The sequence below is a fragment of the Myotis daubentonii genome, chromosome 8 (genome assembly GCF_963259705.1).
Source record: "Myotis daubentonii chromosome 8, mMyoDau2.1, whole genome shotgun sequence".
Taxonomy (NCBI): Eukaryota; Metazoa; Chordata; class Mammalia; order Chiroptera; family Vespertilionidae; genus Myotis; species Myotis daubentonii.
Window position 1 is genome coordinate 63,880,855 of NC_081847.1, and position 71,490 is coordinate 63,952,344.

Below are 71,490 nucleotides of genomic sequence, written 5' to 3' on the forward strand. Positions count from 1 at the left end.
TGAAATGTACTTTAAAACAACTAATGACTCCTACCACTTACTGTTTTACTGATCTTTTTCATTAACCATGAATGAATCTCTTAAGGAAAGAATCTTTCGGAGAGAAAACAAAGCAAAACATTGATCTGAATTCCTGAAATCCCTTTATGTTTACATATACTTCTGCTAAATTTAAGAAAAATTAAATTAATTAATTAACAGTGTGGTCTCATGTTTATACGATGATGTTGTAAGTCTGTCTGTTTTTACTTGTATATGTTCACTGAAATACGGAACTTTGCCCTAGCCGGTTTGGCTCAGTGGATAGAGCCTTGATCCTCAGACTAAAGGGTCCCAGGTTTCATTCCTGTCAAGGGTACGTACCTTGTACTTTGGTTGCAGGCTCGATTCCCAGACCTGACCGGGCATGTACCGTGTGCAGGAGGCAACCAATTAATATGAGACACATTGATCTTTCTCTGTAGCTCCCCCTCCCTTCCACTCTCTCTAAAAAATCAATGGAAAAATATCCTCCAGTGAAGATTAGCAAAGGAAAAAAAAAAAAGGAAATTTGTTTATATAATGCTAATGCTACTTAATCCTTTGTGATGAGGGATGGGGTGATCTTTCTCTTTCTTTGTATTTAGCTGCATTGCTTGAATTTTCCTAAGAGTTATGAATCACTTTTACAAAAAGTACAAAGTTATTATTCTTAAAGGAAAATAAATGGGCATCAACGGTGAAAAACTGATGGATGGGAAGGAAGAGGGCTAGTACATTTAACAGGAGTTCCTAGAGGCACAGAACTATCTTTAAAGGCAAGCAGAGAAGACACTTGCCTACGTTGATTTGAAGAACACAAAAAGACATCAGTCCATAGAAAATTATCATCCCTTTCAATTGTCAACTATGGTTATATTGACTTGAACTCACTTATCAAATCCCCTTTCAACCTGCTGGTGGCTGAAAGACAAAGACCCAAAGGGAGGGCAGATGTACACTGGCAGCCTGTTGAGGTAGGAAAAGCAACACCCAAGGTCAGCAGGTGCCTGGGGGCTGGAACCCTGGGATAATGAGGATGGAAGAAAGCAGAGATGGTGGAAAGAAGCTAAATTGGCCATGGAACAGGTATTTGCATTCTAGAGAGCCCTAAAGACTCAGTATAGTACCAAAAAAAGAAGTCAGTTTGAGAGCCAAAGTCAATTAAGAACTAAGGGACAGAAAGAATGAAATAATAAGTTTGAAGCAGACACTAAGAATAATTTCCTTTGAGCAAGAGATCATTTGCCAAACTCTTCTTTAGGAGGCCCCAGGCTCCGATTAAAGGCTCAGCTTGCCAATTTAGGCCCCTGAGACATGTAGTGATAAAGCTAATATGTTAGGCCTGGTCTGAGATGGGCAAGTTTGGATAGGGTCCCATAAATAGCCGGGGAGCAGCAAGAGACATTTGAGTCTCCCCTGGGAATGGAGCACAGTGTGGTCTTGAAAAGAGGGTGCGTGTGGAGAGAGAGGCAATGTGTAATGAAGCCCCAAAGATCCATTTCACCGCCTTCACACCTTCCTCTATTTCTAGCTAGTCTTACACACAGACACCCCTCCCTCCGCCCCCGCCCCGTTACAAGAAGCCAAGGGGAAGATGCCAAAGAGCCAATAGAAAAGGTGTGTTCAGGCAGCAAGCAGCTGGCTTCATTGTGACCAGAAGGAGGGGATCGATCCATGCTGGTCGCTCTGTGCACACAGCCACGTGCAGGACTCTCACCTGTTCCTGAATTTGAGACTTGTTGACCCCAGCCAAAGGCTGAGAGCCTGTTTGGCCCCTGTTTGCACAGCCGTAGTGGAGACATTGCGCCGAGCTCCTGCTAAGCTAGCTGACTCACCCTGAAACCCGGGATTTAGTTCCAATTAGCAGCGATGTTAAGAAAAAGGTGCTCCGCAGGCAGCCTCAGAACACTCCCCCTGTGTCAACACGGTTCAGGGAGACTGTGCGTGGAAGCTCTATTACGCAATGGGCCCAAAACAGAGACGGGATTAGTTTCCAGCAATAGAAATTCATTTAAAAACCAGCATTAGTCACGTTAGTGTACACCCGGAGATTGGCAAAGGCCGTGCATGCATACCGCCTCGCCGCTGCGAAACTTGGAACAAAGACTAGAGAAAACAGGCGTGCACATGGGCAGATTAGGAGTGAACCACGAATGAAGTGTAATAGCGGTGTTTGCCCTCTGAAAAGAGGCAAGATGTCTCCCTTACAGGTGGTCCAGGACCAAAGGGACGTTCTAAGCTCAGCTGCTGAAAACAGCTTCTCATTACCATTCCTGCCCTGTGGCCCCTGTAGAGACCACTATGCAAACACTATTCCTACCTACCCGCTATGAGGACGCAGAAACACTAGGTAAATAGTGTTTGTAGCGGAAAGAGGTAGAGCTGTCTGGTAGAAAACGAGTGCTGTCAGGAAATGTTTCATTACAGTCCTTCACTAGTTTACAGTCTAGCCTTGGCCAATTATTTAAACTTCCGAAGTCCCACTTTGCTCATGTGTGAAACGATGCACTGTTTGTCATTGCCGTCCACTCAGCCCCAAACCACGGACCTGGGAGTCGTCCTACCGTCTTCAATGCCTGGATTCTTCAGTGGGTCAGCGAGTCTAGTAGATTCTCTCTTACAGTATATTTTGCATCGTTCCCTCCTCCCCATCCCGCCGCAAACACTTTGCCTCAGGTCCTACCTTCTCTAGCTGAATTCACCACAGCAGCTTCCTCTCTGCCCGAGCGTCACCCTCTTCTCTCATCCCCATGACTTTTGAAATGATTTTCCTAAAACATAAACCTTAATCTGATTCTCCTCTGCTGAAGCCCTTTTATGGTTGCCTGTGGCTTCCTGGTTAAAGTTAAAGCCCCTTGACTTGACCCAGGGACGATTAGCGTGTGAATTATGCCCACCTGTCTGGCCTCATCCCCCTCCTGTTACCAGGTGGCCAACCATTGGGTTTGCCCAGGACTGCCCTGGTGTTTGTCCTGGTTTTAGTCCTGTGTCCTAGAAATCCTCCCAGTCCCTGACAAACCAGGGTAACTGGTCTCCCTACTGGGCCCTTCTTTACAGCCCTAAAGGCTATTTATAATCCCCAATGGCCCCCATGTTGGGCCTTCACTTGGTATTCCATTAGCCTAGAACGGTCCTTCTTATTTCTTCTCCAGAAAAACCCAGCTGAGCATCTCATCCTCTGGACAGTGGTTCTCAAAGGGTGGGCTCTCAACCAGCAGGTCCAGCATTCCCTGTAAACCAGTCAAAAATGAAAATCCATGGGCCCCCACCCAGGGGAAACAAGCCCTGCAGGGTGTTCTGATGCTCCCTGAAGTGTGAGAACTGCTCCAGAAAACCTTCCTGAGCAATGGCCCCTCGCCAGAGCAGCCTGGCCAGTTCCCTACTGTACAGTACCATGAGGCTCATCACACTAAACTGCAACTATCTGCTGACTTATCTAGCTCCCCAATCTGACTATAAGTTCTTTGAAGCTGTGTTGCACTTTCTGTTGCTTTTCAGGCAACATCAGTCTGTGTTTACAAATCCGCGACAGTTTTATTAACTCTTATATTAAAGGAACAGACTTATTAGATTAGATTTAGTGTCCTAAGTCAAACCATTTTGCAGAGACGTGAGTAGTCCTAAGAGAAAGAGTGTCAGAGAATAAGCAAGGAGCAGGTGTTCACATGCTGCTTTAAGTGTCTGTGTTTGTGAATTTTTGTCCTAATTCTCATTAGAAATCACCCTTCTGGGTTACTCTCATTGAATCATGATGACAAACATTATTTTTTTCTGCTCAAAGGATTATCACTACTTTTCAAAATATTTTATCTCTTGAGCTCTAAGGCTGCACACCGAAGTTTTAGACATAAGAACACTCCGGGGGACTAAAAATTGACATTGAATATTTCACAGCCTCTGAGTTTGCACTGTCTTTGTACTTGGAAGAACCCACACTTTTGGTCTCAATTTAAAACATTGCCACATGTCTGCTATTAATAATGACAGCAATTTACTTCTGTTGAAATTGAAAGCCTTCAATTCTCTTTGAAAAACCTAAATGCATTTCACATGGTTTACAGACATGTTTCAAAGCTTTCTTCTCCTTTATAGTTTTTTTCTCTTTGTTTTTTAAATAGACTTAATTTTCAAAGTTTATGATTGCCATTTGGTGTCTGAAGATTTAGCTCTACACTGATATTGATATTTACTTGTTATGGTCAAACAAATAGTTCTGCCTTCTGGGACAACTTGTTATTGTTCCTGTGAATATAATTTAACTTTTATCCTAGCATTTTTATTTGACATTCTAAGAGTCAATGAAACTATAAAAAAATAAAGAAAAAAACTTTTCAATGAAGAAACATAATTGTTTCAGCATACCACATGTGACATTTTAGATGTATGTTTTATTTGGTATTATCTTGAAAGAATATACACTTGGCGAAATTTCTTAAAGTAAATCATTAGGAGGAAACCTAAAACAACTAATTAACATTCATTAAATACATAAGAAAACGAGATGTGAGTTGGACCACATCAAATGTTCAAGTTTTAATAGTCCAGTTTCATACACTGAAGATTTAAAAAGCAGATTCTGATTTTAAAAGATTATGTCCTCCCCCCAAACAAGTGCATATGTTCTAGAGTTGCTGGTGTGGGTCAGGAAGACATCTGGAAGCAATTGGGACAAGAGTTCTCCGATATCCAATAGGAAGCAAATCCTATGCAGGGCCCTGGATTTCTGTAGTACTCAGAAAACTTAGGGTCAAAATTTGGATTAAGTAGAAAGATTTTAAGGCAATAAGTTGGAAAATGTATTTTTTAAATTATCTGAAAGACATTAATAACAAAGTTCGGGATTGACCACGTTCCGTTTAACCATGTTCATTGATCATATTTATTGGAGTAGCTTAGTCATTCCAATTTGCTGAATAGACACAAAATAAACCCATATGTAATCATGTAATTACCTACAATATAATTTAGTAAAAAAAAATGTTCTCTATTTATGATGGACCAATTGAGTAATTTCACTTATTCATTTATTTGTTTGGTACTGAAACAGTGTTTGGTACATTGTAAATGCTCAATAGATTGGATATTTTAAATTGTTCAGTAACTATTGTAAATTCCTAACAGATACGATGTCCTTTTCCACTTACTGGTAACTTTATGTATAGGAGTTGAACAGACCAAATAGTTTAGGATTATCCAGTTTAGCTATATTCTGGGACATGATGTGAAAAGAGCATGTATGTAGACTGGGTGGTGATTAATGAGAAACTAGTTGGTAGTGACAATAGATCGATGGATCCAAAGTAAGCAGGTAAAATACAGAAAATCCAAATGCCGCTGTATTACTAACTCCACGGGATTCTGTGATTAAAAGCAAGTAAAATATTAATCATAAAGAGCTATATGAAAATAGCTAGATTTCACTGACCATGTAGACTATATAAATCTTTGTGATAAAGTTGATGTGACATAAACATTCTCTAAACTTCCACTTTAGAGCATATTATTTACAAGAGCTCTGATGTTATTTAATAACCCATTTTTTAAATGTATCAAAATTAGAAACTAAAACCAGTTCTTTTAAGAAAATAGAAATTAGCCTGGCCAGTGTGGCCCAGTGGCTGAGCATTGACCTATGAACCAGAAGGTCACGGTTCGATTCCCAGTCAGGGCACATGCCTGGGTTTCGGGCTCACTCCCCAGTGGGAGGTGTGCAGGAGGCGGCAGCCAATCAATGATTCTCTCCCACTGTTGCTGTTTCTGTCTCTCCCTCTCTGAAATCAATTTTAAAATATATATAAATTAAATTAAATTAAATGAACTAGAGTTCCTTTTACTATATTCAATTGGCCAACAACTTCTGTATTATAATCTATTGGTACCATTTCTTTTTGATCCTTACTTATTTAGGTAATGTTTAAAAATGTTTAACAGTAAATATATTTACAAATAATTCAACATATAAAATTATACACACTTGAGAAAGTGAATAAACTTCGTGGTTAACTTTTTATTTGAGACACAAAATTAGCTAAGTTCACAAATTGCCTTGAAGTTCTTAATTTTGCTTAAAAGAGGGTATGAAAGAAGCCTCTAAGATCATCTTCCATTTGCCTAATATGTAGGAAGGGATCCAATTTCTTCCAGTTTTATAAAACATCTGGAGCTGAGGTCTCTAAAATACCTTTTTATCATATACCCATCATTTAAAAAAATCACTCTGCTATGTCCTTAATAAGACATAAAGATAATGATTTTAAAAGGATGAAGTAAAGATAAACTAAACAAGATCTATTATTAATTGTACAAAAACCTTTTTTTCATTGACTATGCTTTTTTAAGAATCTTTGAAATCTTGCTTTAGTACTTTGTTATAAAGAGATTTAACTGCTTATCTTGATTCGTGCCTGGGCTAATTATGTTGGCTGAATACTCAAAATGATTAACTCCAAATGAAAGAAACTTTATATCATGTTCTAAATCATGATATTCATTTTTTTAAATCCTAGCCATCATTTTTATTAAGGCTTTTACTGAAATTGGCTAAACAATGTCCATTTTCTTATATCAATCAAGATTTTGTACTGTCCTGCTTCTTTGTAAACTAATCAGAAAGTTATGTACTTTACTGTTCGGGCATTAAATTGGACAGGTTAAAAAATTTTCTTTCCAAGTGTTTTATGAGTAGCGACATGAGGCCTTTTATATTAATTTTGCAACCAACCACATAGTGATTGAAACAATACCAAACATCTATTTTCAATATTTTGGCAGCAAGAGTCTCTTTTCAAAAACAGTCTCTTCCTCATTTATTTTGTTAAAGTCACCTTTGCTTTGAAAGTAATCTAATAAATATTACTTAGTTTTGAGCCTTGCTTATCTAAGAGAGTGCTTTCCTCTTCCCCACCAAACAACAACAACACCCTGCTAAGTAACTTCCCACTGACATGGCGTTGTTATCACAGAAAAAGATAAAATTTCTGAAACATGTTGCCTTTCATTAATAAGAAAAAACATACTACTTATTTTTCTATTAGACAACTCTCCTAAGAACTTTACCATAACAGTAAATCTCAAGGTAGTACAAAACATGTTCATGCTAACCCACAACCTCATTACAAAGTTTTGTAAATATTTCCCATCTGAAGTTCTTAGTCTGTGGAAATGCAAGGGGAGCGGGAGAGAGGCTGCTGCCCACCGCCCGTGAAGGTCCCACTGGGGCTGAGCCTTTGACAGGTGACCTGAGACCTGAGACCTCCTGAGACACAGACCAAATGAGTGTATACAAAATTAGAACAACTTAATTTTCTCTTACTTTTACCATAAGAATAGTAGTAAGTAGAGGTGCTGCTATTTTCTTCTGTCTGTTTCCTCGTTTCCCCACGAGGCAAGAAGTGCACAAGGACTGCTTTGGAAGCCCCAATACCATGTTCGGGTGGGTCTGTCCTCCTGTCTCCAGTCTAAGGCCTGGGAATAGGCAAAAAGTATAATCAGGTTGTATGATGTCAAGTCTCAATAAACCAGTGATACCCAGAAAAGTTGATGTTGGTTGACTCTTTTCCCTCCATATAAAGGACCTGGGGTCAGGGAGGTGTTGGTGGTCTTTCCTGACTTTCCTAACTCGGCTTAGCTAGGAGTAAACATTCCATGAGCACCCAGTAGGGGCACGAGGAGCTTCTTCAACCCTCCTCAGTACACAGGGTTGGGAATCAGAGAGTCCATGCCAGAGCCAGCTGACAAGGAATCCAATGTTCTGAGCTGCCCTCCCAGCAACCCAGGTGCTCACCCTGCTCAGGAATGCACACCTGTGTGCTGGGGGTGTTGAGTCAGTTCTCTCGGCTGACCATTCTTCTCAACACAGTGATCTCTTCTCCCATATTCACATCCCCGCACATAGCTTTTTTTTCTTTATTGATTAAGATATTACATATGTGTACTTATCCCCTCATTGGCCCCCCAACCCCCCACTCATGCCCTCACCCCCCTGGTGTCTGTGTCCATTGGTTAGGCTTATATGCATGCATACAAGTCCTTTGGTTGATCTCTCCCCCTTACCCCCACCCTCCCCTACCTTCCCTCTGAGGTTTGACAGTCTGATCGATGCTCTTCTGTCTCTGAATCTGTTTTTGTTCATCAGTTTATGTTGTTCATTATATTCCATATATGAGTGAGATTATATGATATTTATCTTTCTCTGACTGGCTTATTTCGCTTAGCATAATGCTCTCCAGTTCCATCCAGGCTGTTGCAAATGGTAAGAATTCCTTCTTTTTTACCACAGTGTAGTATTCCATTGTGTAGATGTACCACAGTTTTTTAATCCACTCATCTGCTGGTGGGAATGCAGATTGGTGCAGCCACTGTGGAGAACAGTATGGAGTTTCCTCAAAAAACTAGAAATGGAACTCCCGTTTGACCCAGTGATCCCACTTCTAGGAATATATCCCAAGAAACTAGAAATACCAATCAGAAAGGATATCTGTACCCCTATGTTCATAGCAGCACAATTTACCATAGCTAACATTTGGAAACGCACATAGCTTTTTATTCCCAGTTTCTTTTCCCTCATTCAGTCCCTGAGATGCCCTCTCCAAGGAGGTCCACCAGTGCCTGCCTTTTGAACTTCCGGGAAGACTGCGGCTGTTACAGGTAGGTGGGGTATCCAGAGCATGGCCACCGTCCTCAAATATCCCTTAAGCCAGAAGCTCCCTAGTGCTGGAATGGACTCTGACCCAGGTGGCAAAATCAGGCAGCCCCTAGAGGGCAACAACGCAAACAGCCTGAGTAACAAGAGCCAGTCCTTCCCCCAAAGAGAAAATTCAAGAGGTCCCAAGGATGCAAAACCAACTCACCTCCCCACCTAGATTTGTAGCTGAAGCTTGCAGTGACAGGAATCCATTCTGGTTTGAGTGGGTAGACGGGGTGACCAGTCAGCACTTCACAAGAGAAAGGGGCAGCAGCTGAAGTGGCCGTTTTCAGGGTCCAGTGTCAATGGTGTCCACAAGGCAATCTGCACTGTCTTGACCAGACCAGCTCTATGCTTTCTGTTAAAATTATGTAAAGTTGGTCTCTGTTCCTTTACAGCCCACAACCCTAGCTCGCACAATTAGATTTCAACTAGGTGATTTCAAGACAAAGGTGAAGAGTTGCCATTAGCTCTCAGAGCTGGGTGCTCGCATGGGCTAGCACCATTAGGGACATGTCTGGTCAGTTTATTGAAAAGGCTGCTCAACTTATTACCACCAAACACTCATTTGTTGGCACTCATGGTGCACCAGGCACCATGTGCAGAGCTGTGTCATCTCTTCTAATCCTCACAACAATCCTGTGAGATTCTCTATGAGATTCGAACTGCTGTGGTTAGCATTTCACAAATGAGAAAACAGGGTTTTAAAAAGATTAGATAATTTGCCAAGGTTTTTGAAAGATTGGGTAATTTGCCAAAGTTGCATAACTAAAGATTTGAATCCAGGCCCATCGTACCACAAAGTCCATGCTATTACCAGCTGTAATACTCCAGCCCATGCATTTATTACCATGCATATCAGCAACATGTTTCTGAGCCTGACTGGACCTCACAATTGGATCCAGTATGAACTAATTTTCAAATGGGGAGCAATTTTGACCTAGACATTTGGACCTCTGCTGCCAAAATGCTGGTTTGAGAAACAGCTGTCAAAACAGCCAGTGCAGATCACTGTAGATGTGGTTGTGACCATCAGTGTAACTGAAAAAAAAAAAAAAAAGCCTAAAAAGCCATTATTGACTCCATACCCGTAAGTAACAGAAGAGAAACCTGTTTTTCACCATTCAGCGGTCTGTGGGTATGCTCTCCTGGGAGCCCTTGAGCACACTGCCTCGGAGGCCAAATACCCCAGCAATGAATAAGGTAGCCTAGTGGTCTTATCTTACCCAACAGTCACCAGGAGACACTATCTGAATTTTTCCTAAGCCTCTGATCAGCTGCCGTCCTGTCTTGTCCCAGCTAGTCCTAACCACATTGGTGCTACATAATCAAGCATCTCTTCTGTCATCTGTCTTGAGGCTGGGCGTAGCCATAACTAGGAGTTGGGACAATAGAAAATCAGTGCTCTGAATGCTCATTGAATGCAGACACAAGCCCCAGTCACACCTCCCTGTGCGCTGGCTTCCAGCAGACGGTTTAGTTTAGTTTCACAAAGCCATGTTGTCTAATCTAGTGACACCATCTACACTGCATGTACTTCTTAAAAGGAGTTGGTTCTGGACTATATGGTTTTAATATCTTCTCTCTTTGCATGAATGCTAGTGTTAAAATGCTCAAAGGAGGTTGTGAAATGGCTGACAATATTAACTTTGTCTTGTTTTTCTAGTTTGTTCATATTACCATGTGTATTCTGTGAATATATGTAGCAGACAACACACACACACACACACACACACACACACACACACACACAGCTTGATTGGTTAGCAGTTGCCTGAATATGGCTTCACTGCATAGTATGATACAATGTCAATTAATACTATCATTATTTTTCTTTGTGTGTGTAATTGGCTGGTTTTTAGGCATTTTGTATATTTTATAGACTGTAAGTAAAAAGCAAATGAGTTAAAGCTGAACTCTTCCATTCTCCTTTGTAACAATTTCTGCCTCCACTTGAGATTAAATTAACTTAATAAATTGAAGATGCACATCTTCATATTACTAGAAATTGTTCTACTTTGAATGAAGAAAATAAACAAAGGGGATATTTTAAACAAACAGGAAAGCCCACCTCTCAGTACGACTAGAAGGAACTCTGCATTTCCTCTCTGGAAGAGCCACAGACTTACTGCAGTCAGGCGAATGATTCTAGTTTTACTGTTTGTTTTCTATCTTTTCATTTCTATTTATTTTAACTTGAAAGGGTTTTGTATCCAAAAGGAGTAAAAATTGTGAAAAATTACTTTGGAACTCTGGCTAAGAAAATATTTCTGCTTTCACCTGCAATAACAAACCTCTTTCCACAGTAAGAGAAGCAATCGGAAGGCATCTGAAGGGCTCTGTCCAGTTGGTTTACTTAAGCCAGGTACACGAATTCTCGTGATGAGCTATAAATCAGTTTGTTATAGCTGACATCTACATACCAAAGTCCTGGATGTGAAAACAGATTTATCTTTTCCTAAGATAACACTGATACATCAGAGTAATTGTCTTGCGTCTTGGTGCAGCCATACCCTAGCCCAGGCCACCATCACCTCGTTCTGGACCTTGGACCCATCTGGAGCTCTGTCCAGAGCCTGCAAAGTCCATCATGACCCAGAGTGCTACTTCCAGATGCCTACAGCATTTTCCCATTTCATAAAGTATTCTTGGCCAACACGAAGGACTGGCAGAATATTCAATCATAGGATTGTGGTCGGCAGTTAGACAGACATGAGCAGAGCAAGGACATTGGGCCAGGTACAGAAGGTCACCAGGGAAGAAAGTCCTGGTTGCTTAGCAAAGGACAATTGTAGGGTGGAACCTTGTCCCCAGGGTGACCTTTCCTCCCCTAGCATATCTCTGGTCATTCAATGTGGACCCCCTGACCTTTCCTCCCTAGAGATAACATCTGGGCCTCAGTTGTATTTCAACTCCAAGACCAGAAAAGCAGCAAAACTAGACAAGCAGCACCATGCCAGGGCTGACCTCAGGACCAGCTGCATTTAATCATGACCCCCTGCCCTGGCAGTGACCAATCAATTAGTAGAGACCCCCAACCCTGAAAGGACACACCTGGAAAGCTGATGAATATTCTGCTGAAATCTTCCCCTGGGACCTCCCCTAAAATCTCACCTTTAAAACTCTTAGTACAGAGGACCCAGTGTGCTCTCCCTCCTGGGAGCACACCCCTGCCTTTCCCTTCCCTCTCCCCCTCCCCGGTCCCCAGGCAGGTCATCTTTACCTTTCTTACTTCTAAGTACCAAAGGCCCTTCCTTTACCTCTATAACTTGTTTCCTAAGACCATTTCTTCTACAAACTACTTCTTCCAGCTCTGTGATTTTCCAAATAAATATTCTCTTACAGTTTGAGTCTTGGCTCTGAATTCTTTCCCAGCCAGACTCAGTATGGAGGTTGCTGAATCCAGGTCCAGTCTGACTCCACTGGTCTAACACCTGGTGCTGTTCTCCCTGCCCCCAACAGGATCCTGGTCTAGCTCTTGAAATGCATCAACATCCCATCAGTGAGGCCACTGGCCCGTAGAGAACAGGGATCAGGAATCTTGAATCTCCAACTTGCCAATGATATGGAAATCACCACCAGGAAATGGAAGATAGAGTTATCAGGGCAAAGCATGGAATGAAAGTATATAGAAATTTTGATTACTGACCTAAATGTCATCTTCTCCCAAGTAAAACCTTATAGAATATATTAAGACTGAATAAGTGAGAGAAAAGGAGAGAGGAGAGAAGAAGTAGAGGAAGAAGGGGAGGGAGAAGAAAAGGGAAAGGGAGAGGGAAGGAGAGAAAGAGGGAGAGGGAGATGAGGAGAGAAGAAAAGAACAAAACATGAGAAGTAAACAATCTTATCTAAATAAATATGTATGATGATTATCTGTAGCCAAGTCCCACTCTTTCTCTTTGCTTTCACACGAGAAAGGGAAGGGTTTTGTAACCTGATTAATGTTTCAGATAATATAGATCCTGAATTTATATTACATAGGTGGAAAACAGAACAGAACTAGATAATAGTAACAAGTTAGAACAAAACCAAAAGGCAACACTCCAGTGGCATTACCAAATTCTCCACCACCAGCTAAAAATAATAAATAAAACAATCAGAGCCATAATGTAAATGGAAGAGAAATCTGTCTTCCCTGAGTTCAAAATAAACACAGCAAAGCCAAGTCTCCTTCACTCCCTCACTCATACCCCACTGGGGAGTGAACAGCCTCTACAAGCACAGAGGCTCAAGGCAATGCAAGCCTTAGCAAAGGTGAGATGCCCTGGGTTTGGGTGGTTATTCCAGATGGTACCTTTGTATCAGTGCTGCCCTCTCCTTCCAGCTGATCCCTGAAATTCCACCTTTCCAGTTTCATTGTAGCTCAGAGTTGCTTCGACAGTTTAAAAGCTAACACTTTGGACTTAGTGATTGTTTATATTTTAGCATGAATGAATTGATGAGATTCATTCTTGTTTTGTTAAAGAAGAAGGGCAGAGTACATTGGGGCACTCTGGTATCTATGGGCCAAGGAAGGAAGCCCCATCAGATGAGTACTGGGCGTGGCAGAGTGGAGCATGGCACAGGGCTGCCCCAGGGAAGAGATGGGAAATGCATCTTTTTGAAAGTCTCTCCTCTAGTCCTAATGCTCTTCTGTGCTTTTCTTGGGAAAATAGTGGTACACTTATGTAGACAGTGTCTGAACCACAGTTGATGCTAAATAAATGCTTATTGAATGAATAAATGACTTAAAGTAGACACTAACCTACAGTAACCAGCTCTCTCTTAACCTCTTGCTTTGGTTTCAATCAATAGTCATAATTGGAGATCCATAACTTGGGAGAACATGAGAGATAATCCAAGCTACAGCCCAGAGGGCCTAACCCTCCAGTTTCAGGTGCCTTAACATCCACAAGGCTACTGAGGACAAGCACTGTGCTGAGTGATTTACAAAACCCACATCCTTATTCCACCCACCAGCTTGAAGAGGTAACTATTTCACTATCATGACCATTTCACAGATGAGAAGCCTAAGGCTTGGCTTGCACAAGGGCTCACAGACAGTAAGTGGTAGAGACATAATTTTAATCTGGTTCTGACAGAACCCAAGGCCTGGCCTGCTAACCACAGGGCTGCCCTGCCTCTGTTGTTGTTGCAGAAGTGAAAATATGCTACCTGTGTATTATTATTATGCTTCCTTCGGCTATTAACACAATTTGGAAAGGCCCTAGACATAATTTTGTAGATCCTCATGGGAAATTATTGGAAACCAATGATTTTCAAATCAGGAGTGTATTTGCCAGCAGTAATTTCCACACACATTTGAATATACTTGTATCTGCAGATTTTAATTTTCAAAAATATTCTCAAAGCTACATATATTCTCAAAGGTGCATGTACTGGTATGTGTGTATGGTGCACATGTGTATTGCTGTATGCATGTGAAAGAGGGAGGCAAGAACAGAGAGAGCAAACATTGTGCCTTTGGGGACTGTGCGCGTCTCATCTTTGACATCACCTTCTTTACAATGAACTTTCACAGGCACTTAGAGAATCATGGGGCACTACGATGAGCTGATGGACAATGTGCGTGGATGTTATCCTGGTTGATCTTTGGCCCCTCTCTGTCCTGACCTACAGGAGCCACCTGTTGCTCCGGACCACCTCTCCCATGTCCACCTGCCCTGCAGACGGGCACACATTTGCTCCATCTCCCAGGGAAGCAGACATGCCTCTTCAAATGCTGCTCGTCCTCCAAGGCCCAGCTCTTTGCCAAGTTGAGTCAAGTACAGCGTGGTAGTTAGGAACCCAGGATCTGGGATCAGAAACCTGAATAGAAATCTTGGTTCAGCCTCTTTTTAGCCTTGAAACTTTGGGCAATTAGCACCTATAGTAATGAATTTCTCTGTGGGTAAGATGGGGATGATAATGGCTCATCACTCATCAGTTATGAGAATTGGATGTTAATTCCGGGGCAGCCAGAGTTCAGCATCCGGAGGAATGTGAAGGACAAGGGACAAATAGGGTTGCCACACCTTAACCTGACACATATTTAAATCTCACTTCCACTCCTCTCTTCCAGGGACACTGGGAAACACAATATTTTAGCAGGTCAAATTCCCACCCCAAATAAAAGGATGCTGATACTAAATCAAAAGGCTAGATAGGTATTAGGTAGACTCCCAGCCACTGTCACCTTGGGTCATATGTTTTTCATATCACATATACCCTAGCCATGTATATCCTTGATTATACATTTAAGGGGGCTGAATAAAAATGTCATTCTCTCAAAAGTAACATCCTTTAAAAAACACATTTCTTAAGATCAGGAGTTATGCCTTCGATGGCTTTGGAACACTACATAGCAGAATGATGGGAAATCAAGATGGTTTTAGAATTGCTAGTGGCTGCATTCTCTCCACCCAGCAAAGCCAAGTCCAAATAAAAATTTCTCTGCTGCTCCTTTGGGGCAAGACTTAGAGTAGGGATGGGCCTAAGGAAGCCCTAATCTCACAAATGGGGAAGCTGAGACCATAAAACCCCCTATCTATCTCCTCACTGTCTCCCAGCTTTCCCTGTGGTCTCACGTCACCCCATCTTAGGTTATCAACTGAATGTGTTTAGAAGTTATGATTCTCAACACACTCCTCACACTGGCTGTGAGCTCCCAGGAACAGGGATTTGATTTCAACCACATTTTTATTTCTAGCATCTAGCCAGATGCCTAGAACATAGTATCCACTCTTTCAATCAGTCAGCAAACATTTATTTAATGCATGATTGTGCCATGCCCAGTCCTGAATGCTGGCTTGAGGCCCTGCCTTCCTATACTCATCCAATCATGTGGACAGCCTTCTTTATTCAACAAATATCTATTGAGAAGCAAGTCTTATTTCTCCTCTTACATGCCCCTCATGTCCTAGTTTAGGTATCACTTCCTCCTGGAAGTCTTCCTGGATCTCAAGCCACACATGCCTTCATTTCTCCATGGCAGCCATATTCGTTGAATAAAGAAGGAAGGTTTTAAATATTTTTCTTTCTTTGCTGTTTGGCTCTCACTTTATGTCAGCTTAATTCTCAGATTGCTCTGTAAGGTGATTTTTCCTTATTCTTTTTTGTTCCTGTTCTTTGGCTTATTGGAAACAGTCATATTTGTTTTCAAATTGCTTTGCTACCATCTAATTTTAGTGATTGTTTCTGCAGAAGTCTCTGGTCATAGACATGTTCTACCACCAACTTACTCTTTGAGTTAACCTGGCCAGCAAGGGAGCACCTACATCAGCATCACTTATCATCCAAGGTGAAGACTTAGAAAGTGATGGAGCTGGACAAATGACCCTGGCGGTCATTGTAATAATACTCCCATCTGCACGGTGCGTTAGGGCCCTTCAGCTCCAGCACCCACCTTCCACACCAGGCTCAGCCTTGCACAAACACTTGGGCTCCATGGCAAGGACATTTCTCTATAACAGGGCAGCGGATGACTGTATGGGAGGGGAGGGGAGAGGAGAGGGTTGTCCATGCAAAGTTTTGTGCAAGGTCTATTTTAATCCTGTTACTGAAATCAATACAATGTGTGGTGTTAGCCATCTCCAAATGGCCTTCTTCTAGCAAGTAGTCCCTCCTCTAAAAGTGACATGTCTCATGAGGTCTGTCTGGGGCAGTAGCTTCTATGGAATTCATGACAAGGTAGCACCATGTTAACTTCAGCAGGACTGGCAATGCCTTAGTCTCACTTCCGTGAGGCACAGAACTGACCGCTGCCCTCTCCATATAGGCCATGTCCTGCTAAGCCTTGCATCCTCAGCATTGCCAGCTGTGCAGCGGCCGGGAAAATGTCTCCCAGGCTTCATTCTCCACTCACCTACGGAAAAGATGGGTCCGATTTTCTGAGAATTATGGCAGAATGTGTATCAGAATATAGCCTCTAATATCTGTCCTTTGTCCATCTCTGCAACAAGAATGAACATTTCAGGAGTCTTTTCCCCACAGCTCGCCCTCACAAAGTCACAGTGGCTATCCTGTAAGGAGGGGCACAGGGAAACAGGTACTAGGACAGAGGCCAAAAATATCATGAGAACTACAAATAGGGTTCAATCAACGAGTTTCACAATGTTAGAAACTTACATCATGATTATAAGCAAGAGTGTGCTGTGAAGCAGAAAACATTTGGGTAGAAGAACCTAACAGATCTCTGGAAGCAGCAAAGCCAGAATTGATGCAATAAAGGAAAGGATCGGTGAAGCAGATAGACATTTAAGAGGAAATTTGAAGTACAATTAATTGAACAAACATAATGCTTCATACGGTTCTGCCTTCCAAGTTTTTAATCATTACAGAAGAGAAAACATAGATCTGGGAAAGTGGAAGATGTTCTAAAATGAGATGGGGAACCTGGTGTCTGGTCCCAGCTCCAGACTCAACCTGCAATTTGTGTGACTTTGGGAAAATCTGACTTTAAGGCAGCAGTTCTCAACCTGTGGGTCGCGACCCCTTTGGCGGTCGAACGACTCTTTCAGAGGGGTCGCCTAAGATCATCCTGCATATCAGATATTTACATGACGATTCATAACAGTAGCAACATTACAGTTATGAAGTAGCAACGAAAATAATTTTATGGTTGGGTCACAACATGAGGAACTGTATTTAAAGGGCCAGAAGGTTGAGAACCACTGCTTTAAGGGGCTTCAGTCTCCTCATAGCTCTGAGCCCTCTGGCTGTGACCCAAGATCTTCGACACCCATCACAGATAATCTCCACCTCCCCGAGTTTAAGAGTATCTGCTTGGCATTTCCCCCATCTACTTTATGGTCAACTGTTTCACTTCTGACTGTTCTGGAGTTGCTCAACCCTTCTCAAATTCCAAGATGAAAGAAGCGAGGTCTGGCGTAAATGCCGACAGCCTGACAGTACAGCTTGACCACCTGCTCCATCTCTGGAGCATCTGCAGACACCGTGTGTGATGGTGACTATGAGCCAACCTCGCTCGCAGTCATGCCATTTTGCTCACAGCTGTATGGCCATCCCCACTGACATGGGGTCAGTCAGCTAGGCAGCGTTAGGCTCTGACACGGAGAATCCTTCCTAAACAAGCTGGCTCTCTTGTTCGGGATGAGTTTACCATCTTGTTGACCCTTGCTCCATGAGCGTGGTTGGTGTATTTGATCCAGTTTCTTACCTCCTTGTTTATTTTTCCAGTATAATTTTGCCAGCATATTTGTTGCTTTTCATTTGACTCAGTGGGTCCATTGCAGGAAACTTTCCTAATTGTTTGAGAGTTTAGGAATAGCTACTGATTTTGGTACTAGGCTAAAGCATACAAAAAGTTCCAGAGACAAAATGTGAAGAACTAGTCTTTATATGCATGTAATGTTTTCCTAGATGGATATGTTTAATTTATTTTCAGTTGAACTCTGGCTTTTTGAGTGCCTGTGTCTATTTATAAAAGTTTCCCCCCTGCTGTCTGCCTAAGGTTAGAGGCAGCAAAAACACAAAGTTTCTGTATAAGAAAAAAAACAACACACCAAACAGATTCTAAGTGAGGGTCTGATATGTTCCCACACACCTGAAGTATTGCCAGTGTCTAGAAATTCAGATTGTGTAGTGTTGTATGTCTTGAGGAGATCTGTGGAGACATTGCAAACCTCTCCCAACTTCAAGTTTGCATCTCTAAACCAGAACAGCCCTGGCTGTCATCTGGTCTTCACAAAATTGCATGAAGATCAAAAGAGATTAGGTACTTGGAAGTCTTTTGAGAATCACAGAGTTAAAAATATGGAGATGAACCATTGCTATGGAGTTTGTGACCTCGAATTTGGTGGCTTAGAACAGCGGTCACCAACCGGTGGTCCGTGAGGTCCGAAAGGTTGGCGACCGCTGGCCTAGAAGATTGTTTTGTTTTCTCTCAGCTCTGAGTTAGAGCCCAGCGCGCAGGTAGATGGAATGTGTTTGCAATGGCCATATCACACAGCTTATAAGCTATGGCTCTGAACATGCACAACCCAAAACTCAGTAACACAGACATGGACATTAGGAAAGGACTGGTCAAGTCCTATACTGAAAAATTCAGAGGCTCACAACAGCCAGTAGGATGCATTTTAGTAGCTATCTGGTCTACCCACACATTTTATGGATTTGTAATATCTGTTCTAAAAACCAAACTGTTTGAATATTTTACACATAAGACAGTGAAATGCCACACCAAGCATTCAGAATCTAACTACAATAAATGTGCAAATAGCCTATACAGCATTTTCCTTTTAGCTTGAATGTCTGAAAAGACATCAAAATCAATTTTCTACTCCTGAGAGGTAAAAAGCATTTTTTAAATACAACCTTAGAGCTGAAAATAGCGCCTTACTGGGATTTATAAAACCTATTGATTTTACCTTGTAAGTTGTATGATTTTCAGACAAATCACTCAATCTCTTTGTCCTTAGTTTTTTTCCCATTTGTAAAGAGAGGCTAATAATAGTCAAAGCATCTACATCAAAGATAAACAATATTGAATGTGATGTTATGTTAGATGCTGTTCCAGGTGGTCAGTTGAATTAAAACATATTTTGTTTTGTGTAATGAAAACATATCCAGTGAATTAAAGAACTAGTTATCATAAATGTTAATAATAAATGTTAATAAATTATAATATAATTGTTTATCATAGGACTAATCTTATAGTGTAGTGTTTCTCAAACTCTTTTTCCTTGCGCCCCAAGGAGCCTTTTGCCTCCCCTTAAATTGAAGGTGATGTAGATATACATTACACCTGTTTAAGCACTGTGTTCCTTTGGAGGGCCACAAACCATTGTAATAGCTATTTTTTTTTCACGTGCCACCCCTTCCCCCTGAAATCAATTTTTGCCCCCTTGGATGAACTTTTACCATTGTTGAGAATGTATGGCCTAGACGGAAGCAATTACTATTGGTGAATTATTTTTAGGGTACGCTTACATAGTGCTTGACGACATGCAGGCATATCCCCCCCCCCCATTTTATAGTCATATTAGGTAACTTAACTACGGTCCTCCAGTTGAGAGATTGAGGCTGGTGCCTCTGGCTCCTTAACAAACGTGGCGTGCTGCCTCTCACTTGCCAGCATGTCTGAGGGTTGCTGCGTGTGCCATAAGAACCCAGGGCGTGCTCAGATTGAATACCAGTGTTTTTGTGTCTTCCTGTGCCTATAGTTGTGTGCTGCAGTGGCTTCAGGTGGTGCTGGCCTCATAAAGACTCTTTCTTGATGGTCTGATCTTATCCTGCCTCAGCTACTAGCCCAACAAATGTCCTTTATGGAAGGATTTGTAAAGGGGCTAGGAAGAAAATGCAAAACATAATACCCGATTTTCTTCCTGCCTTCAAAAAGCCAAATTATCTTGTTAAGCAGAGAAAGCAGTTAGATATCCAAGGCAACTAGCACTACGAGAAAGAATAGGATGAGAGTCACATGAAAGTACAGACAAAAATGTTACTGAGGTCCTTTATTGCCTCTTGCTATTATTTCCCTCCAGGGGTAAGGGTCCTCGGTCTTCTCATCAGACCCCCAAACAAACTTGAGACAGAGGGTGAACAGATGGCTAATCTAAATCACTCTCATCCACATCTAGCCTTACTTTTGGATGGTTGAATATATCTGATATTCAGTACACGTTGCATGGATGAATGAATGAATGAACTAACAAATGAATGCTAAGCTCACAAACATTTTACTTATTTTCTGTAACTGCCACAAGTGCAATGTAATCCTTAAGTTCATAAATTCAGAAGACTATGCCACTCAAAGGTACATCTAAAGTTATATTTTTAAAAACATTTAATTTAGAACCATCTCTATTTTGAAAATAAAATGTACTTTAGATGTACCTTTGAGTGGCATAGTCTTCTGAGTTTATGAACTTAAGGATTACATTGCACTTGTGGAAGTTAGAGAAAATAAGTAAAATGTTTGTGAGCTTAGCATTCCTTCCTTCCTTCCTTCCTTCCTTCCTTCCTTCCTTCCTTCCTTCCTTCCTTCCTTCCTTCCTTCCTTCCTTCCTCCATGCAAAGTATACTGAATATAACTCAGAAGTATGCCCCTTCCTAAGCACTCCCAGGATAATTTTATTAGCTCTGCCTCTGAGGAAGTGCTATAAGATTTTTTTCAATGTCAAGTCTTTACCATTTATTACAATCCTGCTGTAGACAAAATGCTGAACACGCTGGCTTAGGTGTTTTCAGTATTTTGAAAATAGGTACTGAAAGAAGCATAGAAAAGACTAAGCAGCATTCCTGTCCTCTAGATGTTTATAGTCCAGAGGAATTACCCCGGGTCACAAGCTTAGCACTGACATCTAGCAACTTTCAAGAAAAGTCTGTTTATTCCTGCTGACACTCCCCAACCTCTGTGGATGCAGAGGTGGTAAAGGCTTTCAAACATACACATAGTTGAGCAAGATTTGAAATTAATGCCTTAATTCCTCTGACCCTTCTTAAAGCTATCATTTCTTCAAGACCTGGAAGGCCTGGACTCTGAAATTCCAAATCACCTGCATGATAGCACACATTCCGTTCAGTTTTCACAAGGAGACGCAACTGTAGCATAGATTTCAAAGGGCATTTGCCCTTGCGACGCCCAGGGTAACAATGCGTTTGTGCTCTCCACTACTCTGTGTTCACTAAAAATCGAGACACCCTCCTAAGAAAATCAAGCCGAGGTCGTCACTCAAGCTCTGTGCCCAGCGCAGATATCCCAGGAAAATGTGCTTGTGATTCAGAATGACTGTGGAAGAGCAAAGAGCCGGCTCTGACTCAAAGACTGAGCCCATTATAGAGGCTCGTAGTTTAGGATCAGCAGTGCTTATGGGAAAAGACCACTGGGTGAACACGTGAGAGGCCTTGTGAGCTGGTCACTGAACAACCGTGGGAGCTCCAAGTGAGCCTGTGATGTGCTGCGTGGCGGAGAACTCAGCCCCTTTGAGTTTTTTCTTTCCCATCCACGCGACAGAAGTTATTTATGAGCAGTGCCAGTATTCGTACTTATTGATGCTGCTCGGGAATCCTGTCCAGCTGCCCTGGCCGGGGACTCTCAGGCTACAATCAGGGCCTGGCTACACAAACTCCTGCTTCAAGGCTTGGCCCTTACACGGGGCTGGGAAAATTCTCTGTGTTGGTTTCAGGTGGACGGATTCCGAGTTGGAGCTCATAACACCTTCCTGGAAATGCCTTCCTCCCAATTCTATTACTCTAAGCATATAGCCACATATATTCACTCTAAGACAAATGTAGACTGTATTTTTTCCATCATTCTCCTCCAGAAGTGAGTATACTAACAGTGAAAGTGAAAATAATGTAGAAAGGGAACCCTAGAGCTATAGTCTGCTCCTTGTAGACAAGCAGAAGACGATGAGGGCATATCTGGGAGCAGCAACTCCAGCAAGATGCTATGTTGAAGGTCGAGAACTTAAATATGTGACGCCACTACATGTGGAAAATAAACTGGCAAAACAAATTGCAAACTGGTGATTTCAGCCTGGCTATGTTTATATCACACCAATGAAACCAGTTGGAAAAACAAAAATTGAATCATCTTGACTGTCAAGATGATACAAATTATGGCTGGCCTGCTGGTTTCCCTCTTCTTCTTTTTTTAAGTAACAGAATCAAATAATTATTTAAGTAAATGTATTATCTAATTGTTGCTAACACGTGATAAACGACCTTAACATTTTTAATCACTATCAACCCCATTGCTTATACATAAACACATCATCCCTAACATTTTCTTCTGTTGTTTGCTTCTTTCAAATATTCCCTGATAGACTAAAAGGCATCAAGTGACTAAAAGACCTAGAAAAGTCAGACACTGCCTAGCTGTGTGCTTGGTGACAAGGCTCATGTTCTGCTTAAGCCGCCGAAGATGCTGTTTACATCATTTTCAATTGCCCAACACTCTTGAGGAAATCAAGTTCCTGCGTTAAATTTGACTGACCCTTGGGCAACATTCAAACCCACAAGTCATCACCTGCTACCCAAACCCAGTAACAGATACAAGCAAGAGAGACCATGAAGCAATGAAGGACAAAGCTGACCCAGAGAGATGCCTGCAGAGCAAGGCCAAGTCAAAGGAGTGCTCCTGCTCACAGGCATTATGATGACAATCTTCCCTTTATTCACAGGCAGGGAGTCTTTCATCTTCAAGATTTGCCAACACTGTGGCACTTCAATCCTCACAGCATCCTTGTGAGCTAGGCAGGTGGTATGAGTTATGATCCTTCATATTAAAGATGGAAAGGTGATAATGATGGTGGTAAAAATTAAAGCACAAACAGTATCAGCTCCATCACATCAAAAGATCCATGGCTTTCTCAGGAAAAAAAAAAAGAAAGAAAGAAAAGTAAAGTAAAAGTGGAAACTTTCACATCTATTTTACTAAGTTTCACACTGATGTTAAGGTCTGACTAGTTTTGAAACTCTGAAGCGTAAGGGGTTTAATTATTACATTGTTCTAAGGGGCAGAGCAGTCTCTTAGAAAGTCAGGCATTCTTTTTTAAGTGCTTTATTTATGAAAACACCAGCACAGTTGAGTCAAAAAGTATTCTCTTGGTTCCATGTGGTCCCATGGCCTCACCTAAGTGTGAGGAGGAGGTGACATTTGCCCAGGAGTAAACCTGCTCCTGGAGTCCTAGAATGGCTGGGGACCTTCAAGGGAGAGACCTCCGGATAAATCAGAGTCCCAGACAATTCAGCCCAACAGGGGAGCCCTGTTTGCAGAAAGCAGCTTTCCCGTGCCCTGGGGAAGGAAGAGAGTGGAAGTCGTTTCTGCCTTTGGGACTTAAGAGCCAATGCAAAATTGAACACACCCTTAGACCCCACAGAACGTAAATAAAAAGCCAGAGTTGGCCCGGAAGAGAGGACTACTCACAGAAGGGGCCTGGGTGCCCTTTCCGGGGACTGACAGGGAGTCTCTCTCTGAGATTTCTCCCGTGTTTCAACAAGTCCTCTGCCTCTGGAAGGGGGAGGAAAACAGAATGGGCTCCTGCTGCCTACACCATTCCCTTCACAGGCTGGGACCTGTGACAGGGCTCCCTGCTCACCCCGAGCCCAGGCACTAACCTGTGACGGGGATTTTCAGTTAAAACAAGCGCTGCCTTACTGAGGGAGCCCGGCATCCCCACCCTGAGCAACTGTCCAGGACTCAACTCTTCTCTTTAATCTCTTCTTCTTCTTCTTCTTCCTCCTCCTCCTCCTCCTCCTCCTCCTCCTCCTCCTCCTCCTCCTCCTCCTCCTCCTCCTCCTCCTCCTCCTCCTCCTCCTCTTCCTCCTCTTCCTTTTCCTCCTCCTCTTACTTCTCTTCTTCTTCTTCTTCTTCTTCTTCTTCTTCTTCTTCTTCTTCTTCTTCTTCTTCTTCTTCTTCTTCTTCCTCTTCTTCCTCTTCTCTCTCTCTCTCTCTCTCTCTCTCTCTCTCTCTCTCTCTCTCTCTCTCAACCTTTCTTTGCAACCCAACTTTTCTCAGACCCCACTTGAGACTCCCAGCCCCGCCCCCCCCCCTTTGGAGCACCTTTCACAGGTGGTGCGCCCACCCTTGTTGAGGGAACAGAAAGGGTCCCAAGCTTCCCGCAGTAGAGGCGGGGGGGGGGGGGGGGGATGAAGGGCACATTTTCCCCCTTTCAGGCGGGGCCAAGGGCTGTCAGCCCTTCGCAGAAGGAAGCCCCCAGGAGTGGGCAGCTGGGGAAGAGGAGGGAAAGGGTTGCGCAGAGCCAGGGGGCAGGAGAGGGGCACTTTCGGGAGAAGAGGGGTTGGGAATGAGGAGGGTGAGGGAAAGGGGGGGGGGCGGAGGGAAGTAGGAGGCCTTGGATTGGGAGGAGGAGCGCGGGAGGAGAAGAGGCAAAAGAGAAGAAGGAGGGGAGAGGAGAAGATGAGAGAGGGGGAGCGGGGTGGAGGGAGGAGGTTGGAGAGGGAGGCGGGAGGAGGGAGAGGCGGTGCCCGACGCGCCTTTTCAAGTCTCCGCGCCCCCATCCCCCCGCGGCGGCCCAGGGGGCGGTGGCGCGGCGTCGCCTCCCCCGTCGCCTCCCGACCCCTCCCCCGGCCCCTCCTCCGCCCCGCGGCCCGGCCGCCCCGCCGGCGGCGCTCGGGAAATATGAAGAGGCGCTGCAGCTGCGGCGGCAGTGGCGGCCCGGGCAGCTCCGAGAGGCGCGCGCTGCAGCGGCGGCCGGGGCGGGACGCGGCGGGGCCGGGCGCGGAGAGACCCGGAGCGCGGAGACGGTCGGGCCGGGCGCGCGGGGCCCGCCGGCGCCGAGGGAGCGCGCGCCCCGCAGCCCCCGCGCCGCGCCCCCCAGGTATGGGGCCCCGCGCCGCGGCCGCCTGATCGCGGGCCTGGCCCGGCCGCTCGCAGGCTGGGGCCGAGGAGCGGAGCCGCCCCGGTGCCCCCGCGCCGGAGCACTCGCCCCGCTCACGGTCTTCCCGGGCTGGAGGCGCGAGGGCTGAGCGCGCGCGGCGCCGCGGCGGGTCCCGGGGAGCAGGGGCCCCGGACGCCTAGCGGCTCGAGCGGTTCGGCGCGCGCCGGAGGTCCCGGAGGAGGACTGGAGATGTCCTGTCCGTGCCGCCTCCTGCTCACCTACCTGTTCCCGGCCCTGCTGCTCCACGGTGAGTGTCGGGGAGGAGGCGGGTGGCGACTGATGGCCCGGTGGAGCCCGAGGGTGGGAGCCCCGCGAGCCGCAGAAATCGTCCCGCGGAGCCTGTCTCCATCGCGGCAGCTCCCCGTCCCCGCGCCAGCCAAGCGCAGCCCTGCTCCCTCCTCACCCCGTTTTCTAGGCTGCGCGCCCCTCTCCGCTCGCAGCGCCCAGAGCCCCCGGGCGGCTGGAGCGTTCTTTCTGGAAGGGCGCAGTGCCTCCCACGCGGGACTTTCATCTCCTGAAGCGGTTGCCCCAAGTCCTGGGGGAAACTTTTATCCACTGTTGGATTTTCAAGCTGTAGATGTCACCAAATCGCAGGCTCCGCGATCTCGTTCCCGAAGTGTCAGTGCCGGAGGGGCTCTTGATGGGGCCCACGCTTTTATGGGACTGTAAAGAGAAACTGGGATTATTTAAGCAGGAAAACAGCTCGCGCGCGGTGTTTCTGGGCCCCTTGCTAGGACTCGTGTGTTTTTGAAAGGGTGGCCATGGGGTTCTCTCCCAAGCAGACTGGACGCAGCTTCAAGGCGCAGAGGACTTCTGATAGCCAAGCTGTGATCCTGGAAACCAGTCTAGTAAGTTCCCCGGAACCTGACTCCCTTTTTCCCTGGTGCCCTGGCTTGATCGTTTTGTTTCTGTGCTTCATGTGCCACCTTTTTCTCAGGAGCTTTAGTAAACTCTTACCCAGAGATCATCAGCGCCTTAAAAGCGTTCCAGGAATTGCTCTGAGAAAAAGAACACGATTGCCTGGGAGTCGCCAAGGCAGATTTTGTGCTAGAATGGTGTTGACCATTAGGACAGGCAGTGGCGGCCAACTTTCCTCAAAGGGGACACCTGACTGTTCAGTCCAGCGTCTCCAGCAGGAGCGCGGCTCTCCGTCCCCAGTACCTACCACGACCACCCCAAACCTCCGCAGATCACATCCCATCCGCACCCGCCAGGACACAACATTTCTGAGCGGGACCCACAGTGGATGGAGCTGCAGAATGCATTGTAGGGAGCGCTGCCCAGCAGGCTGTGCCCACCCTAGAAGACCTAGATGGTTAACCTGCAGGCTGTACCTGGCTGTGTTTTGTTTTGTTTCATTTTTCTATAGCCCTGCTTTGGGCAGGGTGCGTGGGCAGTGCAGCTCCACAGGCCTTGCAAACAGGTTGGGCTGGGCCAGACCTGCTTGATTGCCAAGGTGTCTTCTGAACTCTAGTGATTCCCAGACTTTAAAAGTCAGGATGGTAGGCTTGCAATTCGAGGGCCAAAGAGAGAAGGTATAATTATAGGGTTGCACTCCTAGGCCCATCTGCTTAGAATTACAGAGTAGTTTTCATCTTTGGCTGAAACATGAAACAAATCAGAGCCAATGAACAGATCAAACAGCAGCTGCCACACACACCAGGAAAAAAGAGGGTGAGGGAGATGAAACAGAGAAAACTGTTCTCTTTTTAAAAATCTGTTGTAATATCTGTGAAGAAAAGAGATAGTATGGTGAAATGACTTTAAAATGAAAAATTACTTAACATTTGTCAAAAACAGATTTTTTTTTATTTTTTGCATGAAACATTGACTTTTGGAGTACAAAAGCCATCCTCAGAGATGCAACCTGGGCCAGTTCATTCTGATCTTGTTCTCCCTCCTCTGAGAGGTGGGGGTTGTAATTATACTTCCGACCCCACTCCACCCAGCTGGGATTTTAATAGCTGGCAGGTAACAAGAGCCCAAGTATGTCCATAGGGAGGTCTGGGGATAGCCCCAAATCTCCAGATTCGAATCTGAGTTGGCTTGAATCCTTGGGATCAGGGATTACCCAGACCCAGCTGTGCCCCATGCTGGAAGAACAGGCTGAACTCCAGACTCTGGAGGACTGTGGGGCCAGACCCTGTGTGTGTATGCACACGTGTGCTCATGCTATGTGCATACATGTGTTCACACTATGTGCATGTGTGTGTATGACAAAGAGGATAAAAGATTAAAAAACAAAGGTTTGCAAAGTGTAATTGGATGACATGGATAACCCTACAAAAAGTTATCCCATTTAAAAGTGAATCTGCAGTGACAAAGTTATTAACATTGAAGTCCCCCAAAGGATCTACTTAGATCCTGCAGAGAATGTCCAACTCTAGGGAAGAAGATAAACGGGGTAGTTGTTCAGTGTATAAATCCTCAGGACTTAAGAAAGGCGTGTCATAATTCATTAGGATAAAGGAAAACACCAGGAAAGAATTGGGTATTCTCCCCCCCCCTTTTTTTTTTTTGCCTGATTTGAAGTAGTTTTGACCAAAAGTGGGTATTAATCAGCCTAACCTAAGAGAATGGCTCTGTCGTACTGTAGTTAGGGGTTTTGCAAGCACTTAAAATTCTGTAGTAACAGATGGTGCTTGATCACATATTTTAGTAGACATTCTAAGTCTGAAGAAATTAGAACTCTCCTTAGAATGGCTTAATGATTTCTTCCTGATAAATAAGCATTTTATTTTGCTAACCATGAGACACCATTTGTCTATTAATGGTAGTGATTAGTAGGTAAAAACATATTTCTGTGATTATAAATGTACTGTGACAAACATTAATAAATTTAGTTTTAGACATCATTAGACATTGTTACACGATAAGTCACATTAGTATGATTAAAAAGTACACAGGCCTTCATGAAGATTCTGTGTGAGGATACTATTAGATTTGGCATCCAATTTTCATTTTTTTGGTTACTTTTATTTCAACTAATTGCAAGTTATAAGTCACCTTTAGGTCCTATTAGTGAGAAAGTTAAGCTCTGGTAAGACTAGAGTCCATGGTTTATTTTTGCTGGTTTTTTTTTTTTTTAAACTGGAAATGTAGTGCAAACTCAAGTTCCAAATTTGATGGCATAAAAGTATACATGTCAGTGTTACTTTCCTCTCCCTCAACTTCTAAAAACAATTGCATTTCTTAATCCAAATAAAACCTATTGGCTGTCGTGAAGGTATGCAGCTGGAAGATGTCCATTATCACTGTTTTCGTTGCTTAGATGAAAAGCCACAAAAATCATTCCCTTCCAAAAACACCGATTAGCATGAGGTATTCCAGAATAAATGGTGCTTTAATGTAGAGCAAAGTGATAATTCTCTTTGATTTTAAGTTTTGGCGCTGATGTTGACAGAGATGTTCTTATTCCCCACTGCTGTTTACTTTTTGTAAAATTCATTGACTTTTCTGAAAGGTGAAGGCATTTTCTAGCTATTCCCTTTTATTCAAGCATATATTCTTTCAAAAATTTTTAAAAACTATATATTAACAAATGATAGCTTAATAAACAAAATGTGAGGAAATATTTTAAATAGGGTAAAAAAAGAATCTTAGAAATGCCATTTTACTGTAGATAGTTCTTGTAAACAAGAAAACATTGTCTTTTCTGCTCCTTTCCCCCCTTAGTCATAAAACGAAAATGTTAAAAAGGAATATGACTCATCTGTTCATAGCAGGGCAATATTCTTAGACAGATGTTAAATATTATCTTGTGAAATAAATTGACTTGCTTCAAACATATGGTGAAGCAGATCTATAATCGCCATGTTCATTCTTTTAAAAATATATATATTTTATTGATTTTTTTACAGAGAGGAAGGGAGAGGAATAGAGAGTTAGAAACATTGATGAGAGAGGAACATCAATCAGCTGCCTCCTGCACACTCCCTAGTCAGGATGTGCCCGCAACCAAGGTATATGCCCTTGACCGGAATCGAACTTGGGACCTTTTGGTCCGCAGGCCGACGCTCTATCCACTGAGCCAAACCGATCAGGGCCACCATGTTCATTCTTTAAAAAAAAATGTTTTTATTGATTTTATAGAGAGAGGAAGGGAGAGGGAGAGAGAGAAATATTGATGAGAGAGAAACGGTGAATGGCTGCCTCCTGCACACCCCCCACTGGGGATTGAGCCCGAAACCTGGGTATGTGCCCTGACCGGAATTGAACCAGCGACCCCCTGGCACATAGGACAGCATTCAATCAACTGAGCCACACTGGCCTGCTACCATATTCATTCTTTTTCTACCTAAATGATAAAAGAACTAAACATGTGTAATTGCATACTGTTTAGGGACAGTATAAAGAAAAGCCTAAAGTGTTTAGGAATAGAAACATAAAATGATAGATTAGTGATTATATACCTCTACTGAAAGCTACGTAGCAGGACCTGTCAATAGACTTTGCCTATAGAGTCGAAGTGATTACAGAGGAAACTTTAATAAAAAACCTGCTATCATCGTCCAATTGTGACTTCTCACTCTGTCAAGATTTTATATGTATAGGTCGTTCAGTTCTCTTCAATCGCGGAATAAAATTATCCTGGAAAGTCACATGATAGGTATCTAGGTAGAAAAGGGATATGATGTCACTCCAGAATAATTAATGGTATTCTGTTCTCTAAGGTTTTCCAGATGGTTCAGATACCCTACTATGTGCCAGGTGTCACTGCTTGCTAGGGACAGGAGTTGTGAGGAGGAGCAGTCCCCCTTTCCTGAAGAGTCCTGCAGAATATCTAGGGGTGAGGAAGAAAAGCTTATTGCAGAGCCCCAGAGCTGGGAGGATGGCGCTACCATTGACTGCAACCTCCCCTCCCCCCCGCTGGGAGTCCCAGCACACCACACACACACACACACACACACACACACACACACACACACACATACACACTCACGCGCATACACGCACACCATATGCACACAACTGTGCTGAAGAGCATGGGTGTGGCAGCAGTAGTGAGCTACAGACCCCAAAACATAAATTTAGCAATTGATGGCTCAACCCTGATATCTAGCCTGGGGACCATGGCATCAGAAGAAAAAGACGTAGAAAATTATCTCATGTTCAACTAAAGTCAAACGGAGCCAGGAATTTGAAATCTTGACTTCATTATACTTCTCTTTTAGATATGAAGTTTTAAAGATTGCAAAACCAGCTCTCTTTGCTTCAATCTAAAAAAAATAATGGAAGTAAAAACAAGAGCTTGTTAAGCACAGGTACCCATATGGTAGTATAATCTATTAAGTCTGTGATACATACATGCTTTTATTCCCAAACATGAAAAGCTGTGCTGGAGTTTATCTAGCAGTATTCACTTCAAAGCACACATTTACTGTAATGACTGCTTATTTAATTGGGCAGGGCAATTTCATGGCTAAGTAATTACCTGCATTTAATCTAATCAGTCTCATTTTATCTGCTTCAAGTTTTGAGGTATCACACCGGTTCTAACTTGAGAATATTTTCTCACTCTGATTATCAAAGGACTGCATGTCACATTATATAAAATACAGAAACATGCAAAGTGAGCTAGAAAATAATCATTTAAAACCCTCTACCAAGAGACAACCATTGTTATTATTTTGATATTATACTTATTTAGCCTTTTTAGTTGTTTTTGTAAGCATTGAAGTACATATATAGACACTAATCTGATCAAAGGTTAGTTTCCAACGTGAGCTTGGAAATTGTTTCCTTCCCAACTAATTTTACATTTCATTGTGTGTAACCTGGTTTGGAACTTTTGGTTCTAATCTAGATAGACAGGTGAAAAACTAAAGAACATATCTAGAAAAATTGGGAATGTGGATCTGGAATATACTGTCTGTACTTTTCCTCTCCCATGTAAGAAACAATGGTCCATGCCTAAAAGATAACCTCACACATAGAAGTCTCTCAACTCTTTATTGAATGTATGAATATTGACTTTCAAAAGGCAAGCAGTCACTGCACCCCTTCACCCTTCTGTGTGGTCCCATCAGTGGCCTGGGTTGCTCTTGAGGGCACCATGGGTTTAGGAATAAGCTTCGCTGCGGATGACTATAGTAGAAGCCCTATCTTTGCCCCTGTGAAAACTGCTGAGCAGTCCTTAGAATGCTCAGAATGCATAATCTGACCAATTCAGTTAGCCGGTCACACAGGCTTTGTATTTAGGTGTAAATCTCTGCAGAAATGGTCAACCCTAAGCTTCCTTTCTTTCAGGAAATCTGTTTGTTTGTTTTATTGGATAGCATTGGGATTTTTCACTCTCAGAAGAGTAGGCTATTGCAATTAAGATCATTCTACAGTCATTTAGGATTATTGTTGTGGAGTAATTTATTCCTTGGGAGTAAATCACTCATGATATATACATACATGCACGAACACACACACACAGGTGCACACATGTGTGCACATGAATAAACACTCCAGAACCCCAGGATCTCATTCAGTTCTCTGGAAGTGGTACTCTATAAAATTGTACCCTGAAGTCTTCAAGAATTAATTTGTTTTCAACAGGTGAACAATTTCCTTCCAGAGTCTACTTTTTTCTCCTACACTTGTCATATTATTTGTGGTACATTATAACTTCTTCTGGGCCCAGGTCATGGACCCTGAAGCTGGAGACCATTCTGTAGTGAAGCATTCTGATAATCTCCTGATTCCCAATTCCACTGGACTGGGAACAGTGCTAAGGAGAGCTTCCTGTGTAGTTGGTATCATGGGCTAGCTCTTTATGAAACACTTAACAGTAAAATGTGGTCCTCTACTTACTCTTTTCTTTACCTGTATAGTAACTATCATTTGACAATTGAGACAAAATATGCATAATGTGGATTTAAAGTGTTTACAAACTTTAGTTATCACCATTATTATAATTATTGCTTTATACAGAAAAAAGGGCACATATCAGATGATTTAATCCAAAGCTACCTTGAAGACTGAAAACTCACAGCTACTTTCTTACTTTATGGTTGTTGTTTAATTCTTAGAGAAACTTTTTTCCTTGGATTAATTTACAGCAAAATCTTAACGGGAACCCAATTAATTAGTCTTTTCAATTAACCAAAACATCTAGAATCCTCAAATAATAGGCTTTATCACTCTTGTCTTATAAGAAAAACAAGCCTGGGGCGGGGAACCCCTTCATGACTTAAACAGAGCTGTTACCCTGTTCACTCCAGTACCTCTGTATCTCAAGTTCTGTCCTATGGGCAGTGATGTTCCTAGTGACCTTGAGCCACTTTAAGAACCTGAGTCATCTGAGAAAGATCATCTTGTCAACTGCATTCAACATACAATGACAGAATTTTCAACAACCAAATATTGTGATTAGCCAGAGCCTCCTTCATCATCTCTACCCTTGTTCTCTGACATCTAGGCCAGTGAGACCTTAAGAGCTTCAAGGTCAGAAAAACTTACCTTTATTCTCCTTTATGCTTCCGGCCTCTAAAATATGTTGAGTAACAGTGAACAGGTATTTGTTAAACTGAGTGGAACTTGTCAACAACCACAGAAACCAGCACTTTGGGTTCTACCCTCTTCTGCATCAGTTAACTGTGCCTGAGAGCGCTGTGTCTTTACTCTGAGCACTCTGTCCTTCCTAGAGCTCAGAGTGAGCCTGCCTCTGGATGACTTCTACCGTCATTTTACCTGTACTGTTAGCTAGGAAGGACTTTTTGAGAGCGGTCTAAGAGCCTAATTATTATTTAAAATTACAACAGCTAACATTTAATGAGAACTTTGTGCCAGGCCCTGTGTTAAAGAAAAGAAACCAACTCTAAGAGATGAGTAGTGTCATCCCCTCTTTGCAGGTGAGCAGATTGAAGCTGAGAGGTTAATTTCAGGTCACAGCGCTAACAGTATGTTTCATCAGTAGTAATATATATATTTGAAGATCTTTGCAATGGGTGTATATCTTAAGGTCAGTGAGGCTTCAGTCTTTGTTAGCCTGCAGACGGCAGTTATGAGAGGATGACACTGTCTTTGCCTGGACACAGCTGCTCATCAGATGCACAGATGTCATTACATCGCTCACTTCCTTTATGTGCATCCCTGGTACCCTGTATCTTGAGTTTAGTGGCAAATAGGCTGGTTTTGAAAATAGAGTAAACATTTGAGCCAAGCATGCTGTCTCTTTTTCCTCCATAATTCTTATAAATTACACTCTCGGCACAGAAGAAAAATTACTCACTGTGAAAATCAGACAGGCCTCTTTTTTTAAATCCTTACCTGAGGATATGTTGCCTCCTGTACACTCCTGGACTGGGGATCAAACCCACAGCGTGGCTATGTGTCCTGACTGGGAATTGAAACTGTGACCCTTCAGTTCATGGGACATTGCTCCAACCAACTGAGCCACAGCAGCCAGGGAAGACGGGCCTCTTGACCGAGCAGTGGAGTGCTGTTTGACATTAGTGAAGCAAATATTGATCACTGGAGAAAGAACTTCAATTCAGTATCTCCTCACAGGGAAACAATCACTTGCTTAGAAAGAGAGACATCAACAGAAAGATGAGGATGTGTTTGTGTTGTGTTATTGAGATAGGTGCACAGCAAAGGAATTACCTGTTACATATGACGCAATGCAATAAAGGCAGGAGATTGCCACATCTTTTTGAATAGGTAAAAGAAACGTCAAAGCAACCAGAGGCTGCTGTGCATGATTCATGGATAGCTAAAGACTGTCAAGGCAGCATGTCATCATTTAAACACAAGTGCTTTTGCCTTGTAATAAAATAATGGTGTATCTTAACAATCATTGAAGTCTTGGGTTGGATGAAATCCGTTAAGTGGCACATCCAGTTTTTAACTCAAGCAGCCTAGCTCTGGAGATTTCACGCATATCCACTATCCTCCAGGCTTTTTATCTTCATAGGAAGACATTTTCAGGGTTTAAAGGGTTTTACAAATCAAGTTTTTAGCACATAGCTTGGTTGATAGTGAGTTGATGGCATCTTTACTGAATGTTTAGTGTCATATTTAAAGGAGAACCTTCCTCAACTCCCAGTGCCTCATGACTTGAATTCAAATCTACTTTGTTAGCTGTATCATAATTGATTACCAGACAGCATGTTGTACTATGTTTTATTTCTTGACTTCCTAACAAGGAATTCAGGAAATGGTTCCTATCATCAAGATAATTATTTGGGGTTGGTGGAGGTCCAGTAAGTTGTGTCTTTCTCTCTAGTTCAGAGCTAATTGAGAGATCCACACAGGTGTCAGGCAAATAGGGATCACATTAGAAATCATGATAAATACTTGTTCAGAAGACACAGTATGGACAGCAGCCCATGGTAGGATGGCGAATAGTTCATCCCTGGATTTCCACCTGGTACAGTGCCACAGCTCAACAACTGAAGGGGCAGGGTCCTTACCATCATGTGGTTTTCCAATCTCCTTTTACAATCTTCATTTAGTTGAATCATACCCATAGTGTCTTTGCCTCGTTGCCTTTCACTTCATTTAAGCTCTGTGAGAACAGTCGAGGCTGCTGTTGCATCCCAGGGGAGCATTTTACTCAGAGGAAGAACCCAAGATTGCCCCTGTGTAGACTTGTCTTCTCAGACCTTTCGATGTGAGACTTTTCAAAAGACCTTCGATAGAAGTTAACACTCTGATCAACCTTCTGAATCTTGGCAAATTTCTGCATATTTTATAAATGTTTGCATGTTATCAACCTGTAGGTCTGAGTTTCTCTAGTAGATTTTCATCATGTTGGTATAAATCGCTGTATTCTGGGTCTAACTTTTCATTTTCAAAATATCTGTGATAAACCATGGTTACTTTTTGAAATTATTCAGTTGTATATAATTGCCTACTCATAGGTAGCATGCTAATGGATGCATTTCATCTATTTTGCATATATTTAAATTTTATTTTATTTTTACTTTTTTTAAATATATTTTATTGATTTTTTACAGAGAGGAAGGGAGAGAGATAGAGAGTTAGAAACATCGATGAGAGAGAAACATCGATCAGCTGCCTCCAGCATATCTCCTACTGGGGATGTGCCCGCAACCCAGGTACATGCCCTTGACCGGAATCGAACCTGGGACCTTTTAGCCCGCAGGCCGATGCTCTATCCACTGAGCCAAACCGGTTTTGGCATAAATTTTATTTTTGTATGTATGTCTAGCTAACATAGTGCTGAAAATGTAGTAGATACATAATAAAGACCTATCGACTTGTTAATTACGTCAGTAGTGAATCTCAAAGGAAACAGTAGGCTTTCAGATTATAATTCCATTTGTTTTCATTGCTTTATTCTCAACACTAGACTGGTGAGAATTTACTACTGTTTGTAGGATAAACTAGTTATACTGCAGATGAACTTAGGCCTAGTATTCCTTTACCCCTGGGAAATAAAAAATGTGCAGCCTTCTTGTAATCACTCTCAATTTTAAACTCTATATTGTGTATCTAGTCACCGACTTTGTGGGGGTGAGGAGGGGCTGGACTTGGAGGATATTGGGGGAAATGTCATGCCTCCATTGTGGGGCAGGTATATGACTTGCTCCACTGATAAGGCATCCATTTGGAGACTGAGAAACCAGAAGACACAGGCCCTGATGCGAGCAGATGGGAGCCACATGAGGGAGCAGATCACAATTAGAAGTTTTGGGAGTTGTTCCATGGGCCTTTTTCCATTCCATCAAAATTCCCTTTTCACTGAGGCTGGTCTCCTCACTCTTTCCCTTCCTCACCTAAACGTGCCACTGACATGTCACCCTTCCTGTCCCATCTCCCTTCAGTCTCATCTCCTCCTCTCTAGGACATGTCCGTTTCTCCCCTCTACATGCCCCAGTAGCATTCGTTTGTCAGCACTGCAAAACTGCTCATTTAGATGCATGACCTTTTGCTATTTCATAGATGCATGGATCGGAGCTCAGGCTTTGTTAGGAACTAGCCAAGTGACCTCATGCAAGTCCATGTTCATTATCACCCTAGACCTGTTTTCTCACCTGGGAAATGATCTCCAGGACACTTCCCACTTTGGACTGTGTATTTCTGAAAGCAGAGGCAGTGATAAAGCCTGGTGGGGTCAGGGTAGGTGTGTGTTTCCCACCCGCATTGATTTTCCTGCCACAGAGGTGGGTCTTCAGCCTGATGCGTGTCTGCTGTTACCCACCTTCCCGCTAACTCCCACTATTCTTTTTCAGGGCTGGGAGAGGGTTCTGCCCTCCTTCATCCAGATAGCAGATCACATCCTAGATCCTTAGAGAAAAGTGCCTGGAGGGCATTTAAGGAATCACAGTGTCATCACATGCTCAAACATCTCCACAATGGAGCAAGGATCACTGTGCAGATGCCACCGGCGATCGAAGGCCACTGGGTGTCCACTGGGTAAGAGGGCCAGGGCAGGAGGGACCGGGGAGCACACTTCTGTGGGAGGCCCTTCTTAGGGCTTCTCGGACTCAGATGCACATAGGCTTTATATAATGTATGATGATTCAGGTGTTGTCTAACTTCTAAGAGCCAAACAACGCTTTGAAATTCTGGTTGGTAAAGAAACAGAGCTGAGTACTGTAGAAATCGCAGCTAAAGCAGAGATGATATTGCACCACAGGGTGTGAGTGAATAGGTCCTTGTTTACTGAATCTGTGGGACCACTCCTGTATAAAAAGAAACCATTAGCAAGTGAAATTAGGAGTCTGTGTTTCCCCAACCCTGAAACATGACTTGCAAGTTTCTGATGGTCTAAATATTCCAGCCATATTCTGGTAATTTAATATGTGGCTTTAGGGTTCTAAGAGTAAGTTAAAAGGTTCTCAAGCTACCTCTACTAGGCAGGCTGTAGTTCTTGGATTCTTTTCGAGGCTGCGGAGCTGAGATTTATCCCAGTTTGAGCTCTGGCTTATCTTCCATTAGAGCTTTTAAAAATAGCCTAGTGGCAGACCTGCAGTTTTTCTCCTACCCATTAAATTGTTGAGAATTAACAAGGCTAACTCTGGGATCTGATCACTTCTCCCCTGCAGCCTCTGGGTACCTTGGGGAGGGATCAAATAAATATGCAGAAGGAAAAGGAATTTTATAAGATGATGAAGACCCAGAGGCTTTTTTCCATAAAAAAATGGAGTTTCTCAAAATAAGTACATGATAAATATTTGCACAAACAATGTTACTGTGATGTCCTTTTTAAATAATTTATTGTTTTATTTAACAAATATTTGCTGAGTATACAAATAATAACTGTGTGCCAAGTATTATTCTAGATTTTGTGTTTATAACAGTGAACACAATAAACATGGTCCCTGTCTTCAGGAATTTTACAAATAAACACACAAAGAAGTACTATGATGAGGGGGGAAAAAAACAACAGGTGCTACAGGAGACTACCAGGGGCCCTATTTTGGGACAGGGTGGGGTCAGAAAAGGTTAGCAAAGAAGAGGACACTTGAGCTAAGATGTGGTTGGCTATGCAAAGACTAGGGGAGGGGCTTTCCATCTGGAAGAACTAGCAAAGCCTGGGTGGAGAAACCCCTGGTGCAGAGCCCTGGGCTGGGGTGTATACACCAAGGAGAACAGCTCCAAAAGAGGCTGCCCGGGAGGGCGGGTTCAGCTCCCAGGGCACCTCGAAGCCAGGGTTCCTCTGTGAGTTTAGCTTTTAATCTAAGAGAATGAAAAGTCATGGATATGTTTTCAACAAGGGCCATGCTTCAGACATGATTCAGCTCTGGCACTCTGGCTGCCGTGTGGCACTTGGATGGTAGAAAGCATGACTTGGGGATGACCAATGAAAAGACTTGCAACAGTTCCCGCTAGAGATGAAGGAGGCGTAGGTTAAGGATGGCGGTGGGGCGGACAGAGAGGTGGATAGACTTGACATGTGCTGAACTCCAGAGGCCAAATCAGCAGATGATCAGTGCTTGAATAAAATATTAAAAGTAAGTGATCTTCTTAGCTCAGCCTCAATGGATGTTAATCGCAGCTCACATTTAACTTCTCTTTCTATGGGGGAGAAACATACCTAGGTTAAAACCTTCTGAGCTGTTTGTGCTCCTGTTGACCCAGTCCAAGTATTTCTGGCCTAGGAATCTAGCATTTATCTCCTGCTACAGCAAAATACACTTTGTTGTCAACCGCGCAAAACAGAAGGAACTTTTATTGCTTTTGTTATGTTAGCTTTATTTTACTAATTGCCTCTTTATTTTTCTAGGTGGGGGGGATTGATTTTGACTGGCTGGGAGGGTGGATTTCTGATTGCCTTTAAGTGACGCCTCCCCAAGAGGAGATTTAATTTCAGGACAATGGACATCGAGCCCCTGCCTGCTGTAGACAAGCTCCATGAAGCAGAAGTTGTCGGGAAATCAGGCATTTCTGAACTCGCAAAGGGAACTCCTTTTATCAGCCAGAAATATACTACTTTTCTTTCTTCCTACCAGTGAGGGAGACATTTCGCTGTCAGTTAGGCCCATGGGTGGAACTGCTGATGGCAGGTTTCTGCTCTCCTGGCTTGTTCATAAAGTGAAACAGAGGCTTTCTGCTGTAGAGCGATTAGACGCATAGCACTGGGGCTGGACTGCTCTGGGCCACCCTGTGGCTCTGATGCTGGCTGGTTATGGGACCCTGGCCCTGCTTCTTAATCACTTGTGCCTCTGTTTCCCCATCTGTAAAATATGGGCAATAATAATACCTACCTAACTCATAGGTTATTGTGAGGATTCTGTGAACTGGTACGTATACAGGACTTAGAATAGTGTAAGCATTTTGTTATTATCACTGTAACACTATAATGAATCTTAACACTATAATCAATCTCCACCTCGTGCCTTTGGGCTTAAATAAAGTCTTTCTTTCTCTTTTCTTCTTCAGCTGTGAGGTGAGGTCGGGCCCAGAGTTCATCACAAGGTCTTACAGATTCTACCACAATAACACCTTCAAGGCCTACCAGTTCTACTATGGCGGCAACCGCTGCACCAGCCCCACCTACACGCTCATCATCCGAGGCAAGATCCGCCTGCGCCAGGCCTCCTGGATCATCCGCGGGGGCACGGAGGCCGACTACCAGCTGCACAGCGTGCAGGTCATCTCCCACACGGAGGCGGTGGCCGAGAGGCTCAGCCAGCTGGTGAACCGCACGTGCCCCGGCTTCGTCCCCTCCGGAGGGGCCTGGGTGCAGGACGTGCCCTACGACCTGCTGCAGGAGGAGGACGGCTGCGAGTGCACCAGGGCCGTGAACTTCGCCATGCACGAGCTGCAGCTCCTCCGCGTGGAGAAGCAGTACCTGCAGCACCACCTGGACCGCCTGGTGGAGGAGCTCTTCCTTGGCGACATCCACACCGATGCCGCCCAGAGGACGTTCTACCGGCCGTCCAGCTACCAGCCCCCCCTGCAGAACGCGAAGGTACCCCGATGCTGACTACCTCAGGGCCCTGCAGTGAAGTAAAATGAGGGACCTAAAGGCATGTTGTGTCCCTGGGGTCGGAGGGACCCCATGACAGAGAGAGAGAGAGCTGAGTCATGAGGGAGGTAGTGGCGGGAGGTGAGAGGAGTCTCGGAGGACTTCTGGGACAGGGACCCATAGCCAGTGTCAGGAGACCTGGGTCAGCCACCAATGTGCTCTGTGATCTGGGGCCTCGGTTTTTGTATTTGATGTGGGTGGTAGTTCTAGGGTTGGGGGTGTGGTAGGGTCTTGGGTGGTTGTCCTAGAAAATTCCCGAGGCTCCTCTCAACTTGAATACTCTAGGAAATGTCCTCTTGGGATAGGTGGTTGATAAAGGAAAGCATGATGGGAACATGGGGAAGACAGAGGAGCACAGCAGTGAGCCCAGCCCTGGGGGAGGCAGGAGGCTCCTGGGAGCAGCTTCAGTGCTGTTTGCATTGGGCTGTAGACCCCATGAAGATCTCCCGCCCACATGACTGCTTTCAGACTTCACAGTGACCCTCTGAGGCAGACCTTAGCACCCTCATAGGCAGAAGAGGCAGCTAAGGTTCAAGGGTTTAGCCTCCTGCCCCAGGTCACCCAGTTAGTTTCAGGGGAACTTGAACCCAAACCTCTTTCTCCAGACCCCACCCTTGACTAAATTATAGGTAAAGTTACTGGGATCAAAAGGGAGGATGGGGGTCGGGGTAGGGGCAGGAAACGATGAAAACCTTACAGTGTTCTTTTCTTGAATGATAGTCCAATAATTCTATATGGAATTCACAGAGCACTTTCTTCCCAGGGGCTCAGAATTCATAGAACTCGAGTGTTTCCACTGCAGAAGTTGGGGATGCTCCAGGCAGGGAAGGGCGTGCGGGGCTCTGATCACGGAGGGCCAGGGCGGCAGGCAGTTTTCTCTAGATCAGGAATTCTAATTGCAGGGTCTTCTTCGACTTATGTTTGGCAGCTTATTCATTTTTTAAAAAACTCTTTTTTTCTTCGTAGTCCTTTGAGCTCATTCATGACTAGTGGAGAGATCACAGAATCCTTCCCCTGCCAAAACCACTCAGTGTTGTCTTTTTAGCTGTGCTGTTGTGAGCTCCTGTGCTGGAAGTCACCCTGATCATAATGGTGGGAGATCTGAGGAAGCCCAGCTGGCAGAGGCTGCTTCCTCTGGCCGCTGGTCAGGGCTGGTTTTGTGTGTGAGGTGAGGCCAGCTGAGGCCTGGGGGCTTCAGACCCAGTGCTCCCTGGGCTCTGCACCCCCCGGGAGCGCACCAGCATGGCCCAGAATGCCTCGGGGTAGTTCCAGTGGAGAGCAGGAGCCAGGTCCACGAAGTGCCAGAGGCACTGAGGCAGAAAAGGTGAGTTAGGGCAGCGAGCAAGAAGGCACCGTCATGCCCACTTCCAGACATCCTCTTGGGATGGGCGAGGTGGGGGAGGGTTCCACCCACTGGTGCAAAGGCATAGGAGCAGAATCTCCCACAGAGTGGCACCTGGGTGAGGGCCTGGTTCGGGGGAAAACGGAGGAGGAATGAGCTTCCAGTCCCGTCATGGGACCTTTCTAGTTGGTAGCATTATCCAGAGTCTGCGCAGCTAAATAGCACTTTTGTTGAAATCTTTGGTGTGTGACAGCAGCCGGGAAAGGGGATTTTCATACATAAATTTGCCTTCCTCTGAGTACAGTCTAGCCGACTTTTAAATTATCTCTGGTGATGGGAGGTAAGAATGTCATGAATAAAAATGGTCCACAGATAATTCAGAAAACTGTGAGCCAAGAACACCAGCCCCTGCCTCTCCCTGAACCTTTAGGGAGATCAGCTAAGCCAGCAGAGTCCTTTTCATTCTTGCACACCCTGCAGGGGAGACACTGTGAGCAGCAAAACAGCCACAACTCAGGGGCAGTGAGGCAAGGGGCTGAGGAAGGAGGAAGGAGGCTGAGTTGCTCAAGGAGCTAGGGTACAGCCCAGAGCTGCCTGGGTGGATTCAGGACCTCTGTCTCCAACTCTGTACCTGACCTTGGGCTGGTCATTTGCACACATGCAGGTTACAATTCCATTTTCTCACCTGCAGATGCCTACATAGGCTCTTTGATCTCTTAAGTTCTTTTTAGGACTCCAAGAAAAGAAGTATTAATATAACTTTTGTATTCTTACCCCTCTTTCTTCTCCCTCAAACTTACTATAGTCTTTCTGTTGGCATGGCTCTTTCCAAAACCTAAAAGGTAAAAATCAGTATTCCTAAGACTTGTAGCTACAGATGATTCTCTCTCACTCCCTGCCCTGGTTCTGGAGACAGGGGTTCTCTGGGTTGGCATCTCACTAAATAGAGCCTGGTTGTTGGGAAAGCAAAGGCATATGGTTGTGGCTCTGGGAGGAAAAGTGTCCTGAAAGTGAGTTACTGACATTGGCATGAAGAATTAAGATGAGAGTTGTAAGGCTGACCATCTCAAAATTTTTATAAACAAAAAATATTGAGGAGGTTTTTTGTTTTGTTTTGTTTTGTTCCCTCATTCAAGAAATAGTAAGGGTGGAAAGAACTTTGGATCTTCAATATTATCCAAGATGTACTGCTAAGTAAAAAAGAAAAAAAAGGTACAGAATAGCATGGAAAGTATTATACCATTGCTCACCTGGTGTGGCTTAGTGGCTTAGCATCGACCTATGAACCAGGAGGTCACAGTTCCATCCCGGTCAGGGCACATGCCCGAGTGGCGGGCTTGATCCGCAGTATGGGGTGTGCAGGAGGCAGCCTATCAATGATTCTCTCCCATCACTGATGTTTCTGTCTCTCTCTCCCTCTCCCTTCCTCTCTGAAATCAATAAAAAAATATTTTTTTAAAAAATATATGATACCACTGTGTAAAACTAATCACAAAAGAAGATAAGCTTCCAAAGGAATTCGTGTTCTGGAAGGGCACTTAGGAAGGGTAAGAATTGCTCCTGAGGAAGGAGAGTGAATAGCTGGGACAATCAGAGACTTGCCACTGTGTGCCCTTTTGTACCTTTTAAAATTTGTGCCTTGATCTTAAATGACCTAAATACAATTACCACACAAAATCAAAATACATTTTAAAAAGTTAGGACTCCAAGGCTCAGAGTGCTGTGGCCACAGATGACGATGGCAGCAGGGCTGGGAGGAGGATGCAGGCAGGCGTCCAGGGCCCAGCGTGTGCTCTCCACCGCCCGGACTGCCAGCTGGGGGAGGGGTCCCTCGAAGACCAGGCCCAGAGGCCCTTGTGGCTCTGGGAGCTGAAAGGGCTCCTTCTTCTCTTGTTGTCCCTGGCATTGTACATCTTGGCCTGCAGCGTGCAGCAGAGTCTTCAGGAAGTTTTTAGATCCTTCCCCAGGACAGCTTTGAGAAGGAATCAATGGACTTGGCCCTTGGTGCCTTTCCAGACACCAAATGCAACGCCCCAGGTGCTCCCTGCCCGCTGGGTCTGCGGGAAGGAGCGGAGGCGCATCCGGAAAGACCACACGCACCCCCCTCTTTGAACTCCTTGCCTTCCCTAATTGCTGGTCCATGGAGACCTGGCTGAAATTAGTTTAAATGCTAAATTGAGTTTGAAACCACTAGTCTCAGCCCCTCTGGAAACGGGACACCACGTAAAAATAGAAACTTTAAATCATCATGTTTTTCTAAGCTTTATACAGCTTTGCTGTGAGGTTCAGAGTCCTTTGGCAAATAAATGATGTTTGAAGAAAATCAGGTGTCGGGGGAGGATTCTTTCAGGATGAAATTGCTACTCTTCATTTGAAAAAGTCAAGGCCACCTAAAATAACGCTGAGCAAAGATGCTCTGCCTGACCTGAGTTTAACGTCCAAGCAGCCTCTACCTAGAATCTTGTGCAGTTGAAGGGTTAGGGAGGTGCGTTTTGCCCCGTGGTAGAATCAAAGAGTAATTAAAAACAAGCGATTGCTGCGGTCGTTGGCAATGCCAAGCCTTGGTATCAGACTTGTTAGCAAATGGAATTGGTCTTTCTCCAAAATCCTGCATGACTTAGGCTCAGGGTCGTAAATCAAAGGGTTTGTCAGAAAACCAGACAACTTCCCCAAGCTATGTACCTTAAATAATTTGCCCCAGCACGCTCACAGCAGTGGGACTGCACGCTGGAGGGAGAAAGCACCCAATGTTTTCAGGAGTAGCTGGGCACTATGAATGAAGAAGGCATTCCTTGTGCACTCCCTTGAATTCTAGAGAAACCTCTAGAGCAGTGGTTCTCAACCTTCTGGCCCTTTCAATACAGTTCCTCATGTTGTGACCCAACCATAAAATTATTTTCGTTGCTACTTCATAACTGTAATGTTGCTACTGTTATGAATCGTATTGTAAATATCTGACATGCAGGATGGCCTTAGGCGACCCCTGTGAAAGGGTCTTTCGACCGCCAAAGGGGTCGCGACCCACAGGTGGAGAACCGCTGCTCTAGACTGTGAACGAACAAGCTTCTGTTTCTGAGGAGTCTTGCCTTTCGAAGTCTTTTCAGAGTGTGTGAAAAATACAGAGGAACGCGAGACTTTCTGATATCTGTGACATCAGAGCGACTTTGGATCAGGTGGCCAGGGGCAGCGGACTTCTCAGCCCAGCTCCAAGAGACTGGTCTGCAGCAGAAAGGGGGCTCTCCCTAGGCATGTGCTTGGTGTGGCTCCAGGAGGGAGAGTGGGTAAGAGCAGAAGGTGCCAGATGCTCACAGGAGAATTTGCGCCCCTTCTCTTTCTGCCAGTGTGGGGGAAAGGAGAGGGGTTTCAGAGGGGTTGGGGGATGGGAGAGGTAGTAGATGACAAGACCAGGAGGTTTAGGGTGTCATGACCTACAAGGGTTTCAGAGTCATCCTTAATGTAAGAGGGCCTGGGTGTTTTAACTGTAAGGCAGCCAATGTTGCATGTTATATGAAATTGAGGTTGAATGATGGGGTTTTGACTCTGAAGGGCTTGCTCATGTGGACATGTTATGTGGGCCAGCTATGAGTGGCACATGATTGTTGCACTGCACAGATGCTCACGTGTACATTTATTGCAGAAACAGTTTCTTTATATTTCTTGATTCCGCAGTATTTCAGCAGCTAAACAGGCAGGCGAAGTTGCTTTATTTAAGGAATTAGCAGATCAGGAAATACTTGTTGTCAGGGACGATACAAGTGGTAAACATTTTATCCCTTAAAAGGCAAGAAAGCTGAGAGGCAGAGTGAAAGCCTGAGCAAGCAGGAAGTCAGCCATTCAGAAAGTTGGAATTAAGTGCCTACTGTGTGGGAGAACTAGCCACACACTGTGGGGAGAGAGGAGAAATGGGCCATACTGTGGGGCCACTGCACTTACAGCAAATTTAATTATTAAAATGAGTCTGTTTTAATATATATATATTTTTAATATATTTTATTGATTTTTTTTACAGAGAGGAGGGGAGAGGGATAGAGAGTTAGAAACATGGATGAGAGAGAAACATCCATCAGCTGCCTCTTGCACGCCCCCTACTGGGGATGTGCCTGCAACCAAGGTACATGCCCTTGACCGGAATAGAACCTGGGACCCTTGAGTCCGAAGGCGGACGCTCTATCCGCTGAGCCAAACCAGTTAGGGCTGTTTTAATATTGAAATCAATTTAAATTAATAGAAAAAAAAAAACAAGTAAAACATAAATAAAATTTTTTCTTCTGAAACCATTTGAAAGCTATTTCTATTAAAGAACCAGTTTATTATGGTTCTTTTTTAGGCAGCTGTTGAGTCTATACATAGTGTATATGCATAGGCATGGTGGAGGCAAAATTATCTTTTGTGATTTTCTGATTTCTTGTAAAATAAGAATCTAACTTCTTAGATTCTAAACTTCTTAGGAAAGCCATATCTGGAAATGTGCTGTTGCTCCCCAGGACAGACAGACTGCCTGTTCCCAGCGGTGGCCCTTCCAGCTACAGTTAAAGAGACCCAACATGTATGGCCATGGTTATTCACCCTGCTTCTTTCAGAGTGTAGAGTCATCATGATCACCTCAGGGGTCAAAATGTGCCTGAGACCATAAACTCTCAGGATCCCACATCTGAAGAGCATCCCAAGAGGGGCCCCACCAGGCCGGTCCGCTGTCATTATCTGTGATAACGCTGCCTTATTCTATTCATATTTTTAAAGACCCAGTGATATGTTTCGGTCAATCACTCAGTCCAGAGCCTTTTTCATATGCACTGCACGCTCCTCGATGTCATGGGAAATGTGAAAAAGAGAGAGCACGTTGATCTTGGCCTTAGAGATCGTATAATGAAATGGAGAAAATCTGGGAAGGATATATGTGTAGAAACTAAATCAAATAGATGTAATCAAAGTCATGCGAATTGCAGTGGTAAAAAACGTTTTCAACATCAACCACTGGCCATGGCAGGCTTCTTCCTGAGAAACATTCATGTGTTTTTTATCCCAGGAAACAAAACTCTGTGAAAGGGACTTTTCATCATCTATTCCCATTTCTCCTCCTCCTTGACCTAAACGTTTAGCCCAAGAAATGTTTTATTCAGCCTGCTTCTCCAGTTGATCTATTCACAACAAATCATATCAAGTAATTTCTTCCATTCTGGGAAGATGCTGGAAACAAGTGGGTACTGTACTGTCAGCAAATGTTGACGCACCAACTCTCCAGAAATAAATGCTGGCAGGGAAAGGGAGCAAGCCCGGAGCATCCCTATCAGCCATCGGCCCGAGAAGAACTTTTCCAGGGACGGAGACATGTGCTCTGTCATTCAGCCTCAGAGGCAGCCGGGGGCCGGGGAGTGGCTCTCAGCAAGCCCCAAGACCAAATTATGTTCCATTTTCTCCTTTTGGCTTATAAAGTCATCTGAGCCACATTAGTCTCTCTCTCTCTCTCTGCCTTGGTGGACTCATCTTAAAAGTGTTCCCGTGGCCTCTTTGGGAGGTTGTAAAGCTGAAGGAGACAATGTACTTGAACTTCCTCAGAATCAAATGCCCCGTCCGGGAAGGCTGCAGTTATTTCATGCGTGACCAGGGCGCTGGGCAGGAACCCGAAAGGAGAGCGGGGAAAACCCCACTCTTCCCCGAGAACATTGCTCACTTATAAAGTTTAAGGTTGATTTTTCACTTTTAGATTGAGCTTGGTTCCTCCCCCTCTCCCCCCTAAGAGATTCATTCTATAAGGTTCTTTTTCTCCCCTTCCCCTTTGGAATTAAAGCTTTTAATAGTTGGTGTAAAGAATAGCTACAAGGAAACACGTTCTGGTCTCTGCTTTAATCTTCAGAGCTTCTGTGTACAGAAACGCTGGCTTTAAAATAGCCCTGTCTGAGCTTCAGGGGAAGGGAGTGATGTGGAAGCCCCATCGGAAAGCCTGGGCCAGTAAGCTCTCGCCGGAGAGGCGTTTGTTAGAACATGGTCCAATGAAAGAGAGTAACTTCGTAAAGCAGACGATATTTCATAGCACAGATGACTCTCCATGTTGAAAAAGCCTTCCCTTTTATTAATCTTGAAAGGCTACTATTTAAAAAAGCATCTGAAACACTAGAGCCCAATGCAATATATAGGCGTTAACTTCTGCTTCCCTTTGCTGTTCCTGTAGGTATTTTGGTTTTTATTCAATCCAAGGAATGAAGAGCACAAATTAAGTTTTTTAAAAATCTGCCTACAAAACAGAGAGGTGTTCCCTCTATCCAACTGTGGCTAAAGCGGTCCCTTTGTTGACAGTAACCACAGAGGGGCCAAAAGTTCACCCTTGTTTATGACATCTTTCATTTCTTAATGCCAGCTAAAGAGTTATTTTAAAATGTAACTAGTCAACTAAGTACCCTCATGGGCCCCTGGGCAAGGGAGCGCAGGCCTGGGTCCATGTGTGTCCGTAGGCTGTCCACCAGAAAGCTGACCCTCAGCTGGCACCGCCACCCTAGCATGATGAGAATTGAGTCCTGCTTCTAGCATGGCCAGTGCCTGTTGGCCCAGCTGGCTTTACAGCTCCCTGTGTGGGAGGGAGAAGAGCAGAGGGATAGAGGTCCCCACACCCAGGGGAGGCAGGCTTGCAGGCATCTGCGACGTAGGGCAAGCAGCTGGACCATGCAGGAATAGTCAGGAACCAGCCTTTTATGTACCCTCTGAGCCCTCTGTCCACCAGCATCTACGTGGCTGACAGTGTCTGGCCACCCTACTATGAGGTTTTCTAGCCACAAACCTGTTCCAGGCCTGTGTTAGTGTTACAAAGCAGACTCAGCAAGAGGGGAGCCCCAGCTAGCTCACACTCATTAAATGGCTGAAAGCTCTAAAGCAGGAGGCATAATGAGAGCCCATAAACCTTCCAAACCCGAAGCCGGCAGACACAAATGGATGAAGGTGTGTCTGCCGCCTCCTGAGGCCCCCTCCTTCATCCCTGCTTTACTGGACAGCTCCCTGTCTCACCCACAGCAGTCAGATGCTGTCCTTTAAAAACCAAAAACAAAAAACAAAACGTTTGTGTGTCTTGTCTTCTAATTGCTTTTAATGAAAAATATCTAATTGTGGTAAAATGCACATAACATAAAATTGACCATCTTAGCCATTTTTAAGTATACAGTTTAGTGGCATTAAGTACATTCATATTATTTTGCAACCATCACCATCATTCATCCACAGAACTTTTTCCTCTTTCCAACTGAAACTCTGTGTTCATTAAACACTAGCTCCCCATCCCCCCTCCCCCAGCCTCTGAACCACTATTCTGCTTCCTCTCCCTATGAATTTGACTACTCCAGGTCCCTCACGTAAGTGGAATCACACAGTATTTGTCCTTTAGTGTCTGGCTTATTTCACTTAGTATAACATCCTCAAGGTTCATCCATGTTGTAGCAGGTGTCAGAATTTCATTCTCTTTTTAAAATTGAATAGTGTTTCATGGTATGGGTAGACCACATTTTGTTAATCCACTTATCTCTCAATGCACATTGGGTCATTTCCATGTTTTAGCTATTGTGAATAATAGCTATGAACAGGGTGAAAAATATCTCTTTGAGACCCTGGGTTCAACTCTGTTGGGTATAAATCAGAAGTGTGATTACTGGATCATAAAGTAATCCTTTTCCATAGTGGCTGCAACATTTTACATTCCCGCCAGCAGTGTGTGCACAGGAGTTCCAATTTCTCCATATCCTTATCAACACTGTTATTTTCTGGGGTGGTTTTTTTTTTTTTATAGTAGCCATCCTAATGGATATGAGGTGATACAAATCCTTCTTTTTGAAAGAGTGTCTACCACATGCATTCTGAAGATGTAATGGGATTCTAAAGAGAGACTGTATCCCTTTATGAATATTTAGGTGAGTTTCTAATGTCAGCCAAACACATGTGCACTTGTGAGTATGCACACACCACATGCACACACATACATACCACCTGTGCCTGGTAGCATGGCTCCAGGTGCTTCGTGGGTACCCAGGTCACACAAGTCCTGGTGCTCAGGGGATTCACCCACCCCCACTGCGGTGATCGCCATTGCAGGAAGCACGTGCACACTGCACTCTCCTAAGTCAGGTCTCTCCTGTGTTTGTCTCTTGGCTGCAGAACCACGACCATGCCTGCATCGCCTGTCGAATCATCCACCGGTCGGATGAGCACCACCCTCCCCTCCTGCCCCCCAAGGCTGACCTGACCGTGGGCCTGCATGGCGAGTGGGTGAGCCAGCGCTGTGAGGTGCGGCCCGAGGTCCTCTTCCTCACGCGCCACTTCATCTTCCACGACAACAATAACACCTGGGAAGGGCATTACTACCACTACTCGGACCCCGTCTGCAAGCATCCCACCTTCACCATCTACGCCAAGGGCCGCTACAGCCGCGGCGTGCACTCCTCCAGGGTCATGGGGGGAACTGAGTTTGTGTTCAAAGGTAGGTCTTCTGCCTGAAAGCCCATCAAAACAGCCCAATGCGTGAGGGAGAGGCAGCGGTTTTGTGACTTTCGTTTAGGCAGCCAACCTGAGGGAGAGGTCCTCTTTTCTGCTAGAGATGGAGAAGAGAATAGGGAACGCTTTCTGCCCCAAGGCCGGCATTTACAACAGCCTCTGAGCCCTCTCTGCCAGCCAGGGTGGGGCCAGAGAGCCCACACCCTGTACACGGTGCCAGGTGTGGCCCAGGAGTATGCTACTCAGAGTGAAGTCTCAAGTCTGCGCATTTCCTTTCTTATGTGCAGCTCCTGGCGTATTCCGAGCTACCCCTGTGATAACATCGCCCTCACTGCATGCACTGTGCTTTCTTTAGTGAGCGATAAAAAGCAGGTGTGAGTGACACGTCAGGGGCTCGGAGCTGTCATTTCCAACGCTGGGCTTGTCCTGGGCGAGGAAATTGTCACCTGCTCGAAGATGGGAGGCTTAGAATACATAATGAGTGAGGAAGGCGAGGAATGAGGGTCGCTGGGCTGTTATCAGGAAGAGAGTCTTTTGGGCTCTACATCTAGATTTTTTTTAAGCTTGTACACCTTTGTAAGATGGTGTCAGCCCTGTCCTGGCGAAGAGGGACGGCCTGGACCCTGGGGATGACCGCTCCCAGGTTAGCGTTCCATTGGTCAGTCTATTTACTCTAAAGTATTTCTGATGACCCAGATAAGTCCTAGGGCGTCTTAGCCCTCCTCTTAAGAAAGGAAGATTTGCTCCAAGGAGAATGGACCTTTCTTTGGTAGCTGTAGCCAAGAGAATGGACACATGTGTCTGATTCGACCCAAAAACTCTCCTGGTATATAGAATGCAGTCCCCTGGAAGGGTCTTCAAAAGAGGTCCTCTTATCAGTTCCAGGATTTGTATTTAATGTATTTATTCATTTTTCTTGTTTGTAGCCTAATTTATTTTAGTTGCCCAATCTATGGGCCAGTATTAATTTGCAAGACTTCTAACTAGTATAGGTATTTGATACCAAATATGTTTAAAAACCTTAAAATCTTTTCATTAAAAAAAAAAAATCCAGTTTCATTGAATATTTTGTCAATCCCAAAGAGTCAGTGTCACCAAAGACAATTGCGATCCATTGCAATCTGGGCTCAGCCTGTGTACGCCCAGTGTAGGCCATTTTGACCGACATACACGTGGAGTGATTGTCATCCAGAGCAACACGTTGCTCTTTCCACCTGAGGGTGCTTTGACGCGGGCCGTGGTCAGGTGGGTGGGCATCAGGGTTGGTTCTAGGGCAGAAGGCCGTGTGGGGAGGCAGTGCTGCGGGCAGGTGCTCCGCGGGCTTTCTGCACCCACCGCACGCTCACTCCCCGAGAGTCACGGAGCTGTCCTCTCCCCTTTGCAGTGAATCACATGAAGGTCACCCCCATGGATGCGGCCACGGCCTCGCTCCTCAACGTCTTCAACGGGAATGAGTGTGGGGCCGAGGGCTCCTGGCAGGTGGGCGTCCAGCAGGATGTGACGCACACCAATGGCTGCGTGGCCCTGGGAATCAAGCTACCTCACACGGAATACGAGATCTTCAAAATGGAGCAGGACGCCCGCGGCCGCTACCTGCTGTTCAATGGCCAGAGGCCCAGCGACGGGTCCAGTCCCGACAGGCCCGAGAAGAGAGCCACGTCCTACCAGATGCCCTTAGTCCAGTGCGCGTCCTCCGTGTCCCGGCCTGAGGACTTCTCCTTCTCCGAGGACCACAGGGCTCAGCAGTACAGGAGCCGGGCGCCTGGGAGGAGCGCCTGTCCCCGGCGGCTTGCTGCGCTTGCCTGCCTTTTGACTCTACTGCACTGGAATAGCCTCAGATAGAAATGTTTTCCAAGTTCTGTTTGATCCACACCAGGTCTCCTTGCAGTTGGCAGTTTTTTCCCTTAGGAAAAGCGAGGACGCTGCTGCCGATGCACTTGAGTGCCCGAGAACTGTCCTGCCCTTTCTCCTCTCCTCGCCCCCTCCCGGCCTGAGTCATGAGCAGCTCTGTTTGAAGTTCCTGCTTTGAACTCTGTCCAGTCGGGGCCCTGGCCTGGGCGCCTTCACAGTAGTAATTGCACTTTAAGACCGCAGAGCGTTTGGTGGAGGGAGCAGGGGGCGAGCGGGGCCCGCTTCTTTTCTTCCTCGTAATTATGCTTCGGTTTCTGAGGTGAACTTAGAAGGAGTGAATAGCGAGCTACAGCTTTTCATTGTGGTTGCTTCCTGTCCTCCTTTGAAGGTGTTTCCTCTCGGCGTTTTACAGCCTGGAATCCGGCAGAGGGTTGTTGGTTTGGGACTGCAAACCAGACATGTTTTATTAATAAAGAAGAGACTTGGGTGTAGATATGTACATAGCAGAAGACCCACGATTTACCTTAACCACCTTGACAGCCTTGATGCAAAAAAGGAGAGCATCCAAACTTTCTGATGTTGAGTGGAAAAGTACCTGTAATTAAAGTTTCAAAGTAATTTAAACTATTGTTGTTTTAGCTCGCTGGGAACAGAGATGGTGGCCAGAGGCTGTTTTCTGGGTGGTTGGGGAATGCTTGGTGCTGTCCTACCTGCTAAGGAGACAAGGGCAGCCGGGCAAATATGGAAAGCGGTCCTGTTACCAGGCAGGAACGCGGGCTGGCGCCTGTGTTAAATGCCACATAAATGATAGAGTGCCCCTGGTTCCACAGTTTCCCCTTCCTGGGACCCTCGTCTTGGCTCAGGCTGTATCTATCAGGGGTGAGCAGACGGTGCTTCACTCTGGCATGTCTGCTGCCTCCGAAGATGAGCAACAGAGACCACACAGGTGTTCAAGGGCCGGGCGGGTCAAGGAGATGCGTGGGAGCTTCCGAAGCGGGGGCTCCATCAGGCCCTTGACGCGAGTGAAACCGGGACTTGGTGTATAGGCTCCTTACCAGGGGCATGCCAGCTTGACTCAGTTTCTGTCCTGCCATTACTTTGGCTCTGTCACTGCCGAGTGTCGGGTCACCTGGTACAGACTGTGAGCTGCTTTCTCACAGGCCAGGGGAGGGTGCAGGAATCCTGTCTGCCCGTTCCTTTGCATTGTCACAAACGGTGCTATCTGAACACCCCGTGTGATTGCCAGTAGAGACTGGTGGAGGGAAATGATGAGTAACTGAAATCCTGGATGTGGCTAAAGGTGAACATGGCAACCACGATCGAGGTCAAGAGTCATACTTGTATTTAAGAAATAAATTTATGAAATGCTATAGCATTCGCTGTGGTGTTAAGTTACAACGATGGCATGGAGTGCCAAAGTGCTTTATCTCTAGGTTATATTTTAAGTTGTGGTGCATACGAAGGGGGTTTATTCCAATGAAAGTACTAACTTAATACCTGCCAAGTTTAATAAACAAAGATGTCAAAAATACTCCCAGAAGATAGTTTACCTGTGGATCTATTTAATTAATACTAATGCTATCTTTAAAGGATATAATAAAATTATGTGAAATCTATGCTCACTGCCAAAGAATACCTCAGTGCTTTACTATAAAAGTGGCATATTTATAGTCACTTAATTCACAGCTTAGACTTACCTATTCAAACTTTAAAAAAGTACATTACATATGTATGTACACACAAATATGTACACACATATATACATATACCCAAATATATAAGTAGTAACATGTATACAATGTAATATATAATTTAGGGATAACAAGAAATTCATGCGGTCATATCACTTCCTAATGCAGAGAATGATCAATATGTTTTATTCCCAAATTAGTGACACAATTAGACTTACACCTGTTGCTTACTTTATCACCCACATATATCACATCTTATCTTGTTTTATGTCAGTCATGTTAATACAAATAAGTGTCTTTAAAAGTAAGCCCCATGTATCCCATGAAGATCTTCCCAAGTTTTCCCATCATCTTGAAGAAATCTAACTTCAGAAGTCATTCAGGCTTAAGAGTCAGAAATTTTAACTTAAGACCAAGATGCTATCTCTGAGAAAAGTATGACTGAGTCCAGAATATTCTACAGCAAGCTTAAAATACTCCATAGTATGTACTCTGGTGCTGGCAAGCTACTCCTAAGTTAGTAGCAGGTAGTTCTACTTGCAAATATTAGGTTTGGGGAGTATAGTGAGTAGTGAAAAGGTGGATGCTCTAGACTTCACTGGCTTGCTGGGACTGTACAACACAAGTAGCAATTGACTATAACAGGATATTAATTATATTCTAATATAGATCATTCATAAATGCAATTTCCTTATGAAAAAGTTTCCATCATTTTTGTTTGTATACAATTTGCAAAACTAAAGCAGAATTAATATGCACAAGTCTGCAAAGATTGCCAGGGTAAATGATTTACAAGTTACTTTGAAAAAACTAATCAGCCACAACTGGGCCTTCACATGGCATTATCTTTTTTAAATAAAAATATTTGATGCCAGCCTTCCACTGCCTGAAACTATACTAGTAAACTTTTTTTAATGAGTTGAATTTAAGGAAGCACTACATACTAGTATACTAGAAGAGAAGAAAGTTCTATTAGTTTGAGATTCCAGTATTCCCCCAAGCCAGGACCAGTACCTTGGTGAGAGCTGGAATAGAATGTGAGTGTGTGCAGATGGCATCCCTGAGGACTCAGAGCTTCAGAGAACTGTGGTGGTCCAGCTGCATAACCCACTGACCTGTCTTGCCAATCTCTACGCTGGCTTTGACTGGGCACAACTCAAAAAGGAAAAGCTCATATTCATTCTATTCCCCTGTGATAGCATTTACTGACACCCTGGGATGTCTTCCGCCTATGGTATTATGGTATTTCTTCAAGTAATTGCTAAAAGATACAGGGCCATTCTATGATACTCATACCCATTTTATCTAGATGTCCCGTGGGTCTAAAAATCTCACCCTGGCATTTAGGGTAGCAATTGTAACAGAACCTTTGGCTTTTCCCAGGCTTTAGCTGCATAAGGCAAATGCATTTCAACACTGTTCACCTTCATCCGTCTGCAGAGACTTGTGTTCTGGCATTCCTGCCTTCCATAGTTCTCTATCCATTGTTTGGTGGACACAAGGTCACACAGAGGTGTTCTCTCTCTATCCACACTGGAAAGGGCACCTCCAGAGAGGGGGGTACACGATGAGAAGGCCCGAGGATGAAAGTTCTTTGAGTAGTAGATGGATCCACTGGTTTGTAAGCATGAGCAGCACAAAAGGCCCCCAGGGTGTATATCCTGCGTGGGGTGCAACAATGGCTCTAACAGGTCTTTTTATAGACTGTTTTGTGAAAACCCTGCTGTCATGAGGCTGTGTTCTTGCCACCGGCTTCCCAGTGGCAGACCACTCAATTGTACATCTTGGTGCCTATGCCAGCCAAGGTGCAAGAGGATGAATGAGGGGGCAGCGTGGCAGGTGCAACTACTGGAGCAGACCAGAAACCTTGGGCCCAGCACAGGAGGAGGGATCGTCCCAGCCCGGGGGGGGTGGGGGTGGAGGATGGGGAAAAGGCAGTGGTGCAGCTACAGCACCCATCACCACAAACTCCGGTGACCTCCAGGAGATGGGGACCACTGGGGCTTCACTGTAGACCTGGGAGCCCTGGCCCTGCCCCAGGAGTTGCGGCTGCTCCCATGACCTCCTCCTCTCCCAGTGGCCTCTAGGAGCACCATCAGTGACCCCAGCCCCTTGACTCTGTCCACCCCATCCCCCAACCCCTGCGGGACTTCTACCTATTTTAAAATTAGATGATTATTTTTTTTTTTTGTTATTGGGTTGTAAACGTTTCTAATATATTTTGAATAGTAACCCCTTGTCAGATATAGAGTTATATGCAAACATGTTCTCCAATCAACTAAGGAGGTGAAAAACTTGCACCCTGAAAACTACAAAACACTGGTGAAAGAAATTAAAGAAGACACAAATAAATGGAAAGAGATCCCATGTTCATGGATTAGAAGAATTAATATTTTTTTTTTTTTATATTTTATTGATTTTTTACAGAGAGGAAGGTAGAGGGATAGAGAGTTAGAAACATCGATGAGAGAGAAACATCGATCAGCTGCCTCCTGCACATCTCCCACTGGGGATGTGCCCGCAACCCAGGTACATGCCCTTGACCGGAATCAAACCTGGGACCCCTCAGTCCGCAGGCCGATGCTCTATCCACTGAGCCAAACCGGCTTCGGCGAAGAATTAATATTTTAAAATGTCCTTATTACTCAGAGAGATGTACAGATTCAATGCAATTCCTATTAAAATTTCAATGGCATGTTTTGCAGAAAGAGAAAACAATTCTAAAATGTATGCGGGACCACAAAGGACCCTAAATAACTAAAGCTATCTTGAGAAATAAAAACAAAGCTGGAGGTACCATACTTTCTGATTTCAAAATATATTGCAAAGCCATGGTGATTAAAAGAGTATGTTATAAGCTAGTATGTTCCAACACCTGGCATAGACCAATGAGACAGAATAGAGTCCAGACTTAAACCCACACTAATATGGTCAACTGTTCTCTGACAAGGGCGCCGAAATGCATAAGGATAGTCTCTTCAACTAAAGGTGCTGGGAAAACTGGATATCCAGATAAAAAGAGAATAAAATTTGACCCTTGCACTATACACAAAAGTCAAATCAAAATGGATTAAAGGCTTATATATGGAGATCCAAAACTGTAAAACTCCTATCAAAAAACATAGGAAAAAGGCTTCATGACATTAGTCTTGGCAATGATTTCTTGGCTAAGATTCCAAAAGCACAGGCAACAAAAGCAAAAATAAACAAGCGGGATTATATTAAAACAAAAAGGCCTTTGCACAGCAAAGGAAGCAGTAGCATGAAAGAGCAACCTATGGGGTGGGAGAACATACTGCAAACCATATCTAATAAGAGGTTAATATTCAAAACACATATAAGAAACTTGTGATTCAATACAAACTAACAAAACCTCAAACAATCACAAAGGATTAGAATAGACCCTTTTCCAAAAAATTACATTTTATATTGTGTCTTTCTTGAAAAAAAAAATTTTTTTTTTTGCCATGGAAACAACTGAATGATGTCACAGATGGACTGCATAAATATGGAAGTTGAGGCTTCACAAAACAGTTGGTCAAAGGTGAGAAATAGCTCTGATTTCCAAATATAAATAATTTCAATAGCCAAGAAAGCAAAGTCTCTGGTACAATAAAATGCATTCTCTAAAGAATCTTCTTTGAATGTGTTCCAGCACAAATGTCTATCTACAATATTCATAGCAAACTCTAGCCAACCTCTGCATTTCCTTATTAGCTTGAAACTAAATGGCAGGAAACACCCAGGGCACCAATAATGCTTCAGACTCCTGTGCCAGTTTCAAACCGAGTGGACTGTACTATGGAGCTAGTTTCTAAATTCTTTGAAAAATTCCATTGAAATCAGAGATAACAAACTTGAAAGGCAAGTCCTTTTCTGAATCAATAAATAAAACATCAAAGTGATTATTGAGCCAAAGATCCAAAGAAGTCATGTGCAACTTTCAGCATAATAAAGCAGTGAATATGAATTCAAATGAGCAGCCTGATTTAATAAAACAAACAAACAAACAATACTATCTATTTCTGGAGCAATCATTCTCCTAGGGAATGATGTAGGCATTAACATCACTGTACTGTGCCCAATTGTTCTCTTGTGCCTGGTTTCTGAACATTTTTTCAGACCACAGAGGGCCAATAAATTCACTTTTCACTTTTAATTCACTTGAAGAGCAGCAAGATGTTGGCGAGAATGGTGGTGCTAAAAATAATTTAAAAAATAATTGGAACTCTGGAAGCCCACAGTTCTGTGATAATATATAAATTTTAGGAAGAGAATGTAAAATCTCTTCTCTTAGCTGACCCACCTAATGATTTGTAAGAAATCCAGAAAGACACAGATCTTGTTGAGGGAACTGCTTTCTCATTTTGCTGCTTCATCTGATCAAGTTGGGCAGAACTGTCCTTTCTTACAGCCTTTCTAGGGTGCCTTGTGCTCTGTGCTTTAGCTTTCTTAAACGTGCGGTGGAAAGAGTATGGGCTTTGGAGCAAACAGGTGTGTGTTTGAATTCCTGCTTGCCCACTCCCCTCTGGCCCCCTTTGGGTAAGTCCTTCAGCTTCTCTTTGCTCAATATCCCCACTTATGTAATGAGAACCATGACCTAGTAGAATAGAAGCTTTCATAACAGACCTGCATTTATCAGTGTCCTGGATTCATGGACTCTCCCATTTCCGCATGGAAATATGCTGGCTGATGCCCATGACCTTGGTGCTTTAGCATCTTGCTCCCTGGAGTGTGAACCATCAGCAATGGATCCCATGTGAGGTTGTGAGAGATGCACAATCCAGGCCCCATTCCAGACCTGCAGAATCAGAATCTGTGTTTCAATAAAACCTTTCTCTCTTTCTAGGTCATTCTTGTACACATTAAAGTTTGAAAGATGCCACCAACTGAGTTGTATGCCTATTAAGTTGTTTTAATCCTCAACCTTATTTATGTTGGCTGTTCTTTTTGTTGTCATTATAGAATTAATTTCAACGCTGATGTTTAAAAGGAGAAAATTAATAAATAAAACAATTATTAAAAATGTTTCTAAAGAGCATTTTCTCCATGAAATCCAAGTTGAATGTGTTGGAAAGATAACATAAAAGGTGATGAAAATATTGCTACTAAGTAAGGTATAAGTAAGAGAACTTAAGTTACTGGTTAGGACGGGACAAAAATGTAGAACGAATCTGAGCTCTAATGATTTCACAGCATCTCTATGTTCTTCCTTCTCCTTAAGAGAAACCAAAACTGGAAATTGTGGGCCATGCTTTATAAGTGAGATGTATGCAAGAAGTTGGTGAACCAATAATTAAAGAAAGTTCCTGGTTCCTTATTAAAAGATTGATGAGTAAGTATATGTTTATATGTTTTTAATTAAAATATTAAAATTCATAAAATCTTCTCTAAGACCAAGGTTCATAATTTTAGTATTCTATGTGAATTTATTGGTTCAGATATTATATTTAGGTCTTTGATGCATTTTTAATCAATTTTTGTACATGGGCCCTAGCTAGTTTTGCTCAGTGGATAGAGCATCTGCCCGAGGACTGAAGGGTCCCGGGTTCGATTCTGGTCAAGGGCACATTCCTCAATTGCATGCTCTATCCCTGGCCCTGGTCTGGGCGCATGTGGGAGGCAACCAGTCGAAGTGTCTCTCTCATATTGATGTTTCCCTCTTTCTGTCTCTCCCACTTCCTTCCACTCTCTCTAAACATCAATGAAAAAATATCCTCAGATGAGAATTAACAGCAACAACAAAATTTTATACATGGGTAGTAAAGGGTAAACGGAGCCAAATATATGGTGACGGAAGATAATTTAACTTTAGATGGTAGGTACACAATATACAGGTCATAAATCCAAGTGTAAATAGAAATATACACTTGAAACCTATATAATCTTATTAACCAGTGTCATCCCAATAACTGTAATTTAAAAATAAATAAAATATTCAAGGTACATTTGGATCATCATCTATGATATTTGCACTTTAACTCACTCTGGGTATTAGTTGAACAGTTATTCCTCGTGGTGCAGGGTACCTTGTGCTACCCACCTTGCAGAACTGTTGTAAAGATTAGAAATGATGAATGTGCGTGGCTCAGAGTAGTTGCCTAAAAAAGAACAGTTACTAGAAGGTGGTCATGCTGCTTGTCATTGTTCATCTCGAGACTTGGATGCATCTGTGGGGCCCCTCTCCTTTGTGAGGCATTTGACTTTAGGGACTATCATGTGCAAGACGATGAAAGTGCCACTGTGCAAAATGCAGAGATAAGGGCACTGGTTCCAACTTCCAAGAGTTTATTGACAAGGTAACAGAAATAATGATCATTTAAGTCAAGGGGTTTTGTGTGCATTTTGATAGTTATTCACTTTCAGAAAAATTTGACACACAGTAAGATGTAGACAGACAATGCCTATAAACAACCATTTGAATAACACTGATTCCATTGTGTTTAAAGGCACATAACCTAAGACTCGCCATTTTAACCACTTTAAAGTGTATCGTTCAGTGACATTTAGTGCATTATCTGGTTCCAGAACATTTTCATCATCCCCAAAGGAGATGAATACCCTTTAGGCAGCCATTCCCCAAACCCCTTCCCCCAGTCCCAGGAACCCACTAATCTGTGTTCTGGTCTCTATGGGTTGGTCTATTCTGGATATTTTATTTAAATGGAATCATATAGTATATTGCATTTTTCTGTCTGGCTTCTTCACTTACTATGTTGTAGTATTTAACAGTACTTTATTATTTTCTATGGATGAATAATATTCGACTGTATGCCTTATTTTGTTTATTCATTCATCAACTCATGGACATTTGGGTTGTTTTCATTCTGGGGGTATTGCAAACAGTGCTATTATGAATATTCATGTGCAAGTTTCTGTTTGGACAACTGTTTTCAATTCTTTGGGGTATATACCTAAGAGTAAAGTTGTTAGGTCATAGAATAAGTCTATGGTTAACTTATTAAGAAACAAGTGCATAACTTTACACTTCCACCAACAGTGTGAGGGTTTCTATTTCTCTCCGTCCTTGCTAACACTTCTTATTTTCTATTTTTTAAAGTTATAGCCATACTAGGAGCTGTGAACTGGTTTCACACTGTTGTTTCATTTGTATTTCTCTAGTAACTATTGATGTTGAACATCTTTTCATGTGCTCAGTAGCCATCTGTGTATCTTATTTGGACAAATTTTTTCCAGTCCATTTTGTATAGGGTTGTTCTGTGTTTTGGTTGTTGAGTTATATGACTTCCTTATATATTCTGGGTCCTAGACCTTTATCAGACATCGGTACACCTTGGAGATGTTGCTGGTCAATTCCAGACCACCACAATAAAGTAAATATCACAATAAAGTGAGTCACATGATTTTTCTGTTTCTCGGTGTATATAAAAGTTATGTTTATATTATACTGTACTCTAGTAAGTGTACAATAGCATTATGTCTTAAAAAACTACATACATACCTTAATTTAAAAGTGCTGTATTGCTAAAAAAAATGCTAACCATCATCTGAGCCTTCAGCAAGTTATAATCTTTTTGCTGGTCGAGAGTCTTGCCTCAATATTGAAGAAAATGCAGTATTTGAGAAGCTCAATAAAGCAAGGCACAATAAAACAAGGTATGCCTGCATATTATTTACAAATATTTCCTCTGACTTTAAGGGTTTCCTTTTCTTGTGTCCTTCAATGCACAAAAGTTTTTAATCTCGATGAAGTCCAATTTATTTTTACTTTCTTGCTTGTATTTTTGATATTATATGTAAGAAACCATTGCCAAGTCCAAGGTCATGAAAATCTACTCCCACCTTTCTTCAAAGAGATTTATGGTTTTATCTCTTACACTTAGGTCTTCAAACCTTTTTGAGTTAATTTTTGTATCTGGTATGAGATAAAGGTCTAACTTTCTTCTTTTACATTGTGGATATTCAATTGTCCCAGCGCAATTTGTTGAAGAAACTATTTTATTCCCCACTGAATGGTCTTGACACGTTTGTTGAAATCAAGTGACAATAGATGTATAGCTATTTATAAAGTACCAATTCTATTCCATGACCTATAAATATATTTTATATATACCTTTATTTATGATATATCCTTATGCCAATACCACATTATTTTGATTATTGTACCTTCATAGTAAGTTTTGCAATGTAAAAATATAGGCACTGCAACTTTGTTCTTTTTCAATATTGTTTTAGCTATTTAGGGTCGCTGGCAATTTATGTGAACTTCAGGATTGGTTTTTCCATCTCTGCAGAAAAAAAGCTATTGAAATTTCACAGGGATTCCATTAAATCTTTAAATTGCTTTGGGGAATATTGCCATCTTAACAATATTGTCTAATTCATGAACAAATAAAAAAACTACAACTAACATCGCACTCAATGATGAAAAACTGAAAAACTATCCTCTTCATAACAGGAGCAAAACAGGACGCCTACATTAGCCTTCCCTGGTCTCGGGATCTTTAGAAAACACAGTTCTCTTATTTGTGTGCACCTTTGATGTATGTGGCTCCAGCATTCAATTATTGTTTTCAACACAGTGGTCTTCCTTTCCAGAGTTTTGTGTAGTAAACGTTGACTTTCATCCTTCAGTTAAATCTAATTAAGAAAATCAACTGAAGGAATGTCCCATAAAAGTGAGATGTTATTATGTGCTAATGAAAGGCAGCTTGCCTCCTAGTTCTATAAGTCATAAACACACGGCTGTGTTCCTATGAAAGGGTCTTAATTACCTGTCCCTGGAGTGTTCTCGTAATGATGGCTATTATCAGGTGTTATAAGTGCCCAAGCATGCAGTCATGCAGTCTGTGTGCAGAAAATATTCTACCAAGTATTTGAAATGATGATTTTTGTTAAGCCAATCCAGGTTTAAGATCCTAAATTGCTCCACTTCTTTATAGCAAAACCATTTACTTTATAACCTCCATGTAGAAGGCTGCTTGCTTTTCTTATATATCCAAGGATGTTTTTGGACAAACTATATTGTTGAGGAAAGAGTAGGAGTAAAGTGACAATCAGGGAGCTCGTCTTATTGACTTAACCACAGCGGGGTCTTGATGTGGCCAGCCTCATGGTCTCCTCTCTCTACCGAAGTTCATTTGCTTCAGTGTCATGCTCCTTCACCCTAGCTCTCACACAATGGTTGGCATGGGGAAAGTATTTTCTCTTAGTATTCCCCTGCCTAGACAGTCTAGCCATAATCAATTACATTAGACCTTAATGGTATTTTTTTATGAAGAATCAGCTGGATCCCAGAGCCATGGTATAATATCAGAAATACTATGGAGTGAATTTTTTATTTCACTAGGTCACAAGTTATTCCCTTGTAATATTTATTACCCCATAAATAGTGGGCCTTAGAGCTGAGTCCCTCAAAATGCATGCTGTCCCTCCTAACTTCTCTTTCTTTCCTAATTTTTTGTAGAGGTATTTTTTTTAAGTCCTCAATACAAACCAATTTCTTCTCTAGGAATTCCCTGCTCTCCCTAAGAGAGGTTTGTGTGAGTGTGCACGCGCGCATACGTGTGTGTGTGTGTGTGTGTGTGTGTGTGTGTGTGTGGTGTATGTTTATTTGTATCACAAAGCTTTCCTTTATCTTACAAACTAGTGTCCTGGGTTTTAATGGAAGGCTCCTTCTTGGCTGGATCCCAGCCTGCTCTCAAACAGGAGGAAAAGGCAGTGGCTCCTAAATGAGTTCTAAATTAGTTTAAAAAAAGAGTCCTACACATCCTTGTCACCGTTGGGTCAGCATGAGCTGGGGTGGATGTCATCTCCAGCAACAAGCACCACATTGCGCCATGAGCACTGTTTTTGTATGTTTTGTTTTGTTCTTACTGCATCCAACCCTCCCCTGAAATTGTTTACAATTCAAGAGTCAACCCAAATAAGGCTCTATTTCCAGTCAAGTTCTTCCCTCCAGTTCCTTCTCCCAATTAAAGTGTGTCCTTAGCTCATCTTTGTGTAATTACAATAACCACATGGGAATCACAGATTATTCAAACACCATTCATTCTAAAGAACAACCTTCAAATGTGAAAAATACCAGAGTTACCTGATGTTTCTTCCCCCCAATTCTTATATTATTCCTCAGTCTTCTCTGCCAGTTCTTCAGGATTTGAGATGTAATCTGTAGCATGCTAATGAAGCATCATTTATTCAGTTGATAAGTGTCCAAGTGCCTGGTTGCTTATCCCCAGTCCTCATGGGCACCAGCTTCCCAGTCTCAGTGCCTTACTTACCAATCCATACATCCTCTTCCTTAGACTCTCACCTTGCTCACATTTTCTGAGCTGTTTGAGATTACACGCATGCCCATCTCTCCCTAACTCACCCCTAGGCAGGTTCCATTTCCTTGGCAGCAGTTTCCATACTTGTCATTTCATAAAACGTTATTTACTGTCTGTCACTTTTGCTACAGAGGGAGCTCCTCCAGGGAAGGAAGTGTGTGTGTCTTGCCCATGCTCTGTCCACATCCTAGACCTTAGTACGTTGCAAACCTGTTCTGGATCAGTAAGTAAACATTGAGTGTGCGCTCTCATTTCCCCCACTCACCATAAAGCCTGAATTCTTTACAAATTGCCCCAGACAGAATTCAAAGTTACAGAATATTACAGAATTTGAAACAGAGCCAACAGATTTTAATCATAGCTTTAGCAATAAAGTCAGCAGAACTTTCGCTTCAAAAAACTATCTTTTGATTCAATTCAGCGTGTTTGATGATGATACTCTCTCTATCCAGAACTATTGTCAAGAGCAAAGTTAATTGTTAAGAGCTTCTCTATGCAAAGACACCCATTGCTTGTCTAAGAAACAGAAAGGGGACTCTTTACTCCGGAGGCAGAAAAAAGAACCTTGTCTGGGAAAATTACACACAGATAGTCCCGGAAACAAATGAGAAGATGTATGTCTTTTCTTTTCAATGTCTGAAGAGCAAGGCAGCCAAAGCCAGTCTCTGGGAGCCCAGAGCACTAACTCGGCTGAAATACACGGAGCCAGTGAAAGGTGGGAAGCCACGCCTGCAGTAAGGCTTCTAATGACACCAAACTGTCTCAATCGATGGATACAAGAAAAGTGAATGTTGCTAAGTTTTTCCATTTTTATAAATTTGCATTTTTAATAAGTAAGATATAGGTTATAATTCAGTAAGAGAATTTACCGAAGAGACTATTTTAAATACCAAAGACTTAACCCTATATTCTAAAGTCACCTGCTAGTTGATGCTCACCTAGCTTTATAGGTATAGTCTTGGACTTCTATATCAAAACCATAACATTCAAGTTCGACAGTGGTAAAGGCTACAGCTGCCAGAAGCCCTTCCAGGAGATCTACTTCCTCAGGTAGATTGCTGCTCATCTCACTGACTGTAGGAGTGGGTCCCCTCTGTTTGTAGGATAAGCAAAATCCCCGGAAATGAAGGGAGGGTAAATTGTTGCTAATGTAGAAACTCTCCCTAGAACTGTCCGCAAGCACGCTACACCCTCATGACCATCTGTCTGTGCAGCTATCCGTGTTATACGTGCTACCTACTAGATGAAAATGTACAGATCACTTGTCTTTCTGTCCCCAGATAATCCTTGGTGGGTGGTAGCAAGCCACGCAAGGAGTGTCCTTCCAAGGAAAATGAGGCCAGTGAGGAGAACAGTGAACTGGGGCCGGTATTCCAGGTCAACAAAAGAAGCTCCGGTCGGGCCTGCGGGAATATTGGAGATGTTTGCCCTGACTCTAAGGAGGAGCTGAAAACACGAGCTGGAGCGGCAGGGAGATGATGTGGGGCCGAGCAGGGAACTAGAAGCTTGGTTTCTAGGTGGGGATGGAGGAGGTCACCGGCTAGGTGGGAGCCCAAAGGAAGAGCTGCAGTCCTTGGGGAACAGGTCCCAGCTGTTGGAGACACCCGAGTGTTGGCTGCAGTCTTTCCTCTCCCAGTTTTCACTTTTATCTATTCCTGCCTTTTCCCAAGCAGTTCCCAAAGAACCAATGGAAGGAGCACATTATCCAAAGTTATTTGTCCCGGTCCTGGTAACTTTAACTGATCTCAAGATTCCCAGGTTAGGATCCAGAGGTGGATGGTGAGAAATACGATGAAGTCAAGCAAAACATCCTCACTTCAGCTCCAAGCTGGGTTCATCTGCTTCCTTCGCCTCTGGGATGTGTCACCCCCACTTTCATTTCCCTCACACTTCCCAACTTCCCCTCACCTCTGGGGTTGGGCAAAGCACTGGTCTCTTGCCTTCAGTACAGCAGGTGGGGGCACACTCAGGGCCTGGGTCTGGAAAGCTGGGTCCGGTATCGCACCTTTGGGAGCTGTTGCATTTTCTTCTGTCCCTGGGGAACTACTGAAGCTGTTGAAACAGGGAATGGTGTGATCATACAGTGACATTAAAAGTGGAGGAAGGAGCCCTAACTGGTTTGGCTCAGTGGATAGAGCATCGGCCTGAGGACTCAAGGGTCCCAGGTTCGATTCCAGTCAAGGGCATGTACCTTGGTTGCGGGCAAATCCCCAGAAGGGGGTGTGCAAGAGGCAGCTGATCAATGTTTCTAACTTTCTATCCCTCTCCCTTCCTCTCTGTAAAAGAAATCAATAAAATATATTTAAAAAAATGGAGGAAGGATTCTTCAGAGGTCAGAGTGGTGGCTGGATGACTAATCATTTAGAGCAGGTTGACCAGTACTCCAGAAGGTGCCAATGGCAGCAAGGATGGAGAGTAATGAGCCTGCACACCATAGATGAAGGGATCAGCACACACCTTCTTTTGGAACTTTCAGTTCTGTAAGATTACTACACTAAGAGTACTTTATGTCTTAATATTACCAGTGCCTCGGTGGTCCCAAGAGGTCTAGTGTTTGGAAGTGTTTCCTACCAAAAGATAAGGTCCTTTGGGGGCTCTGGAGACCATGAGAGCTTGAAAGGTTCTCAGCCTGGCTGGCGAGCTCTCAACTCCTCCGTGGAGCCTGGGTGTCAACAGCGGCATTTAAAGAAGATCTCTTCTTTAAACGCAATTGTGTTTCGTTGCCTACTGAGTTTAGGTAGCCAAGGAGATTTACAGGAGAAAAGAGACAAGCATGGAGCTGTGCTGCGCGTGCTGTGATGTCCCTGGGATGCAGGGCCAGCACGTCTTGTTCACTGAAGAGAGCACGTGTTTAATGGAAGTGCCAGCCATGGCGGGGCTTAGTGGCTCTCCTCACACCTGACTTGTTAAGCTTGGGATATTAGCCATCCCGAAGCCTGTGGACTCCCACGCGAGTCAGGTGCGAGGGATTTTAATGTCTTCTGTGAGCTCAGAGAGGCTTCTCTGCCCACATTTCTCAAACATTGTCTTATGACAATTAAATGCAGTAATGATGATGGTCACTATGGCTCACTACGTGCCAGTTCTGGGCCTGGTGTTTTGGAGGGTTATCCGTAAAACTGACACAGCTCCCCAAGACAAGCGCTTATTGCACTTACCTACTGCTGCTTAACACACTGTCCCAAAGCTCAGGGGCTTAAACCAAGAATTGGTTATTATTGTGTGAATGATAGTGTGGACAGGAGTTTGGATAGAGCACATTCAGAAGCGCTCGCTCTGCCGCATGATGTCTGAGACCTCAGCTGGGTTGGCACGGGATGGTACTGGTGGCTGGGGCCGGAGGGGCTGGGGCTGCTGGGCATCTCCCCTCCACACACAGACCTCCTGGCAGCTTAGGCTTCCTCGCATCATGGCAGCCTCAGGGTAGTCGACTGTTCAGGGCCCCAAGAGTGACAGGAAGTGGGAGCTGCCTTGCCCTGGGGCCTGGGCCCTGGAACAACATCACTTCCTCTATGTTCTAACAGCCAAAGTAGTCACAGAAACTGCCCCCCTGGGGCATGTTCAAGGGAGGGGGCATGCCCTCCACCTCTCAATGGCAGAATTTAACTGCCATTTTTAATTCACCTCATAATTACCCCTATTTTATAGAAGAAGACACTGAGGCCAAGTAATGGAAGACACTGTGTTTCTCCCTATAAGAAACACAGCTGAGCCCTAGGCGATTTGGCTCACAGACTGAAGGGTAGTGGGTTCGATTCTGGTCAAGGGCACATACCTGCATTGCAGGTTCCATCCGGCCAGGTTGGGGCGCTTGCGGGAGGCAACCAATGGATGTGTCTTCTCACATGGATGTTAATCTCTCTCTGTGTGTCTCTCCTCCTCCCTTTCACTCTCTAAAAATCAATGGAAAACTATCCTCAGGTGATATGAAAGGAAAAAGAGAAGCACAGCTGAGGTTGGAAAGTATAAGTAACTACAGGTCTTTTCACTTTTCAGCACACAGCCCTGCTCTCCCAACATGTGAGTGAACATTTGGTATAAATAAGATAAAACTTAGTGAGGGGCAAACTGCTTTTCTGACAGGACTTAGAATAAAACATAGCAAATCACTTTGCTACCACCTCTTCATACCGCGTTTCACTAGCTGGTGAGGCCCAGTCCAAGGCACAGCTCTGGAGCCTGCAGCTTGAGAGGTTGTTCAAGGTAAAGGAAGAGAAAAAACACAAATGAATAAAACCACCAACTTAAAAGAGAAATACCTGGCTCAGTGTAGGTTTCTTTCCCCAGAGGATACAATTATATTTATATTATGAAATAAGCCGAGTCCAATGGGAACCCCTTATTATTAGGTTTCCTCTTAAGAAGGATTTATAAATGAAAACATAACTTGCTATTTTAGTATTTTGTTTTTCAAGGAAGAAAAACCTATTGCAAAAACAAATTTAAACAAGAAAAACCCATTTCAAGCACTTGTTTATTTTCTTATTTTCCAGGCTAAAACTGTCTCCTTTCATCTCTGATTTTGTTGGGTTCTGAGGAGAAGAGGGTTGCTGTTTTTCCCCCCCTTTTTTCCAAATCTGGAAAGTCGCTTCTCAAATGTGAGCAGTACTAAATCCTTCCTTCTTGGAGACTGCAGTTCTGAATGCAAGCCCTCCCCGGCATAGCTGTGGGCCAAGAGCTCCGCGCAGTGGCGGGAAGGGGAAAGGCAGGGCAGAGCGGCGGCGCGTGGGGCCCCTGCAGGGTTTCATCGGGGATTTCAGAGGCTCCACTGGATTACCGTGATCACAGTTGCTCTCTGGATCTTTTCTCTCTCTCTTCTAGCACGTGTGCTGCCAGAGTGTTGCTATTCTCTCTCCTCAGCTACATGAGAGTCTTCACACAAAGTCTCCTGTAGCTGCTTTGCAATCCTAGTGTATTTTGTGGACTTGACACTTTCATGTTTGAATAACGTCCGTATCATAGACTGTGAGCACTTTCTTAGCTTCTTTATTAATATGTGTTCATTTCTAGTCACACAAGTAGAAGGAAGTTGCACTTGAGTAAGAGACGTGTTCCTGAAGATTTTCAAACACAGCCCACACTTTGCCTGCATCTAGTCTTGAAAAAGGATGTGTGTTGGCTCACTTGCTAAGGGGTCACTCCACTGTGTCCTCATGGCCCCAATGCGCTCTCTAAAATAGGCCAGGCACACTCTGCCTCACCTACAGATGCTTATCAGCAGCGCTCCCTGTCCAGATGCCCCGTGGCCCAGGCCATCACTTCTGCAGCTCTTCATCTAATTGTCACCTACCCAGTGAGGTAACTGCCCACCCTCACACAGGCACCTCTTCCTCCAGCTCCTCTTCCTGCTTGACTTTCCCTGAAGCCTGGATACCACCTCGCACTCCATCTACGCTGACTTATTTCCTGCTTGTCTCTCAACGCCCACCCGCACCCTCCCTGCCCTTGCATGTGAGCTGTGTGAGCCGTGTGAGCACCAGGCAGAATTTCTGTCTGTTCTGTTCATGGCTGTAACCTGAGCCTGGAATAGTGTCTGCTATGGAGAAGCCACTCCATGAGTATTTGTTGAATGAATGTCTAAAGAGTAAATAGTATAAGCCTCGTTCACAAGTCTTAACTCCTGACAGTTTCAAATTGTGCATTTCTTGAGGAATTTTTAATGTGAAAATGCATGTCATTATAAAAATTTCATTGATGAAGTCAGGCATTATTAATATTTTATGTTGTATTATTTCAAATTTTCATCATTTATATTTACACAAAGTGCAAGCACATGAATATATTCCCCTAGCAATGAAATTAAATGATTACAATTTAAGACTAAAGTCCTTTTTACAGGTATATCTGTAGGATACAGTTTTAAAAAGAACATTTATCTGTAAGTTGTCTAATAAAATAAACACTAGGACACTACTAAGCCAGTTCAGTACATTGGTTTCAACTTTCACTTGAAGATAACTGGCAGAGTAAGTTCTATATCTACTATCTTCTTAAAAGTAATTGCATCAAAACAATCGTGTTGGTTAAAATGGATGTAAAGGAAACATGTTATTAAATATATTGATGAGCAGATCTTTCCAGCTTTACGTATGCTGAACTCCTGGGCAACGATGTTTACCTTTGTGTGCAAAATAATGAGAGGTATCACTTTTATGTGGAAAATTCAGTTATGAAGGCAAAGGCTTCCAGAATCTGACTCTATAATCCAAAGTAGCAATCACTTCTGTTTGAGGGCTTGTGTCTGTAATAGCATGTGCATCTAGTGCCACCGTGTGTTTAGTAGAGAGAACTACAAAACCACAGGCAAAGACTAATGAATGCCATCAGTGCGATAGGCTTATTACATCTGTTAGGGATGTTTCTTTCTCAATTAATTGTTAACTTATTTCAGTCATACCTAATAAACTCCCAAGTCTAGTTTTTCAATTATTAGCGAAATTTCAAAAACAATAATAGTGCACTGTGCATAGTAAAGTGCACTGTGATATTTTTTTCTATAAAAATACTTGAAAATCTATCATTGGTCCATGCAGCTAAGCAGAGACGTTATGTGAGTTGTTATTAAACTGCTACAAAACAGAGGTCATTTCTATGTCCATTTAAATGGCTCAAGGGTAGATTTGGAATCAAATAGTTCTGGGTTCAAGTCCTGCCTTCCCATGTATGGGTTGTGAGATTTTGGCAAGTTGCTTAGCTTCTCTGAGCCTCAGTGTCCTCGTATGTGAAATGGAATAATAACAGTACTTCGTAGGTGGCCCACATAATCCACTTAGCAGAGTTTCTGACAAATGCTAGTTGCTCACGAGTTGTTTGTCTCACAATTGCCAGGGGACCCAGGATCAGGGTCTTAGCCACTGGCCTCCATCAGGAGCCTGGAGGGTCAGCGAGTTGAGCAGTGCTGGGTCCACTCCCAGCACCACCTTCCTCCCACTCCTCCTTCTGAAGCAGAGGCGACCGTGGCACTGTGGCTACCTTGAACTCTCTGCTTCGGTTTAGGTGATGCTATAGTCTTTGCTGTCCTGTGTGGAGAGGGAAGAGGACTGGCAAGTGTGGTGCAGCCCTGCTGGTCTTTCTTCATTTTCACACACTCTCTTTCTTGCTCCGTGTTTGAAATTCTATTGAAAATATGAAGACTGTTTAAACGACCATTCGGTGAAAGGTTAAAGGAGTAGAGACTCAGGAAACTGTGGGGAAAGCCCAGCAAATAGGAGCAGTTGACAAGCTAGAGAAATCGCTTTGAAGAAGCATCCCATCAAGGCCCCCGAGGAAAAAGCCTCTGAACATTCTCACTCATCCTGTTCCCCCATGACAGGGCGGGTTATTGCGGGGCAGACAGGACGAGCCATCAGACAAGGCCCGAAGGAGGTGCCATCAGCGTATTATAAACAGGCACTGCAGTTACAGGTACAGGAACAATTCATCAGTTAAAACCACATATTTGCATGATGTACCTGTTACGTGTGAGACAGTTCTAAACACCAGCAAACAAAACATCCCCCAACACCTGACCTTGTGGAGCTTAAATCCACGGGGAGAGACAGACAATAAACAAAAACAAACGTAAATGATATCATGCGGAAGAGGAACGGTTCTGTTGAAGGTGAAGAACGATTGGCACTAGGAAAGTGAGTTGGAATGACAGGAGAAGGTCAAGTGGGCTGCTTGGAATTGATACTGTGCAGGACACAGTTATTGGGTAAGTAGCAAGGTCAAGGTTATAATCCTGGGAATGGCGGCTGAGCCTGTTGAGTTAGAAACTGAGACGCTGCATAGACATTGCAGGACTCATCTATGTGGATATGGAAATCACCATGAATTATGAATTGAGCCAACTGTATTACTAGGTAGTTTGTATAGGTCGAGTGATTGACAGTAACGAGCAATAACAGTTTGTTTGCTTACTGACTGACATAGTTGGCGCTCCAAAGGCAAACTGAAAACAATGAATACTTCTAGCTATGGCACAAATGTAGTTAAGTGATAGCACCAACACATTTTCCCCTGAATGGGAAGGCAAGGCTCCATGAGGGCGGCGGTTTCTCCTCTGTTGGACACCCTGCTGCTTTTCCGGTGCTTAGAGCAGTACCTGGCACATGTGAATTGTTCAACATATATTTGTTGAATGAATGAAGGAATGAATGAGCGAACCCCTTTTAGTCGTCCCATACCGCCCCGGCCCGGGAGCTCACGGGTCTGACACGCCCCTGCGCTCCGCGCCTGCGCAGTGTCTGCGCCCTGCGCCTGGCAGGCTGGCGTCCCCGCCCCGCCTCACTAGGTTTGAGCCCTGCCGGCCCCTGTAGCGGAGAGGTGTCCTGCTGTCCTGGCTTCCTACTCGGCGCTCCCACGCCCACCAACTTGGGCTTTTTC

General features: G+C 43.8%; 2 protein-coding genes, 1 long non-coding RNA gene and 1 pseudogene across 4 annotated transcripts in view; 2 read left to right on the top strand and 2 right to left on the bottom strand.

Moving 5' to 3' along the window:
* Window positions 1–23,083: 23,083 nt before the first annotated feature.
* LOC132239037 (uncharacterized) lies at window positions 23,084–23,899 on the bottom strand. The gene is made up of 3 exons (XR_009453963.1): window positions 23,768–23,899; window positions 23,577–23,660; window positions 23,084–23,444 (listed from the first exon to the last, which is right to left on the bottom strand). It is a non-coding gene; the product is annotated as an uncharacterized LOC132239037 (long non-coding RNA).
* Window positions 23,900–24,682: 783 nt separating this feature from the next.
* APCDD1 (APC down-regulated 1) lies at window positions 24,683–52,759 on the top strand. 2 transcript variants are annotated; one of them, XM_059706645.1, is made up of 6 exons: window positions 24,685–25,297; window positions 25,833–25,898; window positions 36,240–36,423; window positions 38,893–39,424; window positions 48,957–49,278; window positions 50,677–52,759. In XM_059706645.1, exons 3-6 carry the CDS (start codon window positions 36,344–36,346, stop codon window positions 51,132–51,134), a joined length of 1,392 nt encoding a protein of 463 aa, XP_059562628.1. In that variant the 5' UTR covers window positions 24,685–25,297; window positions 25,833–25,898; window positions 36,240–36,343; the 3' UTR covers window positions 51,135–52,759. The 2 variants fall into 2 exon arrangements, with proteins under 2 accessions (XP_059562627.1, XP_059562628.1); XM_059706644.1 differs by lacking the exon at window positions 25,833–25,898 and having other exon boundaries at window positions 24,683–25,297.
* A 1,018-nt stretch (window positions 52,760–53,777) lies between these two features.
* On the bottom strand, window positions 53,778–58,986 carry LOC132239077 (protein MEMO1-like; annotated as a pseudogene).
* A 12,408-nt stretch (window positions 58,987–71,394) lies between these two features.
* The window catches only part of NAPG (NSF attachment protein gamma), an 18,108-nt gene continuing 18,012 nt past the window's right edge, over window positions 71,395–71,490 (top strand). Inside the window, exon 1 of the mRNA XM_059706646.1 lies at window positions 71,395–71,490. This exon is cut by the window's right edge and continues 84 nt beyond it. The gene's annotated coding sequence lies outside the window, so the exon portion shown is untranslated.

What these genes read in the sequence shown, in the direction of transcription:
- APCDD1 (XM_059706644.1), top strand. Translation starts at nt 25,240, where the DNA reads ATGTCCTGTCCGTGCCGCCTCCTGCTCACCTACCTGTTCCCGGCCCTG. An exon ending in CCCGGCCCTGCTGCTCCACG is followed by an intron (nt 25,298 to 36,239) that starts GTGAGTGTCGGG and finishes ATTCTTTTTCAG; the next exon opens with GGCTGGGAGAGGGTTCTGCC. An exon ending in AACTGAGTTTGTGTTCAAAG is followed by an intron (nt 49,279 to 50,676) that starts GTAGGTCTTCTG and finishes TCCCCTTTGCAG; the next exon opens with TGAATCACATGAAGGTCACC.